The following is a 72,089-nucleotide window of genomic DNA, read 5'->3' as shown; positions in this document are numbered from 1 at the left end:
ACACGATATGCAAGACTACGCTTTCAGTGGCTGTTCATGCCATAAACCAAGTTGATTTGTATCAAACATGTAGCTTTAATTGCCACTATTTGTGAATCTATATTCAACCATCAGCTGATGAGTGACCTTTTTACTTCACAGTAAGCCGAAAGGCTTCAATGCTATATTTTAAAACCGATGTTTCAAAAGAATCCGTAACCTCTGAATGAAAATTTGTTGTTTGTGTGGAATAAAAAGAACGTTTAACTTCCAATATTGACTAACAAACAAAATGGGGTTAAATTGCGATATTTTCGCGGAAATTTGTTCCTAGCGATATATTAAAAGCTATGTAAAAATTGTATTATCACCCTTCAACATTCAATGCAGCTCATACAATATACGTATATTAAACACCCAAAATCTATGGAACGTTTACAAAGCTGTATCACTCTAGGCTGTATTTTTTAAATGCACCTTTCTATGTATTAAAATGTGTTTTACATGTATACACGACAGAGAGATTATGAACCATAACTTTTGATTGACGTTAGCGTAGCTTTTTATCGCCAACATAGAAAAATGCATCGATAATTAAAGAGTATGTTTTTTTCTATTGTGCTACATTTGTGATTATTTTATAATTCGCCTACTGACAGAATTTAGAAATTAAATTTACAACGCTCATCATTTGAAATTAGTGAAAATATCAATTGTTCTTCGCAATTCATTTTGTATTTAAAGAGAATTTATATAATTAATTGCTCTAATAACCTACCATACGGATACTTTTCTTATTTTCGTATGATGTATTGTCAAATTTGACCATTATTAACATGTACTTAAAGTTTTAGAAATTTGATCAACTGAAAGTCCAATGAGTGAGCTTTACTACAATAATCAAAAAGAATGGAGTGACAATATTTGCGACGACCTTAGAATTAATATGAACTATTAGGAGTATTTAAAGACGTTCCACAAGGGATACCTGTTTAAAGTCGTGAAAAATGTGAAGCCACATATTAACAACAATCGGTGCAATTAGATATATATTATAGCCTTGGTAAAAAACGTGGTTGTGCCATTTCTGGCGATCTATGAGGCATTATTAATGATAAACGGACAGAATGTCAGAGGACAAAAAGTCACAAAAACACATAGGTCAAAAGGTCACAGGACACAAAGCCACAATTCAGATTTCATTATTATGATGAATATGTGGGACTAAATATCACACATCAAACCTTTTGATGCTATAAAATGGTAACGTTAATAATGATGCAGAAAACAATTTCTAAGAATACTTTGAATCAGCTATTGTTAGACAGGAAGGGGTGGGTTTGACAATAAGGTAGCATTTGATAGTTTGGTTTGCTTCTTAAAGCAGTGTGTTATACGGAAAAGGGTGATGTTGAGAAGAATGCAACAACTGACGGCATGGGTTGTTTCTTTAATTTCTGTGTCAGCACGATTACAAGATATGCATACCAGTAGCAAATGCCTGATCTCTCTTTGTCAAATTAGGTTATATGTAGAAAGGATAGTAAAGGTAGCCTACAATCTTAAACAAACTGAATACTGAAAATTGTTGAATAAACAGTCCGTACTTTATGCAACTCGAATGATCGTGTTTGATCGTGAAGAGATTCATTATTAACCAATTTTGGACCACCGAACCCATATATACTCTATTATTTGTTCACCCATTTCTAGACTGGTTCACAGTTCTTCTATATAATTAGTACCGTGTGTCCTATGACCAGATTTAAATTTTTTAGAAAAAGTTGTATTTTACTCTTTGATATTGGAGCATAATTGTAAGAAAGAATTGGCCATGCTTGTGCATGGATAATAGTGCAATAGCATTTTATGTGATACCACTGTATATAGTTAAATTGCATCCGCATTACATGTTGCTGTGTTGTATTGTACCTATTAGGGCTTATTCTTGTTATTAAAATAATTGTTTTTTGCCTTTGTATCTTCATGGTATCTTTATATGGCATGCATGCTACACAAAAGAAACACAAACATGCTGACATCAGCAAGCATGACATCACAGGGTATCAAATTGCATGACGCATTGTAGTTTCATCTCTCACTGGCTATAAGACAAATTTTAAATGTTTTAAATTTCAAAATTGCATTTCTTTTCTTGCTGACTCTCACAGAAATAAGATGCAGTGCATCCCTATTCATATCAATCAAACTAAACAAATAAGCGTGCCACATGACAGGCTAAAATGATAAGAGGCCATTGCCCTTTTGTGACTAAAAGAAATACACGCACCCATGAAGCATCAAGAGATGCTGACATTCCAAACTTATTTAAACTATCATCACATGTGATTCATCTCCACCAAATCTTAATAAAAAGGTATAAAAGCCAAAGAAAAGTTCCATAAGTTTTATTAATCTGAAGAATTAAATAAATGAGTGCTACTTTTTAGTATAAGACTATGGAGAAGGGTGAGGAAGCAAAGGATAGACAGAGTAATTTCTTCAAGCCTGGTAATGTTCCCCACAACAAGGGGAAAAATGTGCATCAACCCAAAAGACACAGCCACTTGAGGTCTGTTACATAAGGACAACATGAGACAAATTTTAAAAGCTATCCAAAGTTCCTATAATGCTGACATTGATGTTGGAGACAGAAAGCCCATGTATAAACTGTTGCGGCCCAAGATAAGAAGTAAGCTGGAGGTGGAGAAATGTGTAAAACTTTGCGATGCCAAGGCAAGTCCATGTTTCTATGCAATATTCAGACACTGATAAAACCTATCACTGCATAAACTACTTGTTAAATTTAAGTAATAGAATTGAATTGTATATTAAAGTTGTCTAATACATAAATCTATACCTACATTTACTCAAAACTCATTAAAAAAAATTAAGAAAAAGTATCAAAATCATTATTGTGGCTACTTTTCACTATAAGCAGTGTTCAACTACTTTTTAATATAAAGCTGAATAAAATGCATACATTATTGAAACAAAGAGAAACAAATCAAACCTTGCGATCACTCAATTACACTCAAAGGGGAGGTAATATACCTTGATTTGCCACACCAAGTAGTAAGCTCTAATTTACAGCTAAATGATTCCTTACTATCACTTGATAGTAAGTGCAGAGCAATGTTGCCTTTATAAATAGCATTTGTTTCAAATCTGAAACCATATTTCTGACATGAAGCTTGTTTTCATCTATTCACAATAACAGATCTGGTGAACAAAACACATATCACTTAGTGCACACAGGAACAAATGCTGAGATGTGACATAACGTGTTCCGAGAGCACCAGTTCCAACACCCTGACTATAAAGGTTTTATATCATGGGACTTGCACAGTCCTTTATTTTTACAATGCTCTCTGCTTTGATTTTCTGAATGTGTCTCTAAAGTTAAATGATCAGTATTGATACATAAGTGATTGTGACATAAGTGGATTGCATTTACAATCTCTCCCCCACCCCCTTTTGGGGGAATTGTTGCATGTGTTAAATGGTATTTAACTATATAGGCCAATCTGTGGGCACCATCATTTGAAATTCTGCTATCAGGCCATACTATGCTCTTTTCCCCATGGCCTGAGCTATCTACTGCCACTCTCCAGTGTATAAAACCCTTCCCATCTGTCTTTTGTATAGATTTTTTTCCTCCAAAATCATATGCAAACCATGGGCAAAAAAGACTCTTTTATGATTTTTATATGCAAAAACCACCAAAATGATACTCTGGATGAACATGGTGACCATAGAAACAACAGGCTACTATTATGGTATAGATCACATATAGGAGTCACGGTATTAATTCAACTCCCATAGTAAACATATGGAAACACCATCATATTCAAAATTCAGTAACTTAAAATTTATGGGTGCTGATGATCAGACATATTTTTCCATGCACAACTATCCTTAGTGCAAGTATCTGTGTGGAGAACACCATATGACCCGCGGTAATTTTTTAATCTACATTTGCATGATACACAAGTTATTGATTCTGCACCAAATGAATCAGGTGCTACTTTCATTACTGAGTACTCCTAAGTCAAGCCAGTAAAAATACTAAAATTGCATCAATAGAATTTTGTCTTTATTTTTTTTTAATTACAGTCAGAATAAGCTCTCAAAAGATATTTTTACTAAAATTTTAATTTTCATTCTTAACCAATGATGGACCACCGAACCCATATATACTCTATTATTTGTTCACCCATATCTAGACTGGTTCACACTGCTTCCTTATAATTAGTACCGTGTGTCCTATAAACAGAAAGAAGAGTCAAGATATCCGCTCGCTACAAAAAGACTCGGTGAGTAAATATAACCAATCAGCTACCATAAATCAAAAGAAACAAACAACCAAAAAAGAGAAAATATAAAATGAAACAAAACGAACATGAATTAGAAGAAACAAAGAAAACAGAAATAGAAATAGAAAACGACACAAAAGAGAGAAAGAGAAGAAACAACAGTGCTGAAAAAAGACATGAAACAACAAGACAAATTAATGGAAGCTCACAGAAGAGACCAAAGTTCAAAGGAAATACACCGCCAGGAAAAGAAGTACTCCTAGCGATTTGTGAAACAAGTCTTGACCAGTGCAAGTAAAAGCCTTCGGAGAAATTAAATCACGATGAAAATATTATATTTTCAAAAGGAAATAATAAAGGTTTATTTGAAACATTCATTGAAGTACAAGGAGAGAAATGAAAAATGTATTAACTTCACCGGAACCAACAAAATCTAATTTTAAAAAAAGGCTCACTGTTATAAAAATTGTTTTCGAAGTCCATATTACATTTTCGCTCAGACGAATAGGCTTTATCTCTGATAGAGAGAGTATCTTAAAAGGGGCCTATCAACACAATTAATATAAACAAATTCTTATTCAGAATAGTCCATAATTCTATATACCTGTCATAAATTCCAAATTCAGTATACTTTGTAATTCTATACAGCATGCATGCATACACCGTACACATATACTTACACCTAGACACCTTATTAATTTATTTACTTTTATTTTGAAAAGAACAACCTTCGAAATAGGACAGACACTTTTGGGAACGATATCCAAATTTCTCCTCAACTTTCTATTTTGGCTAAATATCTAAACAATTTAAATTTTTATCAAACTTGAGGCCACGATTAACATATAATATTTGAAAGATAATAACATCTAATTTTTAATAGATAATAACATATAATTTTTGATAGATAATGACATATAATATTTGATAGATAATAACATATAATATTTGATAGATAATAACATATAATTTTTGACAGATAATAACATATAGGTTTTAATAGATAATAACATATAATTTTTGATGGATAATAACATATTATATTTGACAGATAATAACATAATTTTTGATAGATAATAACATATAATTTTTAATAGATAATGACATATAATTTTTGATAGATAATAACATATAATATTTGATAGATAATAACATATAATTTTTGATAGATAATAACATATAATTTTTAATAGATAATAACATATAATTTGTGACAGATAATGACATATAATATTTGATAGATAATAACATATAATTTTAATAGATAATAACATATAATTTTTGATAGATAATAACATGTAATTTTTTGATAGATAATAACATATAATTTTTGATAGATAATAATACTTTGTATGATCAGTCCTCACACAAAAAGCGGGACATTGCAGACACAATCGCACAACATGAGGAGAATATAACACGGCAATGGCAAAAGTCACTACTTACACGATATGTTATTCCGTACTACAGGGGGAGGGACAAGGAAACCAGAACACTGGATTGGAGTCCACTGAGAGGGGTCATGTCACACACAGTCACATTATACAGACACTAGGCCGACCACTACTAACACTAACCTGATAATGATGAGCACCAAGTACCATTTTTATAAGACTTGGAATGACACGGCCTGGGTTCAAACCCGCAAAGTGGTGCATCCGGGGCGGACGCTCATACCACTTAGACCACTGGAGCGGTCAGTAGGAACAAGAAGAAATTCCACTTCGATAAAACAAAAACGAAACAAGCGTGCATAACTGGATGCTGGTTTTATTGTACATGAAGGCAACCATATCTACGGACGACGTTTGCATAGAAGTATTCACTTTGGCTGAATTGCAAACGATGATATGATTGATGATCTGTGAAAATAAGCTGCGTTATTACCCTGCAGGATTGTTCTTTTCTTTCTTTTTTTTTCTTATCATCCATTGTCGATTCTACTCATAATTAACATGTACGAACTTAATGATTCAGAAATGTAGTAGACGGTAACTCGAATAGTGAGCACAACTGCAACCTTATAATTAATAGGAATAGTTCAAAATAAGCAGGAACTGAAAGGGATTTACAACCTTTGAATCCAAAACCTCTTCCACATCCAGTACGGAGTACACGAAGTTCTACAAGGATACCTGTTTAAAGCCGTGAAGCCACATGTATACCAATCAGTGAATCTAAAGACAGAGTTTGGCCAACACGTGGTTTAGCATTTATATATAATGTGTTCAGCTTATGCGCAATACAATAGAAGTTAAACAAGGGGAAAAAAGAGGCCATGACAAGAAAAACATTTAGACAAAACTTTTTCAAAAAACGGACATTCATTACTGGAGGCTATTTATCGTACAGTATCTATCGCAGGTACCCGTTCACAACTACGTTTGCATAATTGTATCAATTCCGTTGAATTACAAAAGATGCTAACATGATGGATTTTCCTGAGAAATTAACTGCTCTGCAGTAATTATAATGTAGATTAAAACAATGTAATGTACCAAACTTTCATCTGCATTAACTGAAAATAATACATACAAGTTTATTCCCTGCAAACAATATTTTAATGATTACACTTTCTTCATCACTTTCATGCGTCCATTTTGTACATAAGTTCATCAGATAACCAAACCAGCAATCCAAAGTATATTTATTAAGCTGTTATTTATAAGGCATCGCGTGTTTCGTACAGCCTGCGTAAAAAAGCAGGTCAATAGCAGTAGTAAACACGTGTCTAGTTCCTAAGAAAATGAATTACATGGACAAGAATAGTTGAGTCGCAATTGATAAATAGTCTGGACTAGTCAAAGTTGCATATTGGATAGGGCAATGTGTATTTCATTGTGTGGGAACTTGTTAAGCAAACAATTGAAAAGTGACTGACAGAACGTATTCCGCTAATTCTTACGTGTGATTTCTTTTTCCGTCGGTTTGTTTACTAGCAGAATATTTCTCTATAATAATAATAATAATAATAATAATGATAATAATAATAATAATGATAATTGATAATAATAATGATATTATTATTATTATTATTATTATTATTATTATCGACATGAGTTGAAGTATTATTATAACATCTCATGATGAATAAAATGTCTTTATAAAACTGAAATATAATACCTTACATTTTGTATTTTAAAAAAAATTGTTATTTGAAATTAGTTCGTAAACATGGATCGTCTACTGGACTCTAAGCGTGTACTGCATCAAACAATGCGACATCACGCTCATGGGACATTCTGTGTTGAAAAATGATTTCGTCCTTGTAAAATGTTCTGTTTATTCGGAAGGACGTTTGTGCGTTGACTTAACGTTTGTAAGAAAAGTATAATCAACTTTTAAACGTTAATACTAGCTCAACCTTGTTTGCGACTATTTTTTACGCACAACAAATGAAAGTTGCATCCTTAGTCAGAATGAACGAAATTATTCTTTCTTCTTTCTATCTAAATAATTTCCACTGAAAAAAAAATGATGTGATAAAAAGAATCTCAAATGCGTAATGACTTAATATTAAATTTATGAAACTCGTTGAATAATGTCCAGCTTTTTCAAGCCAAGGCTCGTTTCATAAATTCAATATCAAATCATTACCGATGTGAGATCCTCTTTTTATTATTATTATTATTATTATTAAGATCAACAGCTATCTATATTATTATTGAGATCAACAGCTATCTATATTATTATTGAGATCAACAGCTATCTATATTATTATTGAGATCAACAGCTATCTATATTATTATTGAGATCAACAGCTATCTATATTATTATTGAGATCAACAGCTATCTATATCTTCTAATAAGTGCCCATTTCCGACCATATGAACTCCATCTCCATTTAATTTCAACTGCATTTTTCCCACATATAACTGGTAAAGATACAATATCCGGATTACAATATTGCACAAGTGTGTCCATCTTGGACTGACTGACTGACTGACTGACTGTGTCTGTCTGTCTGTATGTCTGTATGTATGTATGTATTTATGTATGCATGGATGTATGGATGTAAAGAAACTATAACTTTTTAGTTCAAAGTTCTCACCTCAAAGCCGAAGATACTAGATGTAAAAGAAGAATAAGTTACGCGAAATGTGAGCTTTGACACTAACTGCACATCTTAAAATCTCAAATTCCAATTCTAGACTTAACTAATATAATACTTACATGGTCAGGATTTCATGGAAACCCTTGACTAACAAATGAATTTTTCCACAGTTACGTATTTTAGTGGATATTAACCTCTCATCTCACAGGCGTGTACTTACACGTTCTGCATACTTACTCTAAATCCATAACGTATCGCATACTACATTATTTTAACTTCATCGTAACGTACAAAAACATGTGCCTGAAGACTTATGTTGAAACCATCTTGATAAAGTGCTCATATCATTTATTTCTTGGGGTCATCCTATTTCTAATACTGATGACTTGTCCTCACAGCGAAACGATTGTACTCTTAGGCTTTTGAAACCAACCTACCTTGCATCATTGTAAGCTAAGTCCCAAACGTTTATAAAATGTAGGCCAATAACTTACAAGAAATTGGAATATAAACTCGCTATATATTTCAAGTAAAAGCCACTGAAATGACACAGCTATCCTACCTATGTAAAGTTACTCAGCCTTACTGATCACACACTGATTGTTTCACTGGATAACTCCTAATATATGCTGAATACAGTGACAGACATTCAAGACTTCAGTTTTAAGGTGGCGTGAAGGAAAAACTGTTTGAATGTGGTGGGGCACAAAACTTAACACTAACAAGCCATACCAACAAATAAAATAAGATTCTTTTTAGACCGCTTCCACACCCTGTGAAAATTATGCCAGCTAGCGTTCAACAGATAGTTCAATAATAAAAGTGAAAAGTGTGAGATAATTCCACCTCCCCTGCCCCAGGGGTAACACAGGGATGGAAAGGAGAGTAAACACTTCTGACAGACATATAGATCGAGGGCAAAACATAACTGAGAGTAACAACCGTTTGATAAAGAACTATAATCATGGGAACAGAAAGGGTTAGTAAGTATGCGGCAGTTTCCAGGAAAATGACGAATTACATTTTCTTTCTTCTGTTTCCTCGGACTGTTGAAGCAAATAACGTTTTAACTGATTTTAATTTTCATGCGAAGTGTTTAGAACACATGTGTGAAATAGACCAAAACATTTAGACTGTTTTATAAATTTGGACATACATATTTTTGATGTACATATACATTACAGTTAAACCATAAGTGTATCAGTTGAAAATCAATTTTCTTATCCTAAGGTGGGGGTTCAGATTGGGTGGGATGACGTGGAATGGAAGACGTAACCTTCTTTTTTATATGGTACATTGGCGCAGGCTTCGCGGTTGTACTCAACTTTTAGCCTTGTCTCTGCATCAATAGGTGTTTTGGTGTGTGTGTGTGTGTGTGTGTGTGTGTGTGTGTGCTGCGGGCGGGGATGATTTTAATTAAACTCCAGGTACACGATTACATATGAGTCTCTGATTCATTGTACACGACTAGCCTCTTATTAGGGGTCTATAGATTATGACTTGGAAATGGAGATCAAACCCTGGACGTGAAATAAGAGACGTTACTACTTTACAGCTTTTTTACATGGATATATTCACTGACGACAGGCAATATAAGATACCCATAAAACCATCACTCCTATCCCGGATTACATACACAAACAGGATTAGTGAAACTTATACAGATCCATTGAAGAGAAATAGAGCACTGATGTATTAATCTGCAAATTTCCCCATGAGTTTTCTTGCAGCCTGCAGCCTGCGTGAGAGGTACATTCACATTGTTGTTGTGAACCCACGAACTGTTCGAAAGAGGCGTGCATGGAATCAGTTCACAATTAGTACTTCCAGTTCAGTACGAATGTAGTTCTAGTCTATTTTTGGAACATTTTTTCCTCTCTCATTTTGCGGGTGATAGAAGAATTTTATTTATGCATTTTTGGTAGGGATTTAAAAGTAATTGTTTAATCTTGAGAATATGAGTTCAGGGTGTGGTTGTCCATGTGTATTTCGGCGACAGTACACAGTGAGTAATAAGGTCTCGGTGACCTTTGGATTTTTGTACGTGGCTTTGACAATTTTCCAGTCATATCGATACGATGTCTGCAGTGTAACAATTTATAGTGATATCAAGTACAACACTGGAGCATCATGCCGCAGACATGTAGCATGATGTCCCACCCATTATCGTGACACCAGGCCGACCAGTCCTAACACTGACCTCTTAATGCTGAGCGCCAAGCGAGGCAGCTGTTAGTACCATTTCTATAAGCCTTTGGTATGACTCGGCCGGGTTTCGAACCCGTGACTTCTCGCATCCGAGGTGGACGCCCTAAATACTAGGCACCATTTTGTTGGGAAAACATTGCATAGAGATAGATAATGTGTGATGTTTTAAGCATATATGTTAATAACATTATATTTCAAACATTCCAAGAGGGTAATGGCAACGTTTTTCTCGCAAGAGTATAATCCACCTTTCGTATAACAAGATTTGACTGGTGAAAGATTTAATTTTCCCTTTTCTATAAGCTAAGTGAGACATTTAAACGGAATAGCTAGTTATATAAAATAGATTCCCTGAAACTAGTTGGAATAAAACTCTCACTGTCACTTACACGTAATAAGTATAACAACGACAATGAGTGTTTAGTTACATAGGTCGGCTCATTGATACATTAGTGAAGCAAACTGTAGTCGCATAATGATCTGGTGTTATGAAATGACAATCGATTGAGTAAATTAAAGTTATCTGTTACCAGAGTGACTTTGATACGAGGTGTGTGTGGCGTCACCTTTCACTGAAGTACAAAAACATTTCGAATGCACGGGTCTATAATACAAACATTTTGTCTACGTAAAAGTTCAAACCATGAACGCTCTATTCCATTGAACTGAAGATCATGTCGTGTTTACAGCTGATTCTTGACATAAATAATAGAACTACCATGGCTTTTGACATCGAGATCTCTCCATGATGGATTGTGATAAGATTTAAGGGTGCTATCGTCAGAAGAAATGGATCATCTGAGCCAAGTCTCAGTAAAGGCCACAACTTCAAACTAAGTTCAGTTTACAGCTTCGTCTCAGTAAAGGCCACAAACTAAGTTCAGTTTACAGCATGTCTAATTTAAGATGCTTGCAACATTACAACGAAGATGAGAAAAGCCACCCGAATTCGAAAATGAAAAAATTTTGAATCGTGGTCAGGGGCGGTACTTATAGAGGCTGTAGGATTAAAACCAGAATTTGAGTAAACATCGCCATCTGTTAAAGATAAGATAAAAGACTGACTAAATGCTTAAAAGGGAAGTAGATAAAAAGATAATTACATTATTGTTATAGGAATTATTCACAGGAAGGTGTCATAGGATGGTTTTGCAAACGATTCTATGAGAAATCAACAAAATGCCGTATACTTCAACAAATACAAATATAGTACACGTGTCACGTGATGGAATCGAGGACAAAATCAAAACTTGGTAACAAAAAGGATAGTTTATAACAAGGACCATTTGTCTCCATGACCATCACACTAATGCTTCAACAAAATTGAATGTAACTGTCATAGTTCAGAATAAAAGCCAATAAAAGCCAATAAGCTATTTGGAGAAAATAAATCAAAAAATATTTTGTTTACAAACATTTGACATATTATCTTGAATTAAGGGTTTATACTAAATGCAAGGGATCGTGGTCGTAAGGAAGCCAGCGAGATTTTACTGACGTGTAAGACGATCGTTCTCGTGAGATAACCAACCTGAGCTAAAGTTGGACTGTTCTTGGTCCTGTTCGTATGAGGAATAACTGTTAAAATCTTTATTTGATTTAGTTTAATATTCTAAAGAAATTACTTTCCGATAATAGTACGCATGATGCAGCTATGTTAATTAGATATACTCATCTCGCTGACATCTTTCTAAAAAGGATAGCGTAATAGATATTTTTATTAATTACCATACTTCAAAGGCAAGGATTAATGAACTATAGTATCAATGTCCAATGTAATAAATTAATTAATTAACAATCGACAATAAAATTTTAGTGTTCAATTTCAGGTCATTCAGTTATCCCCAAGCTTGTATGCAATAACTAAACGACGTATTGTTAAAAAGCAATTTTATTGCAAACTTTTAACTGTTTAGCATGCTGTTCTCTATTATATTCAATACATAGGAGACAGAATGATGACAAAACAACTTCGGCAAATAGACATGCATTGAATATGCTAGTAAGAAGTATACAGTGGCATATAAATATTTTAATATATCCCACTGGACATTAAAATGTGCTAACCGTTAGAGGTTTGGTACGAAATTTTCAAATGGAATGTAAATCTCTGGCGAAGGTCCCAGAATAAATACATCTGCTCTGTGCTCGATTGTACCATTATTTACCCTGACAGGAAACATACTTAGGATCTATACTCTCTCGTCAGTTAGTTGATAGCACGTCCATTTTCTTACTAATCTTAACACTCTCCAGATATGCATTGAAGAAAGTTTCATTCAACATAGATTAAAAAAGGAACACATTTCTTGAAGCTTTCAGATGTGCTAACAGCGATAATGTGTGTATAGCTACATGGATCAGACACAAAGGCCAACCGTACCGTAAAAGGGTCGAAGGATGTCGTTAGACATTTCTTTCTTAGTGTGTAATTTTCCCTACCTTTCGACAAAATGCGAGGTTTTCTTCAGTGGATAATTAATAAAACTCACAGAGGGATATACAGAGATACATATACAAACACAAAGAGCTACACGAGTAAAAATATTTACATTCTTGTACAGAATGGATGAACTAAAATTATCAAGAAAAATTATGTCAAAAATAAGACGGAAATGTTTTTACAAGAAATAACTAAATGTCTATAAATGGATCTATTAATGATGAATTAGGTAACGAGTTTGTATGCAAGCTATCTGCACAAAAGAACTATAGGACTCAAGGTACTAATGATATGGAAAACTGGGAACCAGTCTGGCGCACATTCAACTTACACAGAACTTGGGCTGGCCAGAATTAGTTGATTATGAAAGCAAAATTTATGGGAAAATAATAAATTGAGAGCTTTTTTCGTGTGACTAAAACCAAAACACTGGGACAATGTTTTTTTGATAGAATTTCAGTTTTATTTACAGACTTTAATTTAAAAAACTCATTACAGAAATTAACACCTGACTCTTTAGAGCGTAATTAAAAACAAGGGTTTCTAGCACATGTAGATCAAATAAATGCCAGACAAAGTAAATGCTATATTAATGCTGTACGCATGCACAGTTCCAACATTTAAAATAATGAAGGATAATGTGATTCTCTTGGTAAATCTTTATATCAGTCACTTGGTGTTTTACTGTCTGAAAAATAAAACGTTGGAAGTAACGATCATAGTAAAGCCGGTTATTAATGATGTTTCAATGTAAATTTGTTTTAGAAAGGGGAATAACTCTTTTTGTAATAAATACGATTACGAATAGGATCCTATGCAAGAATCGTATTGCTTGCTGTAGAAGTCAATTCCTAGAAACACGATGCATGCAAGTTTTTAAAAAATGAGTTCTCTCTCTCTCTCTCTCTCTCTCTCTCTCTCACGGTTGTCAATCCTTTATCTCACGAATCACTGTATAAAAGAATGTAGATTGGATGAAAGATTGTATATGAAATGTTAAATCTGTAAGTATGTCCGCACCTAAATATGCTTCCAAAGAGAAATATTAAATATGTAATCAATTCCGCAGAGAAAGAAGCTAACACAATGCAATATTAAATATGTAGTCATGCCGGCACAGAAATAGACTTACACAATGAAATGTTAAGTTTGCAATAATGTCTGCACAAAAAAGGCTTACATAAAACATATAGGTTATGTGAGACGTTATCATAGTCTCTCACTAGACAACTGTAAACCTAAAGTTTCTTTCTTCTGGAAATGGCATTCAAAAAGAGTTTCAGAAGATTCAATCAAATCATGAGCTCACACATTCAGGGTTAGGAGCGTATATTTCGGGTTTTAGTATTTGGTTTTGTTCTTGTTTGTTTGGTTGGTTGCATTTATTTTGTTTTGTTTTGTTTTGTTTTGTTTGTTGTGTTGTGTTGGTGCAGCTATGTTCTTTCTAAGAAAACTTGACTTGGTTCTCTTTTCGGTGAACTTCATGTTACACAACTGAGGTGTCAGAGCTAAGAACTTCATAAGAAATCTTGCGCGTTTGCATCGCCTGACTCTGCACCACTCTCGTAGTTTGGACCACTGTTGAAGAAGATTCCGCTGCTTGAAATTGCGAAAAGGCTGATAGAGATGACATGGCGGACATATTTCCTTGGAGGCTTTCGGATTTATTGTCAAATTCAACGACCTGTCTTCTGGCATTATCAAGCCTGTTTGCAAACTCCTTTGTGAAAATGTTCATATCATCAGTATTTCCAGGCATAGATGCAAATTTCGGACCACTTTCTATTTTGGTACCAAATATTCTAGCAAAGTTTGGAACTTGATCAGATTCCTGTTCGCTGTTTTCCACATAGGACACATTCTCAGCATCCCTGATTGAGTCTATTTGAATAAGATAGCGTGTCATGTTTCTTTCCGTGTCTTTAAGCAGGTCGAAACAGAAAATCTTATCACGCTTGGCCACTTTGCAAGCCAGTTTCTCAGCAAGTTTGATGGGAAGCATACTTTCGAAGAACAAGATGACAGACAGCTGTTGCAGTCGAAGATGCATCTCTTTGACGTCACGAAAATTTGACAGAAGTTCTGTGCATGTATTGGACATCACAGCAATCAAAGCATTAAGCATAAGTATAGTGGTAACAATCAGAAATATTACATACACCAGACTTAACACAATCGCATTTTTCGCCTCGAACACTGGAAACTCAAATATTCCAAGAAATACCTGGAATGTCAATACAAGTGTCCTCCACCAGCTTTTGTATGACTCCTCTTTTTGCGCTGGAGGCCCTTGAAGAAGCATATAGATTGCTGTGTTGAAGGCAATTAGTTCAAAGATGATGATAATAGAAAAGCGGGCAATATCGCTAACTAAAACCCGCTGAATCAATGATGTGAAAAAGCTAAGCCTACGGAGAGCTCGGACAAAAAAAAGAAACCACAGCCAACCGATTATGATGGCCAGAATAAGCAGGTAATCCCCATACCAAGGACTCCACGTAGCTCCGAAATCTCCAATCAAACAAAAAGAAAACAGGACCAGAGATGACCTGAAACCGCCATTTGCGTACGGGTTGAGGAGCTGAGACATATTGAAAGGCATCCTTCTGTTTATTGTTCGCATCACTTCTTGTATTAGGTATATGAATGCAATAATCAGACTCAGGATTGCGAAGACTGTTAGAAAAGTACTGTCCAGTTTTTCATTCAGTCCCGATATCCCTCGTTTGATCGTTGAATTTGAAACGTCTTCTAGCTTGCTTCTTTCGTCTCGTTCTCTAATCAAAGTTGCCCGCTCAACGGCATATACCGTCAGCAAGATCATGAACAGTGTGTGGAACAGCCAAAATGGGTAGAAGATGAGCCTATAGTATTTCCATTTCTTTAGTATTAATCTGCGTATTGGGTCTCGATGCAGAAATTCAAAAGCCGTTGTGTAGCTCAACTCGAACATTGTATCAAAAACAGAAACCTTTTGGGAAATTATATTTTCAGGACTAGAATCAGCTGATGTTTCCGTCGCGCATTCTGTTGACCCCACATCTTTTCCATTAACAGCGCCTGAACAATGTGACTCTCGTTGTAATGCACTAGCCAGATACGGGTCAATGTCGGTGACGTCATACATCTTAATGTCAAACAGGCCATCTTTGTTGGATAGGTAGCAGTAAGCCTGAAATATGTAATATATCCATCAGTTTAAAAGGCTTGAAGAAAGAAAACATTATACATGATACGTCATTGCCGGTGAAGCTGTGAATTTCCAACACTGGTGAATATAAGCTAAAAATAAACTAACATGTACATTCAGAATACAATACAATCACTAGGAACTCAAGAATGCAAACAAAACCAGGATTCTAAAGCATTAATAAACATGCACCTAAACGAAGTGTTCCAACAGATTATCAGCTATATTTACGTAAAGGGTCCACCCGAAAAAAATATGTTGCCCAGTTTTATGATTGGAACCAGTCCTTCCTCGTTTATATTTAATTATGCTTACTGATTTCTGCGCACAGTATTAGATTTGGCTACACAATTTACCCTGGCATTATACAAGTGTTCCGCATTTAATATAAAGAATTGCAAACCAACTTTGACCCTGAGAAAACTTTAAACTGCGAACTTTGTTACAGTTGTTTGTGAGAGGTAAATTTTCATTGCAATTGATTTATATAAAATGAAACAATTTCATACCAGATCTAATATGAGAAGTTTTCCTCGAGTTGTGATCATTCCCTTAGAGTTTTTTTTAATGAAACAGTCATTTATGCACAAAATGTTTCATAATGTTTAAATTACCCCATGTGATACGATGACCGCAAGTGCTGAAGAAAGGATGATCTTACATCGTATTTAACTTATGTAAAAAATTTATAATATTACTTACGGGACAGTCTTGAATGGTATGAGTATTTCAGTTTTTGTCGTGCAGAATAAAACTTATTTAAATTTGAAAGGCAGGAATGGCGATATTTGTTTCCCGATCTGAACCCGGAATCATATCCGAAATATATAGTTTTTCGTTCGGATTTAATTTAAGCATGTTAAATGTAACATGTCTCATCTATTTCCAAAGGGATAAAAGATAAAATTTTAAGACCTTTGTTCACGAACCCTCGAATTTACTGCACATTTTATTCTTTAACAAATGAACCGGCATGATGACATAGCGTCTACCTTTTCTACGAAAAGTACAAAGATATATAGAATCTATGTTGGGGTTTGGGCCGAGACAACGAAATCACAGTCAAGGGTTTATATTATTTGTCTCCCCACGAGGCTTCCCCGAGTGGGGAGACATATTATATAAACCCGCGACTGGGATTTCCTTGTCTCGGTCCGAACCCCAACGTAGATTATTTTTCTCACCCAATATTCTCCTTTAAAGTAAAAAGAATTCTGCACTAGTGTTCACGTCCAATGTTTACATGCGGCGCATGAATATAAATATGTCAATGAGGGCTGTCGTACAATAATGAGGTGTTATCACATTTAATATATGGATATTATATGAAATTGACAATAAATAATTAATATTTATTACAAGAAACTGTTTTATTTTCATCAGTTCCAATTTTGAAAAGTTATATTGTAAATAATAAAACGATATTGGCTATTCAGCTCTGCTGTAGTTATACTTAGTACAAGCTGTAACGAAGAGTAACATCTTTCTTTAGAACATTCATAGGTAATTAGAGATCTGTGTCAATATCGTATATAACTATTCTTTTCTTTGGAAGAGGTGAAACTGTGTGTGACATACTTGTGTTGTCCTTAATATTGATTGTAAAATTACCCCCGTGTATAATGGACCTTCCAAAAACGGACTCTAGCGGATAACCATGTGCTAAACTTTCAAGTTCACGTATTCTTTGAATATGTATTTTCTGTCCTGGAAATATGGCAAGTGCTACAGTGAAATTTGCTTATGGATTAATGTGCTGACGGATAAATGATTCCTTCTGGCTTGTAAGTGTATTATTTGTCATTAAATATTGTAGGTATATTTTTGATTCAACCGGGGCACAGTGGAAATGCTTAACAAAATTAGAAAGAACAGCATATTTTATATAACACTAATGTGGCTGTTACTAAGTTTTCCATAGTTGTTAAGAGAGTTGGGAGGCTATGAAGTGTATAGGTCTATAGTCTATATGCTTAGATTAGTATTTTCTGTTATATTGTTTATTTCACACAGCATTGAGAATTTTATCCTATCTGTAGCACAGTTATTTTCAGGTCAGCGTCATTAAATGTACCTAACAGATATAATATGTTTCACACGAAGTATTTAAAACTAGTTATGTAGCTTTAGCTACATTTAATGACGCTGATTTAAAAATGTACTGAGCTAGGCCTGCATATAGGATAAAACTGACCATGCTGTGTGGAACGAACAAGCATAATGCCAAAAAGTTCGACATCATATGCGTTTGTCGTTGTATCTCTCGAAATGTTTTTGTATGGTGTGTTCTCAAAGATCGATTTAACTTAAGTTACTATGTTTCTGTTATATATTTGTTGTTGTTGTTTACTTTTAGTACAACTACCTCAGGCACAGCAGAAGACAACAAGGTTTATTTATTTTTAAAGTTTCTGAGCGCGTGGACACCTTGACTGAGACGACTGGTTTGAAATGACTAGACTGAGACAAGAAAAGTAAGGTTAGCAAAACAAGTAGATTTCTCTGTCGGATGGGAGAGATAATTAAATCACACTATTTGTGAAACCGATAAAACCGCAGAAGCCTTTCTAACTTTTTCATCTCATTACGGAGTTCCTGTCATAAAGCATAATGCTCAGTTAATGGTCATCGTAATTAAATTTCTTCTCTTTTCAGTTATATTGGGGTTGCTGTTAAAATATTACTAGGAAATCCTGAAAATGTGTTAATCAGATTAATGTATCCCTTACAGGCTTGATACAATATATGGTACAAGTTGATAAGACGATGGTGCTGAACAAAACATAAATATGCCAGATTTTCCTCTAAGCCTTGCTACATATTATAAGTATCCTCCAAGAAACTGCGAGATCATTCCTTCATTTACTAGTATTAAAGATTCTGGAATAAAAACAATTACATAATATAACTGTGAAGTAATATTTTGCTTGAGATAACATTTCAACCGTATGACATGTGCAGACTTACATGCTCCAATATATAAGCAAAGATCCTATGTTGACCGTAGCGAGCGGCCATCTGTAAAGGGGTCTCTCTTCCCATTTTGTCCATCAGCATCAACCTTTTCTTGCTCTTGTCATCCACCTTGGATTCCTCGTTTATATACTTCATCATATCCAAAATGCTATCCATCTTGTCTGGGTACAGATATGCATAAACAACGAAACAATGATATATTGACTCCAATCGACTGTTGACGGCGTCTACCTTGGCTCCATGCTGGATTAGCTTCTCAAACACCTCCTTATTGCATGTAAGGGCAGCGATAGACAAAGGAAGTTCTGCAAGCATGACAGTGTTCTTGAACTTCTGTCCTGTCGCTTGCTCTTGAAGACAGGCGATCTTTTTGTCTTCCAAATCATGACCCGAAAGAGCTTCCAGCAATGTATTCAGAAGCCACATGTTTCCTCGACAGATGGCCATATGTAAAGGAGTCTGGCCTTTGTACATATCTGAATCTTGTCTGTTGCTGAGGATCAAATCTGGGAATTCCTTCACAAGAAGTTCAACTACTTTTTTCTCCATGGGTTTCTCCAGGTAGAACATGCTGCTAGCCATGTGTAAAGCCGTTTGGAAATCTCCTGTTGGATTTCCTTGTAGGAAGTGCTTTCTCGACTCATCGTTTCTTTTGATTTCGAAAAGACATTTTCTCATCGTTTCAAACCTTCTGACGTTAGCTTCCTCGCTAGAGGATGTACCAATGGCGCGCACGAGAGCATATACATCTTTTTCATCTTCTACTCTCTGTGTATCTGTGGACCATTGTCTGGTTGTAGTGTAATCCATTATGTGCGTGGTCTTGGTATGGACATATGAAGATTTATTCAAGGATAGCTCGGCGTATTTCTGTCATCAGTTCTGCAAATTAAATCGATATATTAGCAACAGTCGAAATGTAAGCTCTCAAGTGAAACACCAGATACATTGTTTATAAGTCGCTTATGCAATGATTACCAAAAGCTAAACTTCTAGGCCGGTGATGGGAAAACTCTAACATAGTCTCAAAACGTTTCTACTGACATACAAGAATATTCTATGCAATAATGTATACTACATTATCATGTTTACCTCAAATCAATAGGCATTCCACCTTCCAAGATATTTTATAAGATGTGTCATTTCGCTTATACATTTTACGTCTCTTTACCACCTGCCTTATTTTTGAAAGCCAATATAGCTATTCGTCTAGCTTGCTATATAAGATGTGTATCATTGCAATTTAAATTAGATACGTCATATCATTAAATGGGGTTGCGTCTATGAAAGGAACAAAGAAGTGCAAGAGATTTGTTTAAGGAGAAAATTTATGACAATGATTATAGAGTCTCGTTAATGATTTCTACAGTTTTGCCATTTAGTTTTTATATGTTGCAGAGTTAATAATAATCTGGTTAAAGGAAATACTAATTTCACGTAGGCTTACGTTGGTTACAAAGCAAGATGACCACGAAACGAAAGGCTTTAGTATACGAATACAAACCTGGGCGTATAACTGTATTCATTCGAATTTAATCCTTGTATATAGCTTATGTTATTGCTACAACTTATCTGTTCGAGAAACAGCTAACTCTCTGGATGATCTTCTATTCCTAATTATTATATCAATACAGATAAATATTCTTTCCTTAAAGAACTGTGTTTACAAAATTGCATCACTGTTTGAATAGCGTTAAAGCGAAGTTGCTGTGATCCTAAGTCAATACACTGGCATGCTTAATTCAACGGCAAAAGGCGCATCGGTTGATTATTCTTTTCATTTTAGAAACCTCAAAAATTTCTGATGTTTGTTCATTGTTATGTATATCTATATTGTGTGTTTCAGCTTTGTTCATGATTGGAAGATTCATTGCTTTAAACAACATTACATAGCTTGATAACAGTGAGTTGAACTTTTAATTTGGGTAAACATGTTTATGTTACCTTTAGACATTGGTTACAACTTATAATGTTCTCGTTTTGTTATTGTGTCTTCGTATTTTATTTAAAGGTACCAATTAAAAGAATTAAGTATTCCTATCGTAAACATCAGTAGTGGAATCAGTCGCATAGCTTTGTTCAATTATTATTTGGGAGATTTATTTATTTCAATTATTAATTGGAATTACACAGTTCTCATAGACTCAGAGATAAAACAGCTACTTTGGGATTATTGTGAATTCATTTAAAGACATTCGGGATTATATCATTATGATAAATCAAGTGCTGTTGACACATTATCGCAGTCGAGGCTATAGGCACATCAGCGCATTCAAGATTTGACTTTATTCGGAACATCACCTGAACTCATTTGGAATAGTCTATATTATTGGACTTGTGATATGACTTTTAGGATAATTTTGGACTTAATTTCACAATACTATAAGTTCTTTTTCATGTTTCCTCTTTGTATTTTAAGGAAATTAATTATTTTCTGACCTTTTTTTTTTTTTTTGCTTCTTAACATCAACACAAACATGCTGAAGGTAATTGTCCACAGGAGGAGTTAACGACTCTACAGTAGGACTTCGAAAACTTGAAGACCTGAAAATTCTAATTTTAAGTTTAACTTACAGACGGTTTTCTTTTACTGAAACTCATAGGCAAGATGACCCTTGATGTCGTACCTGAGCGAGGCTTTCGAGTAATGGTTTGTATTCGAGTAATTGATGCTCGATTTAGCGAACTGTTTCTATTTTTTTTTTACTGATAACCAAGATGAACTAAACATACCAGCAAATAGTCCGACTCTGTGATGCCGATAGCTTTTGATTAATAGTCGATTTATTAAAAATACTCACAATAATATTTATTATCTTAATAGCTAGTATTATTAATGCCAATGCCTCTAAATCAGCTATCATATATTATATTATACCATATCATACTATATTGTATTATATTATATTATATTATATTATATTATGTTATATTATGTTATATTATATTATATTATATTATATTATATTTTTATATTATATTATGACTCTATTTAGAGAGGGTTTCACAGTTGATTACATGAGCACAATCTACCATTTTATTCCTATTGTTTAAATATTTGCTTGAAAGCGTATACAAATTGCTCTCTCTCTCTCTCTCTCTCTCTCTCTCAGTGAAGTTGTGCAATTCCTTTTGTCCTTGCGTCAATCCTGAATTGGCGGTAAACATTTTCATTAGGAATATGTCATAAAGACAGATCGCATTGGTTACTCTTCTTCAGATGTGTGGAGTTTTTGTTCACTGTCCGTTGAAGATAAATGTTAACACGTCATGATTCTGTTCCGAAAGAAAATCAAGACTTTTGTCAATAATGAGATAAAGCGTGGAGGGGTGCAGATAATCTGGATTAATAAAGTCACACGATGTCATTCTTTATATGAGGACTTGAAAACATCTCTAACCTAACTTATTCCATATATACAGGTGTTGGCAACTATGAAATACCGGTTAATGTTGTTTTTAATGTGTGTTGAGTGTCTATTGGTGATCTTATTGAATGGCAGGTAACTGACCTTAAATATATGAAATATGTTTTATTGGATATGAATATTACACCTGAAACAAGTAAGCCATAATAAAATAAGATGTATATTTGTATATTTGAATTGTGCGAGCATTCATAAAATCAGTCAAATAGTTGATTGTTACTAAATTTGACATTTAACACTGTCAATCAGAGACGCTTTTAGGTATTTGAGCACGATCAAACTTTAAAAGCAGTTTAAGGTAGACTAATAATGGCGAATGTATCAATGAAAGTTTTCAGTATTATTCCTTGATGCAACCTCCAGCTTACAATATTTCACAAATGTGCCCGTCTACTACTGTAAGTATGTATGTGTGTATGTATGTATGTATGCATGCATGTATGTATGTATGTATGAATGTAGGTGGGAGAGAAAACCACCAAGTTTTGAAATACCAAATAATCCTAGAATTTGTAACACAATTGTGTTACTAATTGTTACTAATGATTAAAGTTCTCAATAATCTTCAGTGGTATTCCAAAATAAACGCAACGGTGGAAGTATTGACCTGCCTGTTGTGGCCTGTGTCGTAGTGCTGTGCCAACAGTCTTTTGTTGAATCAAAATATTAAAATCCAAGAATATATCCTTATTTGAACTTCGCAATAAATCCCAAGTCTCGAATTCCAAGAATGTTATTTTTGAGCATTTTGTATTTACAGAGAAGAATAACTTGAATTAATTAATTTGAATACATGATTTCCAGTCCAAAATAAATACTGGACACAACAACAACAAAAGCAACTGATTCTGGTCAGATTTTAAAGCACGAAGAATAATTTATATAGTCTTCTACATGACCTCATGTCACAATTAGCATTTTCTATAAAAACTAATGTAAAATTTCATTCTGGAAGGTTCATGATGTTTATATGATCTAGTCTTAGTTATAATTAGAAGGTCTGTTACTAAAATTCTAATATAAAATGTGTTACACAACATTTAGACCGGAATTTCATGGGGAATTTCCAGTGTTCTGAACTCAGACTGAGATAAACGTGTTGTTTAAAAAAAAAACAAAATCAATGATTTGGGTCAGATACGAAATGAACTTGATTTGGGGCAAAGTCAAGTCCAAAATACAATTATATATAGCATATAATGAATCTTAAAAAAAAACAACTAACAAAGAATGCAAAATCAATGTGCATAACGGTATGTATGTATGTATGTATGTATGTATGTATGTATGTATGTTAACAATTACTCCCTGTATAATAGATGTATATATGTCGTGGCCGATAAATTCATTGAATATTGGTTACTTGTACTGAAATGCTTATTTAAATACGGTACACCAATTAAACCCTCAGTTTCAAAGGTTTTGTCCAGGTTTAGGTGTATGTACGTATGTTTGTATGTATGTATGTAAAGAAACTATAACGTTTTAGTTCACAGTTCTCACCTCAAAGCCGATGATATTGAAAGAAAGTGGTAGCGTGATAAGTTATCCAAAATGCGAGCTCTTTCACAAACTGTGCATCTCCTTACACCTCCAATTCCAAAGCAAGACTTGTGTTATGTTACTAACACGGTCAGGATTTCATGCGAGCCCTCGACTAACAAGTGGACATTTCCACACTTTACAAGATGTGCTTTAATAGATTAATATATATGGACCCCTCTTCTCAGCACATGACCTTACTCATAAGGCATCCGACACACACGGACATGTGCTTAGGCCTACAAGTACTGCATACCTGCACTAAATGCATACCGTCTCGCATACTTCAATTACTTAACTTTATAATAACTTGCAAACACATGCGCCTGAAGACTTATGTTGAAACCATCTTGATAAAGTACTCATATCATTTGTTTCTTGGGGTCATCCGTTTTATCGTATGACTTGTCCTCATAGCGAAATGTCTGCACTCTTATGTTGTATAAATCAATATATCAAACTGCCTAGAGGATGTGCAAACAAATGTCACCTTATATGTTTGAGAACGTATAAGATAACAACAAATTCTTGCTCTAGTAGGTATTGTCAAACACTGAGATTAGAAATATAACAAATGATGGGGACTGTGTGCATTCCGTATTTGTCTTATATTATGGCTTCGAATGTGAACTTTCCATATCTGTCTGTATCTTATACTATGGCATGGAATCTGTGCATTCTGTATCGGTCTTATACTATGGCTTGGAATGTGTTATTCCGTATCGGCTTAATATTATATCAGGGAATGTGAACGTTCAGAATATATGTTCAGAATATGTACCAAGCTGTATCAGGGATTGCAAACTTTCTTTGTATGTTTTATATTGTGGCATAGAATATATGCTTGACGTATCTGTGTTTTAATATGGCAGGCAAGTAAAGATAGAGTTAATCGATTTCTCTTACTGTTGAGTATATGTGTTATACTGTATCAGGGAATGCGAACGTTTCCTAACTGTTTTATACTGTGGCAGGGATTGTGACCTTTCCGTATCTGTCTTATACTAATGCAGTGATTGTGACCTTTCCTTTCATATATTATATTGTAACTAGTGAATGAAGTCTGATATAGTCTATTTCAGTTACTGCATTTTCCGTCTTTGTTTACTGTATAAAAAGACACCTGTGGTATATTATGTTGTTGCTATTGTTATCATCATTATCATTACCATTCTTATGATTTCATCGTTATCATTATCATATTCGTCTTTTTGGACTCATTCTCCGCAAATTATTCTTCTCTCATCCTCAACACAACATCGCATGTATAAATATGCATAATTAATAAATTGCAGCTATAAGAAAATTATGTGTAGCAGAATCTGTTGTTGGCGTGGGCTTAACTCCGTTTTTCAGCACATGATAGGCTATATTGCTGTTGTTGTTGTTGTAGGGTTTAACGCCATTTTTCAGCACATGATAGGCTATACACGCCGGCAAGCATAACTGGTTGTGGAAGTACCTTGGAAAGCCCTAGGAAGAACGACCGATCCACGGTAAGCTAATATCAAGCTTTCTCACAGACTCACATAAGCCGAGCCTTGAGAGAAAGTCTAAAAACAGTTTTGATGTTGCTCAAGACATGTTAGATAATGAAAATGAGGACAACACCAATTCAAGGCTGGATTTAAACTTATTAAAGATGGATGATATGGGAAAACTGAAGGGAAATGTGAGAAACATTGAAAGTGTCACTGATGAAAATGAGGACAACATCAATTCAAGGCCGGATTTAAACTTATCAGAGATGGATGATATGGGGAAACCGAAGGGAAATGTGAGTAACATTGAAAGTGTCACTGATGCTGATACCAAAGATGATACCAATGATGATGCTCTATTTGTTTCACAGACATCGCAAGCAGAACAAGATTCAGATGTAGACGAAATTAATGAAGGCATATACATGCAAATCAAAACCAAATTTGGAAATCTTAATAGAAGTGCCTTCAAACAAAGATTGAAATCAACACTTGATGTCAAAGGCCTCAGGGATTCTAGGCAAGCTCTCTTTGATCTAGCAAAAAGGAAATGATATGATTGTCCTGATGGTCGATTAGTAGAACGTTTACCTCGAACAAATAGTGCTCCTGTGGAGGATAAGTTATCGGAAGATATTTATATTATATTCCATTTCATTGAAGGAGAAAATAATTACAGTGACATGAAAGCATGTATATCTAAATGGGCATTGAAACCTAATTATGAAACAAGATCATCCCAGCGTATAAACTCCATTCGCAGTGATTGTATATCACAAAGTCCGAAAGCTCCAGTCAATGATAACGCCTTACAAAGAACTCATGAAGATGCTGATAGAATGAGCACGATATTTGCGCAGATAGCGATAATGAATGATAAGTTTGAAGAAAAATTCTCCAGACGGGAAAACCAGTTAGGTGATATTATCACACAGACAGAAAATGAGGTCCTAAAATTAAAGTCAGACTTAGTGGAAACTACGAAGAAACTCGAAGAGGCGAACTCTCATATAGAACAACTGAAATTAAAGGAAGAAAAACTAATCAATGATAATAGAGGAATGTATTTCCAGATGTCATCAATGGCATCCCGGGAAAATGAGATTAAAGAATTATCTTCTCATGTACATCAACATCTAGATGTGATCATGAAAAAGATTAACTGTATCGAGGGAAAGTTAGACACAATTTGTACAAGACACAAACTTTTATACAATCAGTCTAACAAAGGAAGTGGTAGAAACGTAGACTTGCAAATGAAAGAAAATCATGGAAATCATGAACTATCAGCATACAAGGAGAGTAGACATGTTATATTTCCATCTATTGACCAAGAAAATGTAATACATGGACAAAAAGAAATACATAAAGAGCCTGCTAGAGCTCTTCCAGCAAATTTGCCTAGCAATGGTCCCGCTATGTTTACATTGAAAGATTTCCCGCCACTTTCATGGAATGATCGGACTAACATAACGGAAAATGTGAGTCATAATCAGTGCACAGAAGTAACATCTAACAATGCAAGTACATCAACCCACAATCAGCAAAAGAAATTAAGATATGAAGATAGAGCTAACGTAAATATAAATGAAAACATAAATAAAGATCAAATAGGGCACAACAAATCACCAAATTATCAAAGAATGCTTCCGAATGACGAGGAGAGACAAAAAAAGAAAGATACATCGTACAGACATATTGAGACAATTATTACCAGACCCAATCAAAGGAATATAGAATCAGATGTGTTTGAACCAGTTGTAAAAAACAAAATAAGACGCATTCTGCTATCAAATGTCAAATCGAGAAAAAATATAGATGTAGTAAGGACAGCTATCGCAACTCAGTGCAAGGAGGAAGGTGTGACAGTAACATTCGTCCGCCTCATAAAGGAACGACCCCATTGGGATGGATCAAATATATATACATTTCGACTAAATGTACTGGATAAAGATTTTGAACTGATGATGAATAATGAATCATTTTGGAGTTCTGGAATAAAATGTAGGGAATGGATAACAAACAGAAAATGGAGAGAAGGATACTCACTTGATGAAACGCATGAGAATTACAAAATATATTCCTAATGAGCATAGCCATATGACTAGTAATTGCTTCTTAATTATAATTATGCTCATTATTTCAACATGGAATGTACGTGGTATAATGTCTAGCACGCAGAAACTAATTGAATTGTTACCAGACACAGATATATTTGTTATCACTGAACACTGGCTTTGTACAAAGAATCTAACGTATTTAGATAAATTACATGATGATTTCAAAGTAGTTGCGCTACCTACTGAAGAGATACAACAATGCTATAGAGGTAGTGGCGGGGTTGCCGTATTTTATAGATCATCACTATGCAAAGTAAGCACCTTACAAAATGAGTTCCCAAATATTATGGCGGTGAAAATCTTAGTGAGAGACTTGGAACCTATAATTTTGATTGCAACTTACTTTCCCTCGACAACTAGAACTGATGATGCATATGACAAATTTTGTGAAAATGTTTTTGATGTGTATGATAGGTATTCTGCTGAAAATATATGCATAATTATAGGTGACATGAATGCAGATCTTGTGTGTAAAAATCCTTCAAGAAGAGATCTTGCCCTCAAAAAAAGAATCGAACAGAGAAACATAGTTGCTACGCTGGTGATAAAACCAAATGAACATTATTACATCACGTATAGATCAAAAGACATGTCACGAACGTCCACACTTGATTATATATTAATACCTGAAATAATTAGAGGTGCTGTAAAAAGACACATTGTAAATGACAAAATTGATTTCTCAATATCGGATCACCAACCTATTACAGCGGCACTTGCAAAAGATATATTGAAGAAAAATAAAAAGACATGTGTATCTCCAAGAATGAAACGGAACTTGGCAAATCCATTAGAAATGAGCATGTATAAATCTGATGTTAGTGCATTCTTGAATTTCACCTTTGAGTGTAAAAAGGTAGAAGATATAGAAAAGTATAATGAATTGATAACTAAGAGTGTAATAACTGCATCAGACCGATATATTCCAAAGTCCGAATTCAAATCGCACTTGAAACCATATTGGAAGAAAATTGGGCTTGAAAAATTACATCAGAATATGAGAAAAGCGCGCGGAGAATGGATCAAAGCAGGAAAAAATAGAAGCACAGAGTGTAACATTAAAAAAAGATACAAGGACGTGAAAAGAAAGTTTAGAAAGAAACATAGGCTAGAGAAAAAGGTATATAAAGAGTACATATTTGAAGAGATAGAAAAGAGTGCAGAAATGGGAATAGACGAATTCTATGCAGTCATACGGGAAAATAGAAAAGATAAATCGGACATTCGTAATATTGCATTTCGAGGAGTCGAATCTAATACTTTGGATGAATGTGTCAATCTATGGAAACTATATTTTTTTTAATTAAGTGGTACAACAGACGAGGAACATAATGATTGTGTCAAAATGAAGAATATGTACGAAGAAAGCAAACTAGAGACTGATAACATAAAATGTAATAATATTACAGAGGAAGAAGTGTTGCAGCATATCAAGTCTCTAAAAACAAAAAAATCACCAGGCATTGATTGCGTATCGAATGAGCACTTAAAGTATGGTGGAAAATATTTAATCAGACATTTAACTGCCCTTTTTAATTATACGATCCAGTATGAGTATTTACCTAATGTATATAGATGTGGGATGATTATACCGATATACAAACAAAATGGTAAAGATAAAAAGGATCCGGTGAATTATCGTTGTGTAACATTGACATCTTGTTTGGGAAAATTGTTTGAAAAAATATTGATGACCAGAATTCAAAAATATTTAGACAAAATAAGCTTTCTACATCCTTATCAATTTGGATTTCGTAAGGAGGCTGGAGCTATCTCCGCTGCATTTACTCTTCAAGAATGTTTGATGTACTTTAATAATCATAACTCTAATGTATATGCTGTTTTTCTGGATAACGAAAAGGCATTCGATAGACTGTGGCATTGTGGACTACTAAAAAAACTAAAAATATTAGGAATTAATGCAAAAATATGGAGAATAATCGCCCATTCCTACACACAGTCAAGTGCTTGTGTAGCGTGTCGAGGATGTATATCGAACACATTTCCATTACGGAGAGGCGTTGGTCAAGGGCGTGTAATGTCGGCTTTTTTATTTCTCGTGTACATAAATGACCTATTGAATGAACTAGTAATGACTAATTGCGGGATAACAGTGAATCAGATGAACATACCTGGCATGCTTTTGGCAGACGACACTACTCTACTAAGCTCTACGCTGAATGGATTGCAAATACTCGTGAATACAGCTTATCAGTATGCACAGAAGTGGAAATTGAAATATAACTCTAACAAGAGTAATTGGATGATATTTAGTAAAAACAATGAAGTGTACTCATCAAATGGAATTACTCTGGTATCACAGAATATTCCTAGAGCAAAAAATGTGAAATATGCAGGAGTTGCCTTTTCACAATCAATGAAAAATAATGATCGTATAGTCTATGCCTACGATAAAGCTAAACGTGTAACAAACTCACTATACTCAATTGGATTAAATGCAAATGGAATGAATCCTATAGTTTCTGTGAAAGTCTGGGAAAGAGTTATATTGCCGTCTGCTTTGTATGGCTCAGAACTCTGGTTTAATATGTCATATCAGGGCATTGAATCAATGGAGAAAATACAACGATATTTCGCCCGGAGAGTACAAGGTTTCCCTCAAAGATCGCCTATTGGATCTACGACATCATGCTTGGGGATGATATCAATGGACGCTCGCATAGATAAGCAAAAACTCGTATTCTTTGGTCGCATGTGCAGAACATCTGCAAATTTAACTGCTAAAAAGGTTTTCCTCTGGGCTGTTGGAAATTTGATTTTTGACCCCCAGCAAAGCTACAACTCTTTTATATATGATATAAATACTGTACTCAAAAAGTATGATTTAGAAGACTATCTCAGCGACTTTATTTTCACTGGAAAATTTCCAAACAAAATAACATAGAAAAACTTAATTGGGACAAGAATACAGATATTTGAGGAGAGAAAACATGAAATGAGTATCAGAAATCCATCAGAGGAATTCGGTAGATTTCTAAAAATTAATCCAGGACTAAAAATGCATCATCTATGGAAAATAGCTTACACTGACTCAAGCAGAAAAATGGAATATGGGACATTAATTCGTATTGGAGGAATGCAAACAAGACCTGGACTGTGTCCCCTATGTGGCAAAATGAGTCATGACCGTATTTTGCATATTTCGATGAATTGTGCCTTAACCTCAGACGACAGAAACCACTTGATGGAAAGTCTATTTTCGTATATGCCTCCAGTGATTTACCGTGATTTCTGTGATCAGACCGATGATGTTATACTGATTATACTACTTGGTGGTTTAAATGATATATCAGAACGTTTAGAATTTGAGACATGGATAAATATGATCAGACTATCTACCAAGTATTTCATTAAGATAAAGGATATTATATATTCGATTCAATAGAGAACTCACTCAGAATATAAGGAAAGAAATACTTGTACTGGATTGCAAAACGATTAAGAAACTAACTATTTTTGTTGTCAGGATACATTTTCAAATGTTCTATCGTATATATATATATATATATATATATATATATATATATATATATATATATATATATATATATATATGTAGTTTAGTAATGATTTTAATTTATTTATTCGTTTGCTATTGGAAATAATTTCAATAAGTAACGAATCCACTATTTTTGTGATTCTATGTATTTAAATGCATTTCTTTTTTGTCTTAAAATCTTCAGAAAATGGAGGAATAAAAGAATATCATCATATATAAATGTGTGTGTGTGTGTGTGTGTAATGATGCATGCATTGATTTATTTATGTATTGGTTTGTCTATGTAATTATTGATATATGAATGCATACATGTATGCAGCGTTTTACAGCACATCAGCACAATATTGGACAAATGGTGACAACTACAAGTAAAGTTTGAACAATGTAAAAAAAATAAGGAATAGCACTCAACTGTAGAAAGATAAACCTTCCCAAATAAATATAAACATGAAGCACGACAATATATTAATATACAGGTTATCCAATTCTGTAAGAGGTGTGTAAGATAACAAGGTCACAAGTGTAAAAATAAACCGATGACAAACAACGATAGGAATTTGCCTAAATAAATTAAAAAAATCATGAATGAACAAAAAAGTAGACTAGACTATATCAGATACATGATCCGTTACAACAAGTGTCCGTTACAACAAATGTCCGTTACAACAGGGATTATTAGATGTTATGTAGTATTGAATATCAAAGCTATTTTGCGAAGAAGGAGGAGGAGGAGGAGCTAATAAGATTATTAACTTTGTTAGTGAAAGAAATGTATTTTTGGAGTTCATGCGGGCAGTAGTATCACAATCATAACAACTTTTTATTTTTTATGAATAGTTTCCACATCACTTTGCATATTTCGTTATTGATTTTGATATAGTTTTATGTACGTATGGCTTAAAAAGTTATTTTCAAGTGTGAACATATCGTGAATATTAAGTATTCACTCGAGAAACAGCTGTTCAAATTAATGTCCACAGCTTTATGTTCATGTGAAGATTTGCATGTGTCTATTTAAAACTTGTGCAGCTATATATAAAAAAGATCAATTCCGGATTTTAACATTTTTTTATGTACGTGAGGCGTAGTCGCCCAATGTTTTCCGTACTTTTTTTAATATACATGTCGCACAAACTGAGGTAACCAACAATGGGGGGGGGGGGGGAAATGTCACCATGGATCCAGAAACTGGTATATGTATGCATGAATCCAACCGTTCAACCAGATATTTCTTACCATAGCTGTGTCTGTATTGGTATTGTTGCGGCTTTGTTGCAAATGTTTTTCTTGTGGTCATCGTCTCTACTTTTTCGTCATTGCGTTCGTTATTTTGTTACCATCTTTTGTTGGTTTATTTTCTTGGGGTTTGGGGGGTATGGGGCTGGGAATATATGATATATCAATTACCTTTGAAAACCAAGCGCTCTTCATCTGGAGGATCTTGTGATTTCTTGTTGCTGTTGGTGATTTTTACATAAGGCCTGGATAAAGCTAAATTCTTTGTGGGTTTCAACCTACGGCAGCCTGATGTCGGAGCTAACTGCCTTAGACCTTCGGTTAGGAACTATTTTATTTATTTATTTATTTATTTATTTATTTATTTATTTATTTAAATATATTTATTTAGTAGTAGTAGCAATGCTGATGTTGTTGTTGTTGCTGTTGTTGTTGTTAGTAGTAGTAGTAGTAGTAGGCTGAATAAATCAAGCTCTTTCTGGGCCTGAACCTACGATTGCCAGATGTCGCCCAAACCAATTCGGACGCATATAATACTATAGTAGGAAAATTGATATCCTCTTATTGTAGCCGCAGTCCTATTTATGTTGCTTGCCGTAAAACACCGAAGCAAAAAACCCTCCAAATATATTATCCACACAAACCTACGCGAACGCATACAAACCCCAAATATACTATTCACACAAACGTATGCGAACGCTTACAAACCCCAAAATCTACTATCCACACAAACGTACGCGTGCACACACACACACACACACTATCTACTATCAACACAGAAGGGGAAGCAAATAACCCCAATATCTACTATCAACACAAACGTACGGGAACGCATACAAACACACACATACACACACACTATCTACTATCAACACAGAAGGGAAGGAAAAACCCAATACCTACTATCAACACAGAAGGGAAGGAAAAACCTAATACCTACTATCAACACAGAAGGGAAGGAAAAAAACACATTATATACTATCCACATAGTGTGGGGACAAGGTCTTTATTTGTTAAGAAAAAACACACATGCGTATTCACTCACGCACATTATAGGTTACTGCATTTTATGAAATTATGAACGAGTTTTGTCGGATGTAAATACTGCACGACCTTGGGAGTGCAAGTATATTCATCCGACAAAACGAGTTCATATTTTCCGATACAAAAATGCAGTAACCTTTTTATTATATGCTCATTCTTTTTAAATTCTACATAATGCTTGATTATATTAACAAAACACGCAATAAGAAACAAAAATAACTGAATGTATGCTGTATTCCAAACTAAATGCACAAGCGCAGATTCATCATTATACAATAACAACATTATTAATGCGCACATAACTCCGCCCAGATAAATCTGAACTTAGTCGCGCGCTCGACATAACTTTCGAAAGAAAATGGCGCGTCTAGTTAAAATTGAAATTTGGAGTCATATTGTGAATGAATGCGCATTGCAACAACTTTTCCATTTGATCTGGAATGAATAGATTTTGGTATTTGTTTTCGATTCTACGAAATTTCGAGATTATGGACTGGATTTATATGACAATTCCACATGAACTACATCGGATTGAAGAAGCGAGGGAGAAGCGTGTTGACATCTGCAAATATGTTTCTGTTTCTGTCACTGAATGTTTGAAATCATAATATGGGAAAATATGAAGTCTTTCAATTGCAGTTATCAAAATGACGCTATGAAATTTAATGCTTTTTTCATTTTTGAGTGCAGTAAGGAGGATGTAATTGCACTTATATTCGAAATTACAGTACAATTTCGAAATGTGTAATCAAGATTGAGAACCTATGACATGGCTAATGTAATTCGGGTATCCATAACTAAGAAAGCACATTCTGGGGAAATTAGGATGTAAAACTGCAAGTATATGTTTTGCCATTCTTATCACCAGCTAAAGAAGACAGTTTATGCCTTGTCACTTGTATGTTGTCTGTAAGGACCCTTTCTTGCGTCTATTGTATGGCTAGCCTCAGATCGAAACATTGTATCACAAAGTTAACGCGGAATGTGCCAAAGCAACTGGTATGTGGCAGTCCACAAAACGATTGGTTTACTTCATTCAGAAAAAAATTTAAACAACCACAACGTAAAACGCCTAAGACGCGAGTGTAAATGATTTGTTTGCACATCAAAAGTGCTGGCGTCTGCGTCCATTGTTTGTTAGCAATAGAAAGTAGTTCCTTTATGCACGTGAATGGAATATGAAGGTGTGCAATATCGTAAAATACTGGACGATTCTGACAATGTAAAGTTAACGGAGGAAAAAATGAGCATATAATAACACGTGTTACTGCACTGTGTGACAGTAAGTCTGGAGACTATTATTTTGAAAGATGGGCAGACAGAATTAGTATTATATTCGAGAGACAAGGAAATAATGGTAACGAAGAAGAAAAAACAGAAAAGAAGCACACCATTTTCGGTTCTGTTATTGTTTGCAGTATTATAGGACAAAGATAATTAAGAAAACCATTCATTCTATGTAAAATGTGTTCATTGTTTTCATACAATCACCAATTTCATAAAAGGGTAGTGTGATATGTGTTGTCGACTTACTGCTTAACATTTTCTTAACATATCCCAAATGAAAGAGATATCCTGGGTTTCGCAGCACACGCTACAAACAATGTTGCAAAGTTTTCACAAATCTAAGGGCGGGGAAAAAAAATAAAAAAAGAAGCACCATAACGCGCCTTGTTCTATCAACAGTCTTAACTGAGAGAAAATAGGCCGAACATTGTTACATTTTTTCCGAACGGGTGTTTCGGTTTTAGAATTTAGAGTTCACCATAGGCAGGATTATACAGTGCAATGTCACTCGCGTCTTTCTTTAAAAAAGTCGTGAGTGTTTCCTTTCTGAAAAACGGTAGATCTAATGTTAGAAATTTTTCCGTGACACATTGCAGTGCCAAAATAAGGATAAAGCTACGATATCTAAATTGTACAAGCTCGTCAACTCAAGACTTTATTTCATCCAACGATTTACTGATTTACAATTTGTAAGGGTGTAAGTTTTGTTTAAAAAATACATGACAAACAGAACAGTTCACATACTTATGGTAACTACTGATCACATTTTTGGAGAGTTATCTTCAAACGGAAGAAATACCATTATGATTTCAATCAAACTTATTACAACGGAGAGAGAGAGAGAGAGAGAGAGAGAGAGACTATGTTATTCCTACTTTTGAAAAGTATCACGACACTTACGTTTATTTTTATGGTATATTTTCCCTATGAAAGTTTCAAGGAAACACACATGCCACTTAGAAAATCAAATCCATAAAAAATCCACTATTTTAAAATATCACCTGAGTGAACTGATGACGAATGCGACAAAAACCTTCTCACAAAATAGTACAATTAAACATTCCTTGATGTATTTTTCAATAAGACTAACACAATTTTCATGGATCGCCCATGGTACAATTGTTCGTGCATTAGATTAATTTTTTATATTTTCTTTTGTAAATCGTATAGCGGTGAGACTCAGATAAACATGGCCTATCTGGTCACTGTGTGAAGAGCTACTGAAGTCAATTCAAATCGAACGCGGTAAAAAAAATAAGTCTAACCAACGAAATGGCTTACAATGAGTGATGTATTGTTTTGTTCTAAGGCAGTGTGGCAAAATAATGCATACGCTCTTGCGTTGTTACCACTGCTGTGCAGACAGACTGGAATGTGAACTTAATTCCCTCTGTTGTGTGTTATACCATTTCTTCCTACCACAGAACTACTGAACGGTAAACAGTATTGGTTCGCGTTTTGAAACTGACAATTTCTTTTTATCGCACTTAAACATTTTGACATACGCACTCACACTCACATCGTTAGAGTCAGAAGTGTTACAGTTCTGAGTGGCATGTTTTGGGGTTTTTTTTCAAACTTGTGAATCCGGGGTTTGTATGAAGTAAAGAAGCTAAAGTTTAGTGAACCTCAAGGATAATAACCCAATATGTCTGTCTATTGATGCATGTATTTACTTTTAAAGAAGAAATATGGCCTCTAAAACACAAAGATATAAGGCAAGCATGATTGGAATGAACACAATTACAGCTAACTGCAGTAACAAACGGGGTGTTTTCCATTACATCCGTGTAACTTAGAGTTTCAATCCTCTTTCAAGACAAACTTGTTAAAGAGTCAGAAAAAGAGAAAAAAAGTGAAATTCTTAAAAATAACAATTAACCTATGTTGTTAAAAGACTTTTCACCAAAGGCTGTTCCTGACAACGACAACAAAATAAAAACCTGACAAAACTACCAAATTAAAGATAATCTCTATATATCAAATTACAACCCGCATTAGTATTAAGGATAAACCTCTAAACACCTATGTTTGAACACGCTAAAGTACTAATATTGATGCTGTAGGCTATTAAAAACTTCACATTAAAGTTCGCTTATCAGCGAATAAAATTAAAACATTTAAGTAAAACCCCAAAAGCAAGTCACCCAGCTAGATCTAGTATAAATAATTAATTAAACAATAAAATGCTAATAATCAACTACCAATCCGATTTGACCTCCTCTAACTGTATAACACGAACTCAAAATATTCCCAAAATAACCAACTCCCAATCAGAATTAATTTTACAAAACTGAACTCACTCCGTTAGAAAACAGACCAAAGAATTCATCTCCCAATCAGATCTGGCCTTTTATAACTAATTTCACTTTCTTAGACAACATACCAAAGAATTCGCCTCCAAATTGGATTTGTCCTTATATAGCTAACAAGGAAAGTTACAGAGCCAACCAAGAATTTCAACTCTATATCAGATTCGGCCTTACATAAACAAATTAGGAACATACAAAATCGACAGAAGTATTCAACCACCAATCGGAATTGAGCTTTTATAACTAAATCCACAACACTAGGAAACCTACCAAGGAATTCAACTCCCTATCAGATTTGATTTTACATCCTAGACACAAGCAGGCTTAAAGACCGTCATTCTAGGACTCCTTCACTAATTAGGACATTACAAAACACACTAGAGCAGACCTTAAATAGGTGCTAGGCAACATATACTAGCAATACCTGGGTGAAATTCTGAAAAGCAACAAGCCAGTGTTGATAGAGATTTCACTTAAGGATGTTCATGACAATTGACTTACAGTTACAATAAAACAAAGAACTGGCAAAACACCAAAGTAAAGTTACATCATTACTTAACGGACCCAATTACATCACACAACACATAACAGCCCTGATTTAACAAATCTAACTACAACCTTTACTATTGTAAATTTTGTTCTCTAGCCTTATTTACCAAATATTATATATCATTATATATATTTTATAACATCATCAAACCATAACATCAAATCAAGACAGGTACAGTATATAGCCATGTCACAGGGCACCAGAAACAAAATTACCCTACTCAACAAAACGAGATTGGAAACTGCTAAGCAGAGCATACTAACTAGAAAAATTGAAAACATGAACCAGCAAAAGAATAACGACACAAAAGAAGAAACTAGTAATACAATACGGAAGGAACCCCCCCCCCCCAGGGAGATTGCTAAAGGAAACTACCTAACCTCTCCTACATCAAAGGAAGTCACGCAAAGGAAATTAGAAGTCCAAAAACACTCATCCAGAATCACTAGAGTCTCAACACGAAAGACAAATACCGAAATAATAAACCTTGATGATGCCATAAAAACTAAAACTACCAAAAAACCGATTACCATACAGCTGCAAGTAGATCAAAGAACTGAAACAAAAAACCAAGACCCTGAACACGACAACCTAACTGCAGCAAACAACAACACAACTTAAAACAAAGAAACTGACAACAGGGTAACGACAGCAATACCAACAACACCCACAGTGGAAGACAAAACCAACAATGATGAAACAAAAACCGCTACAGCCCCAATAACACCATCTAACGAATACACAACTTACATCCTACAACAACACCAGGAGACCCGGGAAGACAACACAACTGAAAACAGAAAGACTAACAACAGAGTAACAGCAGAGTTACCAACAATACCTACTGACAACATAGTAGCGACAGCGACACCAAAGATAACCACAACAACTATTTCCAACCAAACAACTTACATCTCACAACAAAGACAAGAAACCCAAAAGGACAACACCACCAATGAAAAGGGGACCGACAACAGAATAGCAACAATACCACCAGCTGCCCTTGCAACGCATGTTAAGGTTGACAACGATACAACAGCAACTGATACAAATACAACAACCACAACATACAATACACACCAACATCAGGAGACCGAAGATGGACCAGAAACAACGGCGAGCAACAATCAAAGGATGAGAGACAACACTCTAACAACAACGACACCATCAACAACGCCTACAAAAACAACACCTAACACTCTACACCATCAAGATACTCAAGATAGTATGGTAGTACTTGGAGAGAAAAAAAACTGTCATCAATACCAAATCATGCACAGCAACAACAATAACAACAATCACTAGCACAACACATAAAACCTAACGCCCATCCACTACCTCAAAATACACCATACGTAACAGTCAGCAAGCGGGTCCATCGGAGCACATAATGGCCAGGGAAATGGCGGAAATAGAAAAAGCCCGCTAGGAAGCAAACCAAAAACTACAAAAAACAACAAAACTAACCCACCATCATATACCAGAATACGAAGAACAAGCATCAGAGGGAAGGGAGGCAAACCAATCAAAGGAACTCAACATATCAAACAAAAACACAGCAAAACACAGATGAGAAACAACAACCGGCCAACAAATAAAATAAAGGACAACAATGAAACTAAAATGGATACAAGAAACAAGAATAACAACAACACCAGCCACCTAAGTTCAAAGAGAAAAAACAACACAAGATATGGAGAATACCAGCATAAGGAAAAATCTAAACCCGCGAAATACCACTATCACCCACCAGAGCTAACAATATATATCAGTAGCACCAATGAAAGATTTCTACGAATAAGTAGTAAGAGTTTAGCAGTAATATTAACACAACACCACAGCGGCACCTTCCAAATTATTCGACCAGAGGCCAACTACATAATTATCTGGTGTAACTCTGCACGACAGATCGCCAAATACCTGGAAATAACAAACATGGCGGGCATCCCTGTCACCATCAACAGACATAAAAAGACGAACACTATCAGCACTAACAAAACAACAACGCCCAATCGTGGATTAGAGGCGAAAGACAGGGGCCCTAATAAACCAACCAAGACCAATGAAAATGAAATGAAAGAAACTCCAAGCTGTGGATTCAAAGCTATCTTAAAGCTTACAGGCCACTACCTATGGAAGACAACATCTGAAATAGAATATGATCTAAAATACCACCATATTCCATATAGACGAATTACGAAACTAAGAAATCATCAAGGAGTGGAAACCTCTACAGTACTGCTTGAATTTGCAGAACCTCCCCCCAAAAAGTATCAGGCTCGGTCCATATGGCAAGCCCATAACACTACAAAAATACATCAACAAGCCTCGTTACTGCAATAATTGCCAAGGATGGGGTCACTTCACCTCCCGATGCCGATATCACACAAGATGCAATAAATGCGGGGGAAAGCACAAAGGAAATTGTGCGGCAAATTCGTATAAATGTGCTAACTGCAGAGGAAAACACACACCATACTCTAGGGAGTGCCCCTACCCAGCACATGAGATACAAAGCATACAAATCATGGAAGACAGGCCAATCTCCTATAACCTAGCCAAAACAATGAGCAAGAACAACAACCCAACACAAGCAGCGACAAAAACAAGCGAAGGGAACCCTACACCAACAACAGCAACTACCTCTCATAGATCACGCGCTACGCACAGTCGACCTCAATCATCCACAACCAAGAGGAATGACACACATAAATTAGACAATACACAAAAACAGATACTACACCCAAACAAAACATACAAAAACCAGCACGTGGTCAACACATAGACAAGGAAAATACCATCCCTAGTGCTGCAGAAGAGGGTAAAGAGGTATTATATCGATCCCGCTTTAATAACCCAATATTTCACTGACCTGCAGGAGAGTATACAACAGAACATGCATCACAATCAAATTAAAATGCAAGACTTCATCCTCTTACTCCGACAACTACTAGAAAAAAATCTTGCCCAAGGACAAATCAAAACTCCAAACTTCCCTGTATCTTATTAAAAATCATACTAAACAAATAAATAACAACATTGAACAATGGATACACATAACGACAAAGAGTATGCAGACAAACTCATCATATGACAATGGAACTGCAGAGGCCTAATTCCATACCATGGAGAACTAATATCAGCCATTAACATAGCCACCAGCAAACCGAAAATCCTATGCTTACAAGAAACACTCTTAAATGAAAAAAGTAAGACTATCCCCAAAATAAATGGTTTTGACACAAAGTTTCTTAAGCATAAGAGTAATGGGAAAAAAGGAGGAGGACTTGCCATATATGTTTACAACGATATTACAGATGCAGAAGAGATAGACACTAACATTAATTTCAATGGAAACCTAATTGAATATCAAACAATCAATATTAAACTGGGACAAAGAAATTACATATTTATAATATATATGACCCTGGAGGAAATAATACAAACCCCACCCAAAATTACTCTGTGCTATTCAAAGGTAAGGGTATAAATAACATAATTTGTGGGGATTTTAATGCATAACACACTGAATGGGGTGGTGACCATATAGACACAAGAGGGAAAAGCATCGAAAAATACGCCAGAGAGAATCAACTTATAATATTAAATACCGGCACACCCACCAGAATAGACCCCATCCACGGAAAACTGACACCTATTGATTTAACACTCGCAACACCAAACCTTGCACGTATCACGGACTGGGAAGTGCTTCAACTAAGCTCACTTGGCAGTGACCACTTCCCGCTATGTATAACAGTATACATACAAAGACCAAAAACTCTACAAGTATCCATACAAAAATGTAAAAACAAAGCAAGCCAATTGTAACCTATTCCAACAAGCCTTGAGCAAGACACAGCTAGAAGAACTTCAAATTAACGATGCAAATCAATACTATCACAACATAACCCAGGCTATAAATGAAGCGGAACAAAACAGTATACCTAAAACTAGGTATACTGTTTTAAAGCTGACCGAAGGGCGAAATACAACCTCCTAAACAATGCAACAGAAACACTTAACTACAGTGTGTATGAAATATATAGCCATATAAGAAGCAAAATGAACAAGAAATGGCAGCAGCTCTGGGACAACACCAACAAGGGCAGACATTTATACCAACTGCAAAAAGAGGCCACAAGGGTAATCAAGACACCTAACATCCTGGAAATCTTGGACATCCGAATTATCAATAGGATCAAAACGGGAAAAACTTTACTCCGAAGCAGCTTTGGGAAACATGTCAGAAAGGAATTGAACCAAACTACTAACTGTCCACATTGCCCTGCTGCAGAAACACTGCACCACGTATTCAATACCTGTCACAGAAACCATAATCAACGAGTCGGTTTCCAAGACTGCCAAAAGAAAATTAAATCCCCTACAACATACCCTGAAATTTTGGACAAGGTACGCAACAAAAGCATCGATACCACATACATGAACATAATAAGGTACCTCAAACAAATTAACAAACATGGCAACATATAAATGCAACCACAAGTAATTATAATAACAATTAATAGAAGGGCTAAAGCAGTAAGGTAAGAATGCTAGCTGAAGCACACGCCCATGGTTGTTGTTGTTGTGTGTGGGTTTTTATCCGATTGTAGGTATGCAGCTAGCACAATATTAACCATCATGGTCTGAGAAAAACAAATATATTCCCATAATTATGTATACATATTATAATGGTAGCAAACCCCCGCTATCAGGCCCAGATACACACGACAACAAGAGTGGTAAGATATAAATAAATACAAAACATTATTAGGCCCCAACCATCTTAAGACTATAAGGTGACCTAAGCCCAGTCATCAGGCCCCCCACACAAGGCGGAACTAAATAAACAACAACAGCACAATCCCCAATTATTAACACGACATGTAAATCCAACACTGATACTCAGACCAAACATACTAGTTTATACAACAAAAAGGGGCACAATCTACCTTCCAGAATTCAATACAGCTATTAAACAAAGAATCGTGGAGATAAAATACCAGTCGCAAACATCAAGATCTAAACAAAGAATCGTGGAGATAAAATACCAGTCGCAAACATCAAGATCTAAGGCAATGGAAGTCGAGTCGAAGGAGAACAGCAAACTCAAGCAAAACAGCCAAACACTACAACAGCACGAAGAAGAAAGAAAGAGGGTAACACAGAATAAAGAAGGAGTAAAGAAGAAAACGGACAACGACTTTCAAATTGCCAATTTATATTAGTTTCTTCCTTTGGCTATTGAAGACCTCTTTCGATAAAAGCTCTATCCCCACAACCCTAACTCGATCCATTGTATACCACCATCAAAAGTGAAAACCGAAAGTAAACTCAGCGTGACCCAAACATGTAAAGGGTGCCTGACACCCAGCTGATTAACAACATTTCGGAAAATCAAAAGTACGTGATGTACACCAACTTTAATTAAAAATAGTAATGAAATTACACAACTCAAAGGATTAGGAAAATTACACGAGTGGCTTACACACCATTGGAATAGATTTCTGTCCACTAGTACAACTGGACTTGATTTGATCTTACGCGCTTTGCCGTTTCTGGGCGTACAGCTTTCCTGTGGCGTTTCGTGTCCCGCGGACCCCTTGCCTCCTTTTTTCGGCCGGACATGTTCATGAATTAAAAAGTACGACATTCACACATAAAAGCGGGACTGTAGTGGTTCCATTCCTACAGTCCCGATCAATTGAAAATCTCGACCTTCGAGATTTAACCAGTCGCGAAAGCACTAGTTGCGTAGGAGACTTAAATCCTTTAATTGATTGACAAACTTGTTATTCATTTTTAGGGCTTGAAATAAGAAAACTGAACAAATCTAAGCACTTTGCTATATATGTTTTAGCAACAGACTAAACAACATAAATACCATTACATCAATATAAAGCCTTAAATCTTCTATAAAAGAAATGACTTAAAAAGAAAATCAAATATGAACGATGACTAGCCAACAAAACCGAATTTATCAGCAATGACATGTGTAGAAATGCATCTCCCTTTGACAAGGTATGTGGATGTAATCTGCCAAACACCAACAACTTGAAAAAATGTATAAACAGAGAGAAACCTCAATTCAAAATTACTTTTCCAAAATTGTTTGTGTCTTTAGAGAACATACCTAAACACTAATAATTGGTGAACATGGAAAATACACATCAAAGCTTTGATATTTCCATATAAAAAATGAGGGGATATTCATAGAGTTCTTAATCAGCTCTATATGCTGGGACAGGTCTGTGGGATATCCACAAATAAATTAGTACAGATATTTTCAGGTCCAGTTGCAAGTGTGTGTGTGTTTTGAAAAGTGGCATAACTTGAACAAAAGCTTTTCTCGTGACACTAGTAAAGTGTAGAGCCTGTGCAAGCATCATAAAACTAAAGTCATATAACTTTATATGGTTTGTAGGCATTTCGACTTTAGAAAATGTGACGTATCCCAAACAATTATCATAAACAGAAGTAGAATATAAGGGTGTGATAGTTGTTGTTTAGATAAATCCAGTAATCTTTAAAACACCGCTGCTGTATTTTACTTTAGTCTTACCAGAGATCACATTTTTAGCTGTAAAATCAACGGTAACAGCAAGCAATACAGTCGCTGCTGTCGAGAAGGAAAAGTTCTTTCAGAAAGGGGTTTAGTATTTTTGTTAAAATATCAAATGAGGTAACACGAATGTTAAATCAGGTTTGGTTGGCATCGTGGTCAAAGACAAAGTGGAAGTGACTGAGAGAAGGAGACATCATTGCTGAGTACGTGATTTTCTGGAGTGCTGTTGTTTAGCTGTTGAATCTGTTATTGTCAAGTACATTCTCAAAAGGAAAGTTCTAACACATATCAATCGAATATCCTTGTTCGCTTGATCTACCTTTCCCCTATGCAACTCTTGGCCAAGATTGTCTTTATTCACTAGCTTAGACTTCTCCCCTCCCGTTGATTGTTAATGAAACCTGTAGATATGATCTTGTAATGATATTGGTAAGATTTTGATATCACTAGTAATATTCCTGTCACATAATGGAACTTTCACTCCAATCAAGTCTATGTTAATTCATGGGATGTTTACCTGGCAATGACCAAAAAAGCCTAAAAACTCTCACTCAGATATATCCCATATCTGTTTAAGCCACATCTAGGACGATTCTGAGGTAGATTCTCCTTATCAATCTCCGCCTAAATGAACATTACGACGACGTGTAATGTAAAGCCTAGAGAAGAATTTTTGAGCAGTTGTATTTCTATGAACCAATTCCTTCAAGAGACTGGTGTGTTTTATTTACCTAACAGTCCTGAGCCATCACGTGACAGGAAGTCTACTTCCTGGTTTAAGAGGAATCAACATGGCTACGCAACGGAGTTCTTATATTTGAAACCTATTGCTTGGGTTGAAGAGACTAGTAAAAAAAGGATTTTATGTGACAAGCAGTGTATTCACTTTGGATAAGTGGTTGGATCCCACTCTACATGCTGACTATAACTTTGCTATTACTCCAGTGGTTAAAAATCAAGTTGATGGATTGTTACCTCGTGTGAAATAGGGTTATACGAAAGAGTTTGTGGATACTTTGAAAGCTAAAACAGAGTATGGTGCTACAGGAATTGCTGATACTGTTGCATTTTCTACTAACGGTATCTTTCAAGATTATCATCATCTACGTTTGTAAAAAGATTCGTCACACAGAGAACGGAGCTACACGCTGGTATCCTCGAGGAAAGGTTAACACATCTAATCCGTTTTATGCTAACAAAGACAGTTCAAAGTTCAAAGATATTGTAGATGATTTCTTCAAAACAGCTGTTTCCGGTTTTTTTTTAGAAACCAATAGAACTACAGAAATTAATGATTTGGGAAGTTATCGTCCTATGCAGGTTTACATCAAAGGCTATCCTTATATCGGAAAATATGGTCCTATTGATATTACCGTCCAGTCTGAGATTAAATATTTTTACAAGACTGATATCCGGAAACGTAGAGTTGGAACTTATCTATTCAATGTTCTTGACAATCTACCCGCCAACTGGAAAACATCCTACCCATGAACTAGAATTGATAAGCTTGGTTACAGTTTTGCTACACCCCGCCAAGTTAACTACCCGCTGAATATGTGCAAGTTAGGCGGGTATGGTGGTGGTCAGGAATAAAACATTTATGAAGATCATTTCTTAGTTCAAACTCCACCTAATGAAGATAGTGATTACATGGTAGTGAGTAATCCAGACAGAACTCAAAAAAAGACCTTACAGAGACGAAAATACAGATCAAGAAGTCGACGTGAGTTCCAGTAAAAGATCTGAGAAAAGATGGACGATTATAAATCACTTTTGGCTGGTTATATTTCAATCAATGAATTTCTACAAAATACTGGTGCTTTTATCTAAGGAATAATCCTGAGCCTTCATGCGATAAGGATGCTGTTTCATGGTTTAAGAAGAATCAGTATGGATATGCTACATACGTTTTATATCTAAAGCAAGTGGCTTGGACTTATGATAGTGCTGGAAAAGGTTATCATTTGAATAGTAGTTAGTTCTATTTGAATAACTGGTTGGATCCTACTATTCATGCCGATTATAATTTTACAGTGCAAGTGGCTACGCATGTGCCTAATGATCAAAGTTCACAGTCTAGAATTCAAACGCCTTGGCTGGCAAAACACCTTGGCTGGCACGATTTAGTGCTAATTCTTACTTTATTGCAGGAACTGTTGGTCAACCTTATCTAACCATTTTTGAAGCTTATTGTATGTATCTTAGCCTGTATGAGCTGATGGAGGTGGAATCGGAATTCCGACTACAAAGTTTATCGGCTATGATACTTATTTCAAGTGCCCTGAATGATGACATGGAATTATGCCTTATTTATTATTTTGGATTTCGTTTTATCCTGATGTTGGACCTGTTCAATTTGCATTGGCTCAATTTACAGACTGATAGTGTTAATTTGTTAACACGTGTTGATGCTGTAGAAGGAGAGAATATTTCAAAAAAAATAAGTGATGGTGAAGACATTGAGAGTAGCTGTTGAAAAACAGGATCGAAAGAAAAGAAAAAAAGAAGTAGAAAGTAGAAAGAAACAGCCCGTCTCCGGGATGGTTTCAAACGACTGCTAAATACAGACGTGGAATTAACTGTAACAACGACAAGAAAGTTGAAATTTCGAAGTTTATGGTTAATATTTATTCAAGCAAATTAAAATCATTATTTCACCTCTTGCTTCCGGTCCTTTTCATTCTCTTTCTCTCTCTCTCTCTCTCTCTACAATATATGTTAATACTGCATCTAATTCTTCCTTGTGCATTGCATAAAATTGACAATTCTTGCCATCATTACAAGGACCATCAAATCCACAAAGATTACATTTTTCCGCTACTGTGGAAGTTACACACTCGTATGCTCCAAACACACTTCATGATGGACATAAAGTTTCCTCCGAAGAGTTACTCAATTCACACCAGTCTGTGAAACCCCATTTTTCAAATAAGGTTGGTACTTAACTATTAGTGCTACTTTCAATGCAAATTGATTCCGAAAGTTGCTCCTCTATTGTTACGTCCATGACATTCAATAAAGTTGGCAATGGAGATGGAGCTGGTATGTCTAAATCATGAATGATGGACTCTGCAATTGTATTGCCAGTATTGGAATCATTTCGGGACTTACAATTTCTTCTGCAATTTCATCCCGGCGTATTCCTTCTATTTCATCATCACTTGACCATTAATCACAATCTGTGTTTGGTAAGGGTGTTAAGTCTGGATCTTCTAGCAATAATGCTTCATTTAATTCGCTCCAGACTGGGTCTTCGAAGTTTCCTGATGATGTTTCCGCCATGATTTTGGGAATGTTTTTCCCTGCCAATAGTTCATGAATTAAAGTGAAACAGCCTTACATCCACATTTGATTGGCCATCTTATTTGGATTTTTAGCTTGTGTTTATTGAGTGCTCCACTCTTGCTGCTAAATAGGAATGTAAATGAACGTTCATCCGTTGCAGCTTTGCCTTCTGGGACTGCAGCCCATGGCTCTCTGATTACTGTAATTATAATAGGCTGGTAATTGCACCCACATAGTCCGTTGTTTTTCATTGGTACCATACAATCCTTTCCTTCTCCTGTTTGCTAGTAAATATCCAATGTATTGCAATTGAAATGCAATTCATTGATCAAGCATACTTTTGAGTGAGATAACTCTGTAAAACAAAAATGGCTGTAATTAGCAGAGAGACCTACGCATTACTGGTACCATAGGAACGGATCTGTCCAAAGGTTTTCCCGCTAGAGGAAGCTCCTATGCATAGAAACGTGTTTAATTTCGGAACCTTTCTGAAAATAACAGAATAGAGACAAACCAACCAATATGCTGTGTTCTTGATAGCTCTTCCGTTTTCCTTTGGCCATATTTTTAATAAAATGTGAGTGTCGTCAGCATTTAACAGTTTATCACCGAAGAAAATTTCTAACTCCTCTTCTGTTTCTTCCGTGAATAATTGGGAATACTGTCTTGAGTCCTCTGAACTTAATAATCTCGCTGTACCAGAATTCTTACTTGGGGACCTCGTCCTAGATAGTCTAAGAGGGTATCTGCATCTTCGTCATTTCCTTTGAGGATAGCTTCCCTTATTAGTTTGAATAAGTCGGGGTTTTGTTTTTAATTTGTCGTCATATTTTGGAGTATCTTGATGTGATGTCCAGCCCTGGTTTCTGATAAATATTAAGATGTTTTTGCTTCGTAGCCTTAGCTTCATCTTTGTCTGATCTTTCTCGCTTCCTTTTTTTTTTTATTATTTTTTTTTCGTTGTTGTTGTTGTTGATGTCTTTTTGCTTGCACTTCTTTCCCGATTCGATTTCTTCGGCTTCATGAGATTTCCAGAATTTATGCATAGCTCTTGATGTGAATCCGATTATTTCCCTTGGGATAGTTTTCAAATAACTTGTTATGTTACCTATGTATCTTATTTGGTGGGATTTGACCCGGTAACAATTATGTTCGCATGTTTGTTTTCAATCACGCACGAAGTTCATAGGCTAAATCCCACATTTCTTCGTTCTCATGACACCTCCTCTCTTTGCTGCTTAATTTCTGAGATTAAGTGATAATGAGTCTCAGCATTGAACGAACATTCGTCTCCTTTGTTGAGATGGTGATAAACTAGGTATCCATGCTGTACCTTCCTAGTGAGATCACTTATGGCGTTGAGAACATTTTTAGTTCTGATCATATCCTTGTTTCATAAGTCAACTTCCTCCATGTTTGTATAGAAAATCCTGTTTTCTTCTTTAATCCATGATTTATCGATTACAATTCCAGGAATTGCAGGATAGATTACTAATCCATAAAAGTTGTTCCATTGAATGTTCTCCATGACTTATGAAATCAACTAGAGAATGACAGACCGGATACAAATTATAGCGTTTTATGCGTCATAATTAGATGAAAAGGAATTGCTTAGCGGATTTCCAACCTGGAAGTGACATAATTTTCCCGCCTTGCGCCATTGCCTAGACTTATTTTCTTACCGCGTTCGCTTCGAATTGACTTCAGTAGCTCTTCACAGAGTGACGAGAAAGGCCATGTTTTTCTGCATTTACAAAAAAAGAATATTTAAAGACATTAAACTAATGCACGAACAATCGTATCATGGCGATCCATTGACACCGTGGCCATCTTATTGCAAAATACATCAAGGAATATTTAATTGTACTATTTTGTGAGACGGTTTTAGCCGAATTGGTCATCAGTTCACTCTGGTGATATTTTAATATGGTGGATTTTTCCTATGGATTTGATTTTCTAAGTGGCATCTGTGTTCCTTGAAACATTCGTAGGGAAAATATACCACAAAAACAAACATAAGTGTCGTGATACTTGTCAAAAGTAGGAATAACTCTCTCTCTCTCTCTCTCTCTCTCTCAGATTTTTGAAAACTTTGCAACATTGTATCGTGCGCTGTGAAACACAGGACATCTCTTAAATTTGGGATATGTTAGGTAAATGTTAAGCAGTCAGTCGACAATAAATATCACACTGCCTTTTTATGAAAATGATGAAGGAATGAAAACAATGATCATATTTCACATACAATGTATGGGTTTTCTTAATTATCTTAGTCATATAATAGCGCAAACAATACTAGAACCAAATATGGTGTGTATCTTTTCTGGATTTTTTCTTTACCATTCTTTACTTGTCTCTCGAATTCAGTGCTAATTCTGTCTACCCATCTCTCAAAATACTAGTCTCCAGACTTACTGTCACCCAGTGCAGTAACAATTGTGTGCGTGCGTGCGTATGTGTGTATGTTTTTATCTTAACAAAGAAAATAACTTGTCCCTGCACTATGTGGATAGAATATAATGTGTTTTTTCTTTCTCCTTCCCTTGTGTGTTGATAGTAGACATTGTGTGTGTTTGTATGCGTTCGCGAACGTTTGTGTTGATAGTAGATATTGGGGTGATTTTCTTCCCCTTTTTTGTTGATAATAGGTTGTGTGTGTGTGTGTGTGTGTGTGTGTGTGTGTGTTCGCGTACGTTTGTGTGGATAGTAGATTTTTGTGTTTGTAAGCGTTCGCGTACGTTTAAGTGAATAGAATATTTGGGTTTGTATGCGTTCGCGTACGTTTGTGTGGATAGTATATTTGGAGTTTTATTCCTTCTTCCCGTGTGTGGATAGTAGATTTGGGGTTTGTTTTATGCTCAACTTCCCGTGTGTCGATAGTCTGTATACGTGCGCGTACGTTTGTGTGGATAGTAGAGTGTGTGTTTGTGTGGATAGTAGAGAGTGTGTTTGTATGAATGCGCGTACGTTTGTGTGGATATTATATTTCGGTTTGTTTCTTCTTCTTCTTCCCTCTGTGGTGTGTGTGTTTGTGTGTGTGTGTGTGTGTGTGTGTGTGTGTGTGTTGTATGGATGCACGTATGTTTGTGTGGGTAGTATATTTGGTGTATGTATGCATGCGCGTACGTTTATGTGGATATTATATCTGGTGTTTGTTTTTTCTCCTTCTCGTGTGTGGATAGTATATTTGGGGTTTGCATGCGTGCGCGTACATTTATGTGGGTAGTAGAGTGTGTGCTTGTATGCATCGCATATTTGAGGGGGGGGGGTCTCCTCTTCCCGTGTCTGGGTAGTATATTTGGGGTTTGTTCACTAAGTAGGGGTTAGAATAAGAAGAAATTAAAGGAACAAGAAGAAAACCAAAGGCCCTTTTCAGAGCCACTCATGTGCATCGAGAAGATATTTATTCTCTTTGCCTAAATATTTTCCGGGCCTCGTAGGGACTTTCATCGCAGGACAGGGTGTTTGTTGGTGTGGCGGGTAAATGTATAGTGACAGAGCGATCTTCCGGGTCCCGTAGGGACTTTCATAGCTAGACAGTTCAGCCTTCCTGTTTGAGTTACAATGGGTTTAAATATAATTTCCCTTCCTTGGGATTGTCTTTTCTTGATTATGAGTCAAGGCATGAGGTTTATAAATTCAGTCAATATGAGCAAGAGAGACAGAAGATATTCAGTCAGGTTCGATCCAGAATATACCAAACTGGTATAGTTTATCAACTAGCCGAACTTACCCGCCACCCCGCTACCCGCTGAACTTATTCGCTACCTGCCCCTCTATACAACAACCGCACTTTCCATTGTCGATATACAAGCCCAATATTCCCCATGTTCAATTCTCATTGACGCTAAACGTTCCCAGGGTGATCTGAAAAGTCTCGTCGCTAAACGTTCCCAGTGGGAGCCTGTAATGTATTTTCCCATTGTCGCTAAAGTATCCCCATATACTACATCCCAGGTCGACTAATATCGGAACGAGGAGTCAAATTGTAAGGAATATCTCACACACCAGGCAGCCCATATCGACACTTTGGTTGCCAAGTGTGTGAGATATTCCTAATTTTTTTACTTCTCTTTCCCATATTAGTTGACCTCGGAACAAGCTACACAACGACTTTATTTAGACAGTAAGACAGCGACCTAAAAAAGCACACTAACATGGCAAGCATATTACACTGTAGAACCACAAAGAAAACTAAACATTGTATTCTCCTTTACAATATGTCTGAAGGTAATAGTACCGTGTCACGTTTATGGGGGAGGATAATATTAATCACTGAGTGCCCCGCATAATGAAATCATTATTTGTATAAGAAAGCTCAATTTCGATAGCACTGAACTTCCTTTACCTTTCGTTAGATCACGTGACTAATTTAACTCGACTGATTAATGATTAATAACAATAAATTATTTATTCCGTCAACTTTAATGTAAACGACTTGAGGACATGTGAAGTTATGTAAACGGAAATGTGTAGTATGTTCAGTGACATCTTACAAAAAGAGTGCCGTGCCCGTGATTGCCTCAAACAGAAACGATTCTTTAATTTGAATATTTTGATGTCCTGCATGCATCTAAACATACTATCTACTAAGACTATACAGTTTTGGAACTACTTCAGTTTTGAAGTCATCATGCACACCAACACATCGCTTGTTTGCAGACTTGAACAAGAAGGCACGTTTGCAAGTAACGTTTCGGTATGTGATTTGCCTTTATGGTGCTCATTGGCAAGAAAGAGGGGAGAAAATAGAAGGTGGGGAAGGAACACAAGAAATGAAGTTGCTCATGTTTTGCTTACATCAACCTTTCATCGAAGCTATATTATGTTATTTCGCTGTACATTTTATTCGTGTTGTTTTTCTCTATTCAGACATGAATAGTGTCAACATAAAAATTAAAATAAATTGTTCATGTTATTGTATATCATTCTGAACCCGCAAAATGATTTATTGTGAGTTTGACATGGTAATAAACGAGTTGCCACGGCATCGACCAAGCACGCACATACCCAACTATAACATAAGTACATGTATCACCACAACAAAACTTTTGAACGAAAATTTTAGTAACTAGTTATCCTACGGGGGGGGGGGGGGCTGATAATAAAGATTGCTGCCGAGTTACACAACCACGCTTTGACAGATTTGCATATGTTGAAAAATTATCTTGCACCTTTTCTCATACGATAATCCTATACAGGTTTAGTAATGTATCAATATTCGAACACAAACAAGGCCATGCTGTATGTAGTGTATCAATATTCGAACCCGAACAAGGCCATGCTGTATGTAGTGTATCAATATTCGAACCCGAACAAGGCCATGCTGTATGTAGTGTATCAATATTCGAACAAGAACATGGCCATCATATATGTAATATATCAATATTCAAACACGAACAAGGCCATGCTGTATGTAGTGTATCAATATTTGAACACGAACAAGGCCATGATGTATGTAGTGCATCAATATTCGAACACGAACATGGCCATGAGGTATGTTGTGTATCAATATTCGAACACGAACAAGGCCATGCTGTATGTAGTGATCAATATTCGGACACGAACAAGACCATGCTGTATGTAGTGTATCAAACATATTTGGACACGAACAAGACCATGCTGCATGCAGTGTATCAATATTCGAACACGAACATGGCCATGAGGTATGTTGTGTATCAATATTCGAACAAGAACATGGCCATCATATATGTAATATATCAATATTCAAACACGAACAAGGCCATGCTGTATGTAGTGTATCAATATTCGAACACGAACATGGCCATGAGGTATGTTGTGTATCAATATTCGAACAAGAACATGGCCATCATATATGTAATATATCAATATTCAAACAAGAACAAGGCCATGCTGTATGTAGTGCATCAATATTCGAACACGAACAAGGCCATGCTGTATGTAGTGCATCAATATTCGAACACGGACAAGGCCATGCTGTATGTAGTGTATCAATATTCGAACACGAACATGGCCATGCTGTATATAGTGCATCATTATTCGGACACGAACAAGGCCATGCTGTATGTAGTGTATCAATATTCAAACACGAACAAGGCCATGCTGTATGTAGTGTATCAATATTCGAACACAATCAAGCCATGCTGCATGTAGTGTATAAATATTCGAACACGAACAAGGCCATGCTGTATGTAGTGTATAAATATTCGAACACGAACAAGGCCATGCTGTATGTAGTGTATCAATATTTGAACACGAACAAGGCCATGATGTATATAGTGCATCAATATTCGAACAAGAACATGGCCATCATATATGTAATATATCAATATTCAAACAAGAACAAGGCCATGCTGTATGTAGTGCATCAATATTCGAACACGAACAAGGCCATGCTGTATGTAGTGCATCAATATTCGAACACAAACAAGGCCATGCTGTATGTAGTGTATCAATATTCGGACACGAACAGGCCATGCTGTATGTAGTGTATCAATATTCGAACACGAACATGGCCATGAGGTATGTTGTGTATCAATATTCGAACAAGAACATGGCCATCATATATGTAATATATCAATATTCAAACAAGAACAAGGCCATGCTGTATGTAGTGCATCAATATTCGAACACGAACAAGGCCATGCTGTATGTAGTGCATCAATATTCGAACACAAACAAGGCCATGCTGTATGTAGTGATCAATATTCGGACACGAACAAGACCATGCTGTATGTAGTGTATCAAACATATTTGGACACGAACAAGGCCATGCTGCATGCAGTGTATCAATATTCGAACACGAACAAGGCCATGCTGTATGTAGTGTATCAATATTCGAACACGAACAAGGCCATGATGTATGTAGTGTATCAATATTCGAACACAGACAAAGCCATGCTCTATGTAGTGTATCTGAGGCATGATATCCCAGTGCCAGACATCACTATTAACTGACACACTGTAGACATCGTAACGACATGACGAAAAAATTGTTAAAGCTACGTTAAGAATGCAAATTAAACACACGCACACACACAGCTAATATATAGGAGGCAGTTACGGGGCATGCCGTAATAATGACACTACTGATAGCTAGTGGTCTGACTGAGTCTGATTTGAAACGTTGTTGTTGTTGTTGTTCTATAGTTTAACGCCATTTTTCAGCACAATACAGGCTATACATGACGGCCAGTATAACTGGTGGAGGAAGAACCCTGGAAAACCCAGGGAAGAACCCCGACCCACGAGAAGCTACTGGCAGGCTTTCCCACGTACCCACGCTAGCCGAGCCTTGGACTCGAACCCACGCAGACAGAGGTGAGATGGCAGTGATCCGGAACAGTGAGCGCTTTAGACCACTCAGCCACTCGCTCGGGGCCCCCGATTTGAAATTGTAACATACCTTTAAAAAAATTCAATCATATCACCAAGATGTGTGAGTGTGAAAGTTTACATCATGTCACAGACATATAGCATCATGCCCCACCCAGTAACATTATCCTGACACCAGGCTGACCAGTCCTAGCACTGACCTCTTAATGCTTAGCGCCAAGCGAGGCAGCTGCAGGTAACATTTTTATAAGTCTTTGGTATGACTCGGCTGGGATTCGAACACGCGAACCTCGCATCCGAGACGGTTGCTCACAGCTAACTAGTGGTAGAGTTAGGCGGAACAATGACTTTATTCAGAATCTAAAATTTGATCTGGATATTAATTATGTCAATTAAGGGGTTTTTGGGGTGAGGGGCGTCTTGCTTAGGCATTTTTTAAAATATAAAACACAAAAAGTAAATAGCGATTTATTTTCTTGTGGACGTGACACTATTACAAAAATCAGTTAAACAGGAAAAATTAGTTTTAGACACGCAAACGCTCCGTTTGCCTAAACATTTTTTGTAACGTTTCAAAACAAAACCTAATAGTTTTTGTTTTTAAGTACGATGGATGCGAATAAATAAGCATTGTTACTGTATTTGGTAGGCCACATTTGGTCATATCACTTTTACATCATATGCACAATTGTCACGAAATAGTCTGCCATAATATATATATGACTTATTGTCCGTTTGTAAGAAGAGTATCAATGGGGATTAAATCTTGCTGTAATAAATTGTAAGTAATTCAGTACCGGCTGCGACAACGAGATATGCATTCTTTATTCCTGACTTTTTGATTTGTAAAGTGGAAGGCAGGGTCGAAAATAAAAGTCATCAATTTATAAACAGAGTGGTGATCGTAAGTGCCCGCCCCCCCCCCCCCTTCAAATCCTCATCATTCAGCATATAATGAGCATTTTCCGTGTAATTCACATGTCATGAAATACTTGCTTCGATGGGGAAATGACTGATTAAAGGTTATGCGAGAACATACAGCACATGCTAAATTAAACGCATTCATACCAGTAATATGCGAAGAGGGAGAGAAAAAAAAACAGTTTTCTAATGGATATAACACTTTACAATTATTTGGCGTGAAATATTTTATCTACGTATGGATCAGCGGGCTGTGATAAATACTTTTTTTCTTAAATTCAGTAGAGAAGTCTTGAATCAAATTTCTTTTCAAATTCAACCAGCAAACATAAATTGACACGGGGATTATGCGGATCTGTCAGATTGAATTTTATCAATACTCAAACTTTCTAGGTACACCCCATAACCTTTGATTTTTTTACCATACCGGTGTTGTCTTGTGCACGTCAGTGAAAACCTATTTGCAGACACAATCCCACATAAAGTACATCACACTAATCCAAAGTAAAGCTTATCTTTCCTGATATCACCTAAAGATGACATAGTTTTAAAAGATCCAACGTGTGTGTGTGTGTGTGAATGGATACCTCATTCATGGGAATACAGTACTCCCTCATTATAAGGATGTTCATAGGCAATACCTCCCTATAATAAAGTATATAATACAGACACAATCCCACATAAAGTACATCACACTAATCCAAAGTAAAGCTTATCTTTCCTGATATCACCTAAAGATGACATAGTTTTAAAAGATCCAACGTGTGTGTGTGTGTGTGTGTGTGTGTGTGTGTGTGTGTGTGTGTGTGTGAATGGATTCCTCATTCTTGGGAATACAGTACTCCCTCATTATAATGATGTTCATAGGCAATACCTCCTTATAATAAAGTATATAATACATATAAAATTGAATCCATACCCATACTCTCCTTATAACATGAACCGTGTTCAGAAACTGTTATTTGTGAATCCTATATCCTGAGAAAGGTAAGCTGTGATTTATTGATATTTTGTGATCCCTAAATCTTGCTCAGGACAGGTCGAGTTATTTATTATATGTCCTTCCTGAGACAAGAATAATTAGATTATCCGTTTATAACCTGGACGTTTATAACTCCAATAAAGTTTGACAATATAGGCATGTTGGAGTTATGTAAATAAGAACAATCTAAACTGAGCATGCTGAGCCATCGACAAAACAAAAGAACGATGAGGACGGAGGGAGGGGGTAAGTGACTGTGATGATGACAGTGATTACGACGACGAATGTTATCGATATTATTATTATTATTATTATTATTATTATTATTATCGTTGTTTGGACGAGCCTGATAGGAATGACGGCAACAAGAAACTGAAATACGTTTATACATACATACATGCATACATACATACATACATACATACATACGTATGTACGTACGTACAGACATACAGACACACTTGAAGACATATAGTGTCTGTGTCTCCGTGTGAGTGTGTGTCTGTGTCTCTGTGTTTGTTCGTATGTGCTATCTGGGGACTTAAAGACGGTTGCCGTAGTTACTCTAAACAATTATTTCTATTAAAAGAACACAGAATCCCCGTATATGCCAGAGTACGTCAAATGTTTGTAGAGATATATTACCATTCATCTACCGAGCTACTACTGATCCGCCTACTACTATGCCAACCTACCTACCTACCTAGATATGTGTTCATTTAGCAAACTATCTAGCTATCAAACTACCCTCTCACCAACGCCGTTACCTACAAAAATAGATGTATCTATCAATCTGTCCATGATAATAACGAGAGAGAGAGAGAGAGAGAGAGAGAGAGAGAGAGAGGGAGAGAGAGAGAGATAGAGATCGTACCTTCCGAAAGAGGTAACATGCTATTTCTCTGTGGTCAAAGTTTGGAATGCTGAAATGAATCGTTCTTAACAAATACTATACTGTGTCACCCGCCCACCGAGAATAATCTTGATGTATTAAAGGTATCGCACGCTCAACAATGGTCTTTCATTCCGATCTGAAGTAAATACATCCGGTAATCTCGGCAGTCTGTTGTATTAAATTATGACTTGAGAGGCCAAATATTTTTCATATCAGGGGAATTGTCAAGTGTCCCCGGGTTTGTATTGACCTAGAAAATATAATGTCTGTATACGCCCTTAGCTCCACTCATTTGTGCGTTTTGTGAAAGATCAATGGAAAGTGACATACCCTATTTCCCATTTTTGTCTATTGATACATAAGACAGATCAAATTTTACAAGATGTTATTAACACATAAGAAATTAAAACACTATACTGTTCCTGCAAGCAGTAAGCAGGATTTGTATAGTTTTTCTTTGAGCATGGTGCTCGCTTTATGTTAGGTAAGTCTTCCTCACTCGCTGAGAAAACGAGACTTGATATGATAAAATAAAATTTGAACTTAGATGTTAGGCAGGTTCTAGAATATGTTTTTCAGTATATAATCTCAATTTTGTATAAGCCACGCGTTATAATACAACCCTATCTTATCGCAAACATGTTATCCAAAATATATTTTGAATCTATTCTTATGTCACGTGTTTAGACTCGAATAAACAGTAACACAAGAAAGATTGAAAGCAACAAACTTTAAAAAATACAATAATTAATTTCCTTGGAAAAATTCTGTAAAAAGAAAAAAAAATATGAACTTACGGTTTTATAGAATCAAATCCAAAAATAACCCAAGAATAAAATTGTAGTAGTTCTAATAACAAAATGTTCTACTGATTTCAAGTTCGAATCCCGACGAAGAATCCAAGATGGAAGACGATGACGTCTGCTGCAATCTGTAGTGTTCAAGTCTACGATTCCTTGTAGAAACAAGAATTATCACTCTGGTTTTGGAAGCCAAAATAAATTTCTTATAAGAACTGTCTTTGATTATGAATCTCACATGATCATATGTATTTTCCAGAAAAGAAGAATTAACCCTTTTGAATCCAAGTAATTTGAAATAACTCCAATCAGCACAACATACAACTTCCGGTTAAAGAGCCCAGCTTCTAGTGAGAATAATTTTCCAAAATAGAGGTTATATCGTCTTCTTAATGAAAATACATGGGTCACGTGATCATGTTCTGGAAGCTTATTGAAACTAAGTACTTGTTAAAGGTCACCTGCACCAGTGTGACCCTAACGAAAACCAATCATTTTACTCTAAGAAATAAATAAATAAAAACTCTTTCATCTTAAACACGAAGTCCTATCATGACCTCGACAACAACCAATCATTTTAAAATAAAGATAGAACTTGTTTACGTGTTTGCTAAAAATTGTGAAACAAGGTCGGGATTTAGATCAACACCTGATGTTTAAAAAACGAACAGTCAAGGTCAAACTGTTTTCTGAAGAAAAGCATCATCCATAGTGAATCAATAAATTTACATTACAATATCATGTAATAAAAAATGAAAAAGTTAAAACTGACAAACAATTAAATTGAAATAAATATATAATAAATCAGATATAATTAAACCAAATATTCATAACACTCCCCCCCCCCCCATAAAAAAAAAGATTTATACATAAAGGTTATTTTATCACAGAATAATTATACATGAGGTTAAAAAGAACTCGTACAAATTACCCAGTGTACATGAAATAATACATTTTTTATACAAGGGAAATTGTCTCTGCTATTAAATTATATTTTCCTTTGATGTGCCTGATGTCAAGATTATATTCCTGTAATAACAAACTCCACCATATCAGTCTTTCATTTTATTTTTCATCTTGCCGCTGAAAGTAAGGGGGTTGTGGTCACTAAATACAATAATCGAAGAAGGAGCTGAACTAAGGTAAACTTCGAAATGTTATAATGCCATTATCAAAGCCAAACATTCCTACTCGATCGTTGAATAATTTCTTTGGTGCTTTTTTAATTTCTTAGAAAAATAGCACACTGGATGATCAATACCATTTTCATCTTCTTGAATCAAAACTGCTCCAACTCCAACATCACTTCCATTAACAGATAGTTTAAATGATTGGCTGAAATTTGTAACTGTAAAAACTGGCACGCTTTCGAGTATGGCTTTCAGCTTGTCAAAAGCCACCTGACATTTTTCAGTCTAAAGGAACTTGTTCTTCCTACTCAATAAATTTGTATGAGATTCAGCATTTATAGAAAAATTGGAGCAAAATTTTCTATAGTATCCAGCCGTACCTAAAAATCGCATCAGTTGCTTTTTATTTACAGGCACGAGGAATTTAGAGATAGCCTTGACCTTAGCAACTATAGGTTTAACTTGTCCATGTCCCACAATGTGTCCCAGAAATGTTACACTAGCACGGCAGAACACACTTTTCGCTAAATTAATTGTCAAACATGCGTCTGTAATTCTGTCAAAGAATTTCCGAATTGTTGCTAAATGTTTTCTCCAGGTTCGTTGTAGATGATGACATCATCGATGTAAGCATCACAATTTTCTAGACCAGAGGTAATCATATAAAGAGGTTATCCCTGGATCCCGCATGGAATGTTTGCCAATATATTTATATGAAATTCATTTCAGTTGAGGCCACTAAAACACTTATGTGTTCATCAGTACTTTCAAGACTGGACTACTGGAACTCAATTGTGTCTGGTTCACTTCAATATCTACTCCAGAAACTTCAAAAAGTTCAAAACACAGCTGCTCGGACCATACTTAGAGTACCACGATCAGAGCACACCTTCCCCTGCTCTGTACCCTACACTTGCTAGCCATTCGATCCAGAATGAAACACAAAAGTTGTTCTCTGTGCTACGTTTCAATGACGGACTCAGCAATATACTTACGCTTCTGTTCTGACAATCGTATACTCATTATTCCCAGACACAAAAACACGGTCATCCCATTCAAGAGTGCTCTTTAAACTCACATATCTCGACTGCAAGAACAAACTTACCGACCTAATATTGTTTCCTACCTTAAATATTTTCAGCATGTTTTTTATGTTTTCTAATTTCATGGTGTTTGTTTTTGTAATCGTATCATTATATATGTTTTTAGTATTATAGGTGTTGTCTAATGTTGTAAAGCGCTTAGAGCTTCTAAAGATTAGGCGCTATACAACGTCCTCATTATTATTATTATTATTATTATTATATAGAATGGCAGCTGAGACAGGTCAAATTCATTCTAAGGAGTTTGGAACAAAGTCCAAGTTTAAAAATAAATGGTCCAACTTATCAAATGTTTCATTCTTTCCAGAAATGAAAATGCATCACAGCTTGAGCACGTTATTTGTGTAAAATCTATTTTGCGATTGATCAATGTGATAACGCTGCAAATTACAGCCATTAAAACGAATGCTTCATTAATGTCAGTAAACTAGACAGAATATGAGGACGATGAAGAAAGCTACCTGAAAAATCGTCTCCCTGTAAACAAGTATTGTTACACGACTACTAACTGGGGCCGACTGGTCTCAGCGTAATACACAGGGTTACAAATATTACATAACTCATTGTATGCAGTTTCACCTATAACATCAAGCTAATTTGCATCACATGAAAACCGTAGATATACGTACGAACAGTTGTGAGAGTGCCTAGTGGTTTTATATTTCAGTTACGTGTCAAGTCGTAGGGCTCCGTGATTTCTCGAATCATCAAGCAGTTAATGAGATGTGAACATGACCTGAAAATGTCAAGTTAGTTATGCTTATTAGTTTCTTTGTTTATGTCTCCAAGATCGTCACAATCATTAATCAAGCAAAGAATTTCTTTTCTAGCATATATCAGCTATTCACTATTACCGCTTATCTAATTTGTTCTCAGGATGAGCACTTACTTTCTACTGTAGATTTAGTGAAAAAATAACTGTTGGATAAATGATAATGAAGTAATGGGAAAAGTTGATATAATCAGTGTATATAAGATTTAGTATTAAAACATTTTTTCGCAGTTTGTCACTCTATAAATACCATTGGGCTGTGAGGTCCCATTGGGAACGAGAGATATTTAAAACGTTTTTGAACACGTATTGACAATCGATAGTCAAAAGAAAGTTTTTAAAAAAGATCCGCAGAGATATTCGTGTGACGTAACACTTAAATGACAGTGAGGCAATCGTGTCCGAAAACGAAAAAAATAAGGTCAATAACGTCAAACCTAAGCTTCTAACTGACCGAGAGATTCTCTAATCGGGTTATTTATTTATTTTTTATCGTGTTTTTCTAAATTTGTATGTGCGTTCGTGTACCCGCTGCACCTTTTATTGGGGTTGCACCCTCTCTGCTGCTATACATATATGAGTAATTAAATCATTATTATATCAATAATGGAATCGTACACTAATACATTAGCTAGGGAAAGATTAGAAGCAATTAGAAGATATATGCCTATTCATGACACTCTCAAACAAAAACTGCAAGAACATCAAAAATCTCAAGTTGAATATGTGGAAGGTACAGAAAAATAAGTTAAACCAAGTATCGAACTAACCAAGAAAATTGTTATAGCAACTAAGGCGGCTCAAAAAGCACTTGAGACATTGGCTGTTGGTATTGCTGGCCGTCTTGAATCAGATCAACCACCCACCCACTCCAGCAACTTCCTCAACCACAACCTGAAGTTCAACCACAACCTCTGCCAATAGTCAAACTAAAATTATAGATAAATTTACGCCTAAAGGTATCAACATTATCGAGGACCGAGACAAAGCAATTGATATTGCTGCATTTGGATATCATGAAAGAGAAAAATATGTATAACCAGAATATGTTAAAACTATAAAACTTGGTGATTGGGTTAGGGATGTATTTCGTGTTACTAGTATAAAAGAAATCAAATCAGATCTGCGGAAAATATTTATAATTTTAGCCTCTTTGAACAGAAAGTGAATTAGTATACTGAAAAAGTAAAACAAGAAAGGAGAAAAAAAAAGAAAGAAGAAATAAAACAACAATTGGGAAAATCATAAACAAGAACAATAAAAGGAGGGTCACATTACCATCTTCGCTAATTAAGACAAACAACGGATATAACAACAAGTGAGGAAGAAGGAGCAGCTAGAAGAACAACAAGTGAGGAAGAATTATATTATGATACAGATCCTGGCACCATCTCCACTGGAAGTGGTTTTTCTAATCAAGGAACTTGTCCTGAAAGTGTTCTTGCCGATGTTAACCGATTAGAAATTCTGATTGGAAGAAAACATGCAGGAAATAATTCTCCAGAAATTATTAATGAAATCTGTGATCTTTGTCGAAGATTATTTACAGGAGGTGTTATGGATCGTATCATTTATCATTATCACATTAATGAAAGTGTCGATGATAATTACAGCGATTACAAATAATTATTTAATCAGTATGTAATTCAAAAAATGAATATCCACAATGCTCAACGTGGACATGTATTAGTTAGATTAGTAAACTCACGACTGCCAACTTACAAAACGATTTACGGAGATGAATTTGGTGATGTTGTTCAATGATTTTTAAAAGAACGGCTCCAAAAGTAAACCATTTATAAAAGAACAATGTATGAAGGCTATATATGTAATTCGCAATAAAGGTATCAGTGCTGTTGGTAATCTTGCTGGTAAAGCAATTTCAACAATCAAAGAAAGATTGGCTCGATTAATACGAAAAAATATTAACCGCCAGTACAATTACCGAGCACTGAAGTTATGCCTGCAAATGTCAGTAAAATAATACATCAGGCTGCAAATAGGAAACTAGTGGAGTTGGTTGTTAATGAAGTCGTTCCTACAAAGTTGGCTAATGCAGTTATGTCGATAAATACAAGTTTATTTCAGTAAGTGGTCTTCGTGTTAGACGAAAATAGTTATAAAAAGATGTTTAAACGTATGTCCGATCCAGCGTTTGATATGGATGAACCAATTCTCAAAGATGACTATACGCGATTATCAGCATTATTCTTGTGACGCACGTGTACCTGACACACGGGGAAGAATCGAACTACAAGTTCAAGATACAAGCAGATATTTCTTACCTGCTTAAGCATTTATTGAAGTAGAAGGAGAGCTTGTAACAGATGTCCCTCTTAATACAGCATATGGAGCTAATGACACAGTTGGCTTTGTTAACAACGGTATTATGGTGTTGTTTGATAGCGCCACATACGTGATTGATGGACGAAATATTGAAACAATTCAAAAAGACGTTGTTGTTGCTACAACGATAATACATTAGCAAGATGATATTCAGATGATTATACACGATCATCTGGTCCAAGCACAAGTACCACTAAATACTGCGACTGATCCACAAATATATGGAGCGATAGACAGACACGGCGCTGACTTGTTTTATGTTACCGAATACCAACGACAATTACAATTAAGGATTTAATACACGTGTATTAATGTTACACCGTGGCCGTAAAAGATTTTAATGTGCTATTCCATTATCACATATCTTTGGGATTTGTATAAATGCTAGAAAAGTTATCTTTGGAGCAAAACATACATTTGTACTTGTGAGAAAAGGAAATAACAATGATGTTATTTGGCGGCCAGCCGCTACTGCTGCTGGTAAAGTAATATTATTTAAACGTTTACTGTGGGTGCCAGTAATGACTCCATCAATTGCTGAAGAAGAAAGATTAATTTATTTATGAATTCAGGCGGAAAATCATTTTTATTATCGTGGTTAAAAGTGACCATGGACAGTATTCATGGTAATCTTGCTGGGTTATTTACATGGCAGATATCATCACAGCAAGGAGTTTTTGCACCACGACATATATTTATCGCTTTACAATATGCTAATCGACTAGATAATCAAGAACGCAGTCATATGATATTTGACAACTTTGCAGTTAGTGAAGTTTCTTTACGGATAAATGTACATCAAGAAGCATGTGAAGATATAACTTTAAATTTTGAAAATAACTTCATAACACGTGCTTATCGTCGATTAATGACTTTTATGGGACGTGACCAAAACGTAGATGCCGGTTGTCAAATATCACAGTTAGATGGTAGAAATCTGTATCCAATCTATTACTTTTCGTTGGAACATTTAGATTTATTCAGACAATCTGTTGTTGATATTCACTCTCGAGCTCGTGTAAATCCAGTTGATGGAGTTAATTACAGAGCAATCGATCTATTCTCAGCGATAAAGCAATGTTACTTGAAGGTGTTGGTGGACGAACGAAAGTTAGTTATGCTCCAGTAGAAAATATGTAATTAAATCGCTCATGATATGTATAATGTCATATAGTCACGTTAATGTCACTCTGACTTCCGGTCACGTGAAAAAATTAAATCAAATCTTGCAAGTAAATGGAGAACAAAAATAACTTTTAAAAATTTATATTGGTGTCCAAACAAATTAAAAATTAACAAAGACTCAACTTAAACATTTAAATAGGTCTTTAGACTCGAAAACCGGAGTTGAAGTTCATCTTTCTCCGAGTTTCATTAAAAGTTCAAAACAGGTAGCATATTTCCACTTCTTGCAGCTATACCATAGTTAATAGCCGCTGCAGCTCCAGCTGTTGCAAAATCAGCTGCACTTTGTGCTGTTGGAATTGCTGCTGGAATGGCATTAAGAAAGCAACAGAACAAGTATTTTTCAAAAGAGGGGAGGGTCTAAGATTACCAGGAACTCCTTATCGATACGGAAAAGGTCCGAGACTTCCAGGAACACTTTGTTAATCCATCCAATATCAAATTTCGATTTACATGATGCTGCTGCTAAAGTGTCAAATATAAAACATTTCAGAGTTATTTTTATGCGTCATCAATTACCGAAACAACCAAATAATGTTGAAACCGGTATCATCAATCTCGATAATAGTTCTGGTTCTGGTACGCATTGGGTTGTATACGCAATTGATCCAAGTGGAATTGTTTATTTTGATTCGTATGCACTGGTTCCACCAAAGAAAATTTTTAGATTACGTAAAATCAATATATAAAAAAACGGTCTGGTATTCAACATTACCAACACAAACAATAACCGATCCGCCAATATGCGGGCGCGAAGCAATTGCTGTATTCGACGCTTTATCTTCATCAAATTACCGCCTCATAATGTCGTGCACGAGTATACAAGTAAAAGCTAATCGTTTTAAACAGATCTTAAAGGATAATGGTAGATATTTACGGAAGATCTTCTCGCCTGAGTAAAACTCAGCAAGGAGACTTATCTAAATATGCAACCCTTGATGAGGTCAAGGATGAACTCGCTAATCTGTTGAGTCTTGCAAATGTGGATCAAAATGAAGTCGTTGCTTTTCAGGATAAACAAGGATGATTAAAGACGAGTAATATCCCGTTGACATCTATTATTCTGCGGGTTCCAGATGCAACAGAAGATAACTTAGTGGTGTTTACTAAAAATGGTAAAATTACAAAATCAGATGAATCAATTCTATCAATCATGGGACAAGTTGCTGGGAATATCAGAAGAATTTGAGATATTATGTACGTCAATCTCAATATGACTAGAATACAATTATTAATGTGAGAGAACCAAAATCAGATGATGATGTGGTAACAAAAAGATATGTAGACAGCAACAACAACATGATCAGAACTGAGATCAATGATCGTTTATTAACCGCAGGTGATACAATGACTGGCTCTCTTAGAATGAGTAATAATAAAATTACTGGTCTTCGAGAACCAGAATCAAGCCATGACGCTGCAACGAAGAAATATGTCGATGATAGCAACATTCCGATGACGAACTCGTTAATGACAATCAATGAATGAATGAACACATTTAGATCTGATCACATAATGATGGAATAGCCATATTTAGATCTCAATACTTTAACCATGTACAAGCGTTTAAAAATTTTCGTAGAAACTTAAATAGAGCCATTAACGAATTTTTTGAAAGTCCAGCAGTTATTAATATTAAACTCTCTGACATAAACAAATTACCGACAGTGTAGTATATACAGTAGCGTCTGTACAAGAAAAAGATAACACGTTGTATTATTGGTGTCTTGAATTAGTTGCTAAACTACCACCTTCTTAAAATATAATGAGCTCCCCAATCAACATTCAACGTTTTAGATACAATCAAGCACGTGAATGGCAAACAAAACTAAACAATATGGTTGACTAATATACAGGAAAAGTTTTAAAAAATATCAGACGTGTAGTTGCTGCTGACGTAATTGTATATTCTGCGTCTGCTGTTATTGTTGGAACCGGCATAGTATTATCAACCATAACAGGGAAATCTTCAGCAGATGTAACAATTTGAGTTTCAGCTGCAACAACAATTGTAGGTATTGTTTATATTATCGCAAACAAAAACAAATATGCACGTGTACAAACACAAAATTGCATGATTATATAATACAATTACAAATTATCCTCGTTATTATCAACAAGTCTTAGTGATGGTCAAATATTCGATTTTGAGTTTGCAAATATGATTAAAATTTACAACGAAGCAATAAGTTTGATAGAATCCAAATCTGATTTAGAACATCAGGATTTAAATAAGAATGTCAACTCCTAACGAGCTACTTCAGCAGATTGTCGTTCATACAACTCCGTCAAGAACTACACTATCATTGAGCTCAGCTAATCCAGAATTTAGTATTAACTTTCCAACTACAATTCCAGCGAAAGAAATAGCGCTAGCGCAATTTCGAGTGTATTACAGCTGGCCAAATATCAGATCAAAATAACTGGAAAAGAATATAAAAAATAGCTATAACAGTGCATGAACCAACGTTATCAGTTGCAATTGAAATAAACTCAATAGATTATGTTGTAGATATTTATCAATCATCGATCATATCTGTGTCAGGGTGGCTTGAAATAGCACCAGAGTAAAAAAAGGCCGCCACAACCTCAACAAGATGATTTCTCAATGAACGAAAAGTTTTTGTTATTATAAATTAGCCACGATACCGAAATATGTGGCCATGAAATCATGATCCTCGTTATTATCTTACTCTACACAAACGTGAGACATTAAACTCTAATAAGTTTGACGTTAATGAAGAAGAAATTAGATCAATGGATAATAGAATTAAAACTGAACATATAACTATGTCCACGGCATTAGTAAATTTATTTTAAAATTATATTTTGGAGTATCCTAATAGAGATCGAAAGAGGAAAATCATTGAAACAATACAACATTTAAATCATATTGCATCAGATCTTGATTATGCTAACCAAATTAGTATTGGCCGTATAAATGATAGTTCGTCATACACTTCAACAGCAATTAGTTATATTACATAAAGAAAAAAAATTCAAATCTATCAGTACCATTGTTATCGACCAGCAGATACGCGAAGAAAGAATATCGACGTTAATATACCAGGATCGTCAGAGACATAAAATCTTTTATTAAATGACATTGGGGGAAAAAACTCCATGGACGCTAGGATACGCAATGATAATTCATTCATAACAAGGATTAACCATCTCTGACACAAATGTTTGGATCGTGGATGATCGTATCGAATGGTTTAACGAAAATAGCGTCTCTGTACCGAAGAGAGAATTATGGTGTACAATCAGCGGCAACCCTGTGTATTAAGATGCACACCGTCATAGTCCGTATAATGTCCTCTATACCCCTCAATCCTACAGAAAAGTATTCTGGTACTTCCGGTCAGCACCCGCGCCAGCTCCAAATTCACCTCCCGGGCCCTCCGACTGTATTGCAATCACGTCAGTCCCCTGGGATCCCACATACGCAAATTGGATATCCTGCTCTAATAGCTGGCGACTTAACTCAAGAATCTGCCCCACTATCGCATTCGGCTCCAAAACACCAATATCGTTTTCCCCTACCTTTAAAAACACCACATCTGGCAAAGGATCCAAAATTGTAGGGATAGAAATATAACTGGACACACGCGCCCCAGAGTGACCCTCCATTGTGACCGTAATATTATCTGGTTGTTGACAAACTTGTGGCAGCCAGGTTAATCTCATCAAACCAACTACAAAGCTGTGGTCAATAATGTGGAGAATCATCTTCACACTCTCTAGGAATGAACCCAAATAAACCAATACCACTATGTAAAAATTTATCCCATGTACCCTAACCAATCCTAAAACAGGATACTCGTAAACAGCAAGATTTTGGTGCTAAGGCACCATCAAGCAATGTAATATCTTTATTTTTATGAATTTGAAACAATTGCCATGTGCTAAGGCACAATCAATTAAAACAAAAATATATGAATGTTTTTCCATCACGTCCGCGTGATAGAGAAATTCAATCCCTGTCATCCGTCTATACGAAAACACTATGTGCCATGGCACAATCAAGTTAAACTTAAAACTAAATAGGATGTTTTCCATCAGGTCCGCGTGAAGGATAAGTTCAATCCTATTTTACTAACGAAGAGTATCCAACATCCTTTCCTATATGCTACGGCATATTTATTCTACAGACGCACAACATACACGCATATACCGAACAGGCATGTAGACACATTATTATTTTAGTTAAAGGGATCTTATTGATAGGATAAATAAGGAATAACAACTCAAAGAATTTGACATAGAAGGCTGTCCAAACATAAACATATGCACAACAACAAAACATCCAACATATACGCACATGGATATTTGACTCTGGATCACTGCCATCTCACCTCTGTCTGCGCCCGTTCGAGTCTCAGATTCAGCCAATGTGGGTATGTGAGAAAGCTTGCCAGTAGCTTCTTGTGGGTTGGTGGTTCTTTCCGGAGTTTTCCTGTGTTCTTCCTCCACCATTAATACTAACCGCCATGTATAGCCTATCGTGGGCTGAAAAATGGCGTTAAACCCCACAACCACCACCACAGCTTTATGGGATAAAGGAACTCACTGACTTGATGGATAAAAAATAAAGCAACCCTTCAAATTTTTTATCGCATTATTGTTTTATACACCTCCACTTGCACAAAAAAGGGAGGACAGGGGAAACCCACACCAAAACACACTTTTTCCAAAACAGGGTGTCACTTCTAACTTCTAACCAGCTATATGTGCTGGGATGGAGCTAAGACGTGTCAACAAATCGTTGATAAATTCGTTCAAAAGCAGAAGAAACTTCAGTTGATGACGGCTCTGCTTCCTTATATCTACTTGCAACGTCAACGACAGTTAACGCGTATTTGTATGTACGTGATTGACGTCTTCCAATTTTAATAGTATCATGTGGTGAAAATAAAATATCTGCTTGATGAACTTTATTAGGAGTGCTGACATCAAAATGTGCATGTTGAATTATTATAGGTGGTGGTTGGAAAATCTGCCATATTGCCTGTCGTGCTAATCATTCTGCAGCAACCTAACGTGTACCATTTGCTGCATCGGCGAGTTTACTATTCTCTGCTCTACCCCTCCAATATACTCCTTGGCTATAATAAATGAATTCCATTATTTTATAATAATCGGTTGATTAATTACCAGCTCCGAATAATAATTTACCTTTCATCGCAGATCTTATCAACCACTTAGCTAATGATTCTTTGAAAGATTTATTTTTTATATAATTTAATGCATTAATCAACTTCACATCTGCAATATATCTTTGTTGCGAACGTTACTTTTATAAGCTATATTAGTAATATGACATGCTTTATCAATAGCGTTTATTGGATATTAACCAGGTTTTGTTGACCTTGTTTATCACGTCGAATATCAAGTCGAGTTCCACAACCGCAATAATTATATCCAGAAAGATGTTTGTCTCCTGGATATTTAGCCCATGGAGCTCCTGGTAATTTTCCAAATGAAGCAGCTATATTACCACCGATTTTCCTTGACTTGTCAAGGAAGATAATTTATATTTATTTGTACCACATTTTACACACTTGCCTGTAAGTGCATGCTTTTATTTGTTGTTATCATTGCTGATAATCCACTTATTAGGGTGGATGCTCTACATCAAACAAAACATAAATCCATATTATTTATTATATTTGTATAACTTGGATGTCATTGATTTCTCAGCAACACGAAAGCACGAGCCAGTCAAACATATTTCAGCATTACCAAATTCCATCAGAATGATAATAATAGGTCCATCCGGGTTTTGTAAAACTCAGTCATTGCTTATTCTAAAAATGATTTGGCTCAAATTAGATAAGTTACACTTAGTAGCTCCGTCACTTGATGATCAGAGATGTTACTATGTATTGAAAGATTTTAATGAAAACGCACAATTGTAGGACGAGGACGGCAATATTATTAATTTTCTCACCGATATTGATGAAGCCCCATCCGTAGATGATCTCGATGGATTTATTGATAATTTAGTAGTATATGACGACGTAATGGTGGACAGACAATCAAATCCAGCTAGAATATTTTCTCAACGCATACATAAAAACACAGGCGTGAGTTATGTTGCTCAGCTATATACACAAATACCTAAAGTGATTACAATTAACTGTAATATCTTAGTTGTGTTTAATGGAGTTTATACACATACTCTGAGAAATATTCATCAGACTTGGTGTAGCGGGGATATGGACAAGATTAGGCTGGAAAACATCTTTTCAAAAGCACAATCTGCCCCACACGGATTTATAACAATACATTTACATGATCCTCGATCACGATATCGTATAGGTCTTGATTTGGTAAAGAGACTGATATAATTATGATGTAATTACTCACACATTTATAGCAGCAGAGAGGGTGCTACCTCAATGAAACGTCCAGCGGGTAAACGAAGGCACATACAAATTTAGAAAAACACGAACTTCAACGATAAAGTAACGAAAAAACTAAACCAATTAGAGAAACTCTCGGTAATTTAGAAGCTTCGATTTAACGTTATTGACTTAATTTTTTAGTTTTCGTAGGAAGCTTTATTTTTCAAAAATGACGTTTCAGCAAAATGTCTGTTCACCCTCTCTGCTGCTTTTTTCTATGACTGGTGAGCGGGAAGTGGCTGCTTTGAAGGGGGCAAGTGATGAAGATAATCGATACACAATGCAAGATATTTCTGTTATCACGGGCATTATTTCCTCAGTTCTTTTTTAATATATCGAGGCACATGTTTGAAGCTGAAACAGGTTTGTGTACGATAGGTCTTGAATTTATTGACGGATAATCAAAAATAGGTTTGGGTTGAAATCGTTATATGGTTACTCGCCAAACATGAAAAGAGTAATCATCTATCTTGCAAGGAAATTGTCACAGGTGATTAAATAGGGATTAGCTTTTTGTACACGAAATCAGTACAGCAAATGTGCCTTTTGAATGCATGTCTTGTATATACAGACGTAAAGTAGTTGTTTACGTCTCGCCTAAACAACGAACAATGATAGTGCAATTTACATAACAAGGACGTCACAAACTCTTTATTTACAACAAAATTTGGGAGTATAATTAATCTAGA

General features: G+C 35.6%; 1 protein-coding gene across 2 annotated transcripts; it reads right to left on the bottom strand.

Annotated features, from left to right (window-relative positions):
- Positions 1 to 12,432: 12,432 nt before the first annotated feature.
- LOC149779046 (transient receptor potential cation channel subfamily V member 6-like) lies at positions 12,433 to 57,827 on the bottom strand. Of its 2 annotated transcripts, none has more exons than XM_089939615.1 (3): positions 57,634 to 57,827; positions 19,158 to 20,048; positions 12,433 to 16,172 (listed from the first exon to the last, which is right to left on the bottom strand). In XM_089939615.1, the coding sequence occupies exons 2-3, from the start codon at positions 19,974 to 19,976 to the stop codon at positions 14,487 to 14,489; spliced, it is 2,505 nt and encodes an 834-aa protein (XP_089795741.1). In that variant the 5' UTR covers positions 19,977 to 20,048; positions 57,634 to 57,827; the 3' UTR covers positions 12,433 to 14,486. The 2 variants fall into 2 exon arrangements, with proteins under 2 accessions (XP_089795741.1, XP_089795742.1); XM_089939616.1 differs by lacking the exon at positions 57,634 to 57,827 and adding an exon at positions 24,098 to 24,333.
- Between the last annotated feature and the right edge of the window lie 14,262 nt (positions 57,828 to 72,089).

Source organism: Sinohyriopsis cumingii, chromosome 17 (genome assembly GCF_028554795.1).
Source record: "Sinohyriopsis cumingii isolate HCF-2022 chromosome 17, ASM2855479v2, whole genome shotgun sequence".
Classification (NCBI taxonomy): Eukaryota; Metazoa; Mollusca; class Bivalvia; order Unionida; family Unionidae; genus Sinohyriopsis; species Sinohyriopsis cumingii.
This window is presented reverse-complemented; position numbering and strand designations above follow the sequence as displayed.

Bases quoted from the DNA above. Each gene is read 5' to 3' on its own strand.
- LOC149779046 (XM_089939615.1), bottom strand. From the start codon at position 19,976: ATGGATTACACTACAACCAGACAATGGTCCACAGATACACAGAGAGTA. The intron at 16,173-19,157 runs GTAAGTCTGCAC...TACATATTTCAG, and splicing joins TTGCTTATATATTGGAGCAT to GCTTACTGCTACCTATCCAA.